General features: G+C 48.2%; 1 protein-coding gene across 6 annotated transcripts; it reads right to left on the bottom strand.

The window, feature by feature from the left end:
• Nucleotides 1–12,936: 12,936 nt before the first annotated feature.
• Nucleotides 12,937–50,964, bottom strand: Tdrd1 (tudor domain containing 1). Of its 6 annotated transcripts, none has more exons than XM_051146843.1 (24): nucleotides 50,646–50,964; nucleotides 47,669–47,727; nucleotides 43,235–43,379; nucleotides 42,483–42,588; nucleotides 41,752–41,815; nucleotides 40,770–40,874; nucleotides 40,391–40,573; nucleotides 39,816–39,959; nucleotides 39,130–39,301; nucleotides 37,593–37,679; nucleotides 31,891–32,058; nucleotides 31,668–31,775; nucleotides 30,578–30,748; nucleotides 29,019–29,261; nucleotides 28,485–28,622; nucleotides 25,774–25,884; nucleotides 25,108–25,278; nucleotides 22,411–22,686; nucleotides 20,058–20,177; nucleotides 17,949–18,065; nucleotides 14,499–14,666; nucleotides 13,484–13,711; nucleotides 13,110–13,156; nucleotides 12,937–13,029 (listed from the first exon to the last, which is right to left on the bottom strand). In XM_051146843.1, exons 1-24 carry the CDS (start codon nucleotides 50,947–50,949, stop codon nucleotides 12,937–12,939), a joined length of 3,528 nt encoding a protein of 1,175 aa, XP_051002800.1. In that variant the 5' UTR covers nucleotides 50,950–50,964. The 6 variants fall into 6 exon arrangements, with proteins under 6 accessions (XP_051002800.1, XP_051002801.1, XP_051002803.1 ...); XM_051146844.1 differs by having other exon boundaries at nucleotides 20,058–20,165; XM_051146846.1 differs by lacking the exon at nucleotides 13,484–13,711.
• Nucleotides 50,965–61,955: the final 10,991 nt, after the last annotated feature.

Raw genomic sequence — 61,955 nt, 5'->3', positions numbered from 1 at the left:
TGGCTTCCATCACTGAGGGAAGCCAGCAGGGATTTGGAGGCAGGAAGCAGAGCAGAGATCAAGATGCTTACTGGCTTGCTCAGCCTCCTCTCTATGCAACCCAGGAAGGACCACCCGCCTAGGGAAGGCACCACGCACCGACCGTGGGCTGTGGTTCCTACATCAATCACTAATCCATGAAGTGCCCCCCAAGTGCTTGCCCGCAGATCGATATGATGGAGGCCATTTTGTCAGTTGAGGCTCCTTCTTCCCAGATGACTCTAGCTGTGCCAAGGTGACGAATCCAAACCTGCACAGTCAGTGTAGCCAGAACAGAAGCCATCGGGAGGCTCCCAGGTACCCACAAAGGGAGAAAGGTAGCTGAGCCGCTGGCCTGCTCAGAGGGCTCGTGTAATTTCAGACCCAGGCTCAGGGCTGTGTACTGGATGTGGGGCACACCCCCAATGGAGGAATCAGGTGGAAGGATGGGACTCACTTCCCAGTGCTGTCCCACTCCTTAGCTTCAGCGTGGTTTCTGGGTTTCCGGCCTCTGGGCTTGGAATGCGTAGTGCCAGAGGCTCAAGCCAGAGCACAGCAGACGATGGCTCTGAAAACGACCTTCCCAGCTGGCTGTGAGGATGGAGGGGCTATGGGAGGGCCCTGCTTATGAAGACACCAGGAGACAAGGCCCCTCATTGCTCAGGACAGGACCTACCTAAGCTGCTTCACCAAATCCTATTGTGTGCCCCTGCTTGTTCAGCTGGGCGTTTTCAGCATCCTACCTTTCAGCTCATTAAAACAAGACTTATGCTGGCATTCTACAAATGGGAACAGCATGGAAAAGAGCTTCCCACAAATGCTGGCCACAGGGTGCCAGCTGGATAACCCTGAGGGCTTCTCTCTCACCGACTTGCACACAGCCCTCGCGGAAACTGTCCTGAGATCGGATCGTCTCCGCTGCCAGGTGCCAAGTGGTTACAGACTAGAGATAGTATCTCGTCTTGGGGACGCCCTGGCACTTGTACAGCTCGGTACACAGGAAGAGTGTCACATGGTCGATGGAGAGGAGGAACCTTCCAGAAACATCTCTGCACTCACACACTCGATGAATGCAAGGCATCGTTCGCACTGCAGACTCTTCCCACCCAGTCATCACATTACATATCACAACATGTTCCTACAATACTAACTCGACGTGCAAACCCCTGCTCCATGTCAAGGAAACAAGCGAATGGGAGCGAGCTGCACTGTTCCAGCTGCCCTCGAACTCCTGGGCGCCAGTGTGCTTCAGCCTCTTGAGCTGCTGGGCTACGGTTCTATCTCCATGCTCAGCCTAGAGAGGTTGTTTGAAATTAGGATGAATTCTGCAGTAAAAGATCAACTACTGTTATCCAGCTAACCGCTCATTACAGGCTGCCACCCGGCTCCCCATCCTCGGGGGGGGGGTCTTCTCTCCTAACCCTCCCTGGCCAGCCAGAGAGGGCAGATGATCCCCATTACAGACACATTACACAGCTAGTCAGCGGGAGGCTAACGCCAACCCTAGGGATTCTGGGACGACTCAGGGAGAATGTTGAGCAAGGGAGAGAGATCAGGACAGGAGGCCCTGTGGTGGCAGAAGTTTGGAATCCAGGAAAAGGCTATGAACTCTGAGGAGGAACAGAGGAAGGGAATCATAATTACACATCTGACACCCTGAATCCAGGCCCCTGGCTGCTTTTACTAGCTTGTACCTGCATTTAATTCCTATCCTGGAGCCTGTGGGGAGATTTCCAGGGACCGCTGCACTCCTGTTGACAGCCGCAAGCCAGAGGCAGGAACCCACCCTGCTTGCAGGTCTGCCTTGCCAGCCTTTCCATTACAGAATGGCTTGCTCGCCTTGCTAGCTGCCTCCGCTCTTCTGCTCCTTTACCTACACTCACCTCGCAGGGAGCTGCGCTCTGATTTTCCCACCTGATTGCTATTCCTCTGCAGCACACACACCAGGTGAGCGAGGTCTGTTGCTAAGTCACTCCACTGTACACAGACTAAGAGCTGTATTTCTCACACCCAGGAAGGAACAAAAGCCAAAGGGGGAGGGGCTTTTTAAAAAGAATGTTGCTGAGGGCAAGCCGCAGCACCCCCCATCTTTCCCCATCATCAGATACGGAGAGTGCAGGAAAAGGGAGACCACTTCCACCGTTATCAGAAGGTGAAACTTCCTCCACAAATATCTGAGTGGCCCTTGTAAGCTGCCCCAGATCTGCAAGATAGAAACCTGAGCCCTTTATACCAGCCAGTGCGTGACCACGAAGACTGAAGTCAGAGGTCGTCTCTAGCCCAGCCCGGAAGCCTCTGCTGACTTTGCTGTAACAATCACCTTCCTTGTCTTTCACATAAAGTATCTTGCTCAGGCCCAGAGACTCAAGACAAGGGACAACTTTTTTCCCTAGTTTGATATGCCAGAGAGAGCCCTCTGCCCCCCTCCCTCCTTTGAGTCTGCAAGATTCAAATGATCCCCCTGGTTCAGCCCCCTGCAGCGGCACACCCAGCCAGGGAAAGCAGTGTAAGGCCTCCTTAAGGACAGCCAGCAAACCTGCAGCAGCCAGCCAGAAGGCAGTCTCCCAGCCAGAAGGCAGCCTGAGGGGGTGACAATGAATGCATCACCGTGGGGTCCCTGGAAGGCTGGGAGTAGTAGCACAGAGACTACCGTTTGCTCCAAGCCTGCTAAGACACTTGTAGACAAAGCAGAGCTTGGGCTCACCTGGCTGACATTTGAGTCTGCTCTGCCTTGCTCAGGACTCAGATGCTTTGTAGTGAACTCTGGGGAATTGGAGGGGAGGCACAACATACAGGATGTTAAGTCAGGAGACTGGACTGCAGCCTAGCTCGGCTTCCAGCGGGTGGGGGCTCTGTACGCAGCTTCCGCGTCTCGGTTCTTTCACCTGTAGGATCCTGATGCTAATAATGAGACAACACGAGAAAAACCTGGCTGAGAGGAAGAAATTCGTTTTCTATATAAAGATCCTCACCCTAAACTCACCAACTTCATTCAACAGCGTTCGGTCCTACAGGGTCCTTGTTAGCACATCCATTTTCACAGAGGAGCAAAGAGACTTGAGAAGGTAGAACTAAGGCCGCAGAGCTGGTAAACTGCACAGCTGGGGTCCAGCCCAGTTCCCTCAACCGTGCCAATACAGTCACAGTGTCCAGGGGGAGCAGGGGCATGAATAAGCCAACGAGACCTGAGCATGGGACTTTCTGGTAAATTCTTTCACTTTGCCTCTCTATAACAGAGGTGACACTAGCCACCTCTTTGCCTGAGAAGGTTTTCAGGATCCCATAGAGCCCCGCTGCAAAGGCTCCTTGGGCGAAGGCAACCCTTCCTGATTACAGATCAGAGGGGCCTGGTTAAAGGACACTGATTACTGACATCTGAAGAGGAGGACTGTGGGTAGCAACTGTAACGTGCGCAAATCGGGAATGCACTGCTGGAGATGAAAACGGGCTGTGGCCAGGCCACCCTGGAGATGAAAGGGCCGACCAAGGCAGAGACTTCAAGTGTAGTCAGCTGTCCTAGAAGCAGGGACCCAGATGCCCTGGGGGCAAAATGCAATCATGCTGAAGTCCTTCTACACGTCCCTGCAGCAGCCCTGTGTCGATGACGCAATGGGCATCCTAAAACAGTCTTACTGGGATCAGCACCTCCATGCCAGCCCTCCTGTGGCTGAGCACTGACCCTCTCGGTCCCCAAAACACACCATCAAGCTCTAGCCTGTTGGTGGTCACCATAGGACGGCCATGGCATCTTCACCTGAGCCTTCAGCCTGGCCCTCCTGCAGCTCCCTGGCAGCTGTATGTAATCTACGCCAGCTGCACACAGCCTGAGGACTAGCATGTGGAAAGCGTACACAAGGTGACTCCATCTACACAGCTCCAGAGAAGCTGCTGGGGGCAAGACTTCCTTCTGTAAGCAAGGCTGCGGAGTTGGGTTCTGGAGGGATGCGGCTTTGGCGTGCTCCTGGCACACTCTCTTTGTTGACTTTTGTTTGAATCTCCCTGTGACAAGCTCATCCGGCACCTCCCAATATAACCCGTTTTTAATTTGCTGTGTTGCATGGTACAGAGTTTGTAGCTCACTGTTCTGAAGCACTTCATGCTATTGCTGTCACTCCCACTAACATAAAAATGGGAACTTTTCCTTTACACAAAGGGATTTATTAAGTATCCGCCTATGCCTGGGACTTCTAGGTGTTAGAAAGGTGGTGGAAATGCTTCCTAGCTGGAGGAGACACACATGGTAGGAGCACGGTTCACAGAGGCGCTCAGCCCAATGCCATCACTGCCAGCTAAGGGTAGCCGTCTCACAACCTTCCTTGAACTTCCACGAGAGGAAACTTCCATGCACATTAGAACCAGAAGAAGCCCGTCTGAAAGGTCATTTACTGTGCGACTCAACCACATGACACCTGAGAAAGGACAGACTACAGAGATGGCGAGAGAGATCGCCATAGGGCTAGGGAAAGGGGGAATGAATAGGGAAGGGCAGCAGGCATTTGTCCAAACATATACAATGTGTGACACCAAGTGTGACTCCTGTGGAGTTTGGGGGCTCAGTGCTTGGAACAAATGTCCCACTGGGGGAGGGAGGGATGATAAAAGCAGGGCAGGCGTCTTTGTACCTCTGCTCAGTTTTGCTATAAACATTAAACTATAAAACTAGCTCTCAAGGCTTTCCATCCACCCAACCGTAGAAACACAGACCTCTGGCTGGCTTGTCCCACAGCCTGCTGAAGGCAGAGCGTGGTTTGACTTTAAGCTCTGGGTGGTAGACCAATGCCAGATTTCCTGAGAAACACTTCCATGGTGCATTTTCAGGCCCAGTGGGACGATGGAGGAAGGAACCCTGTGGTGTGCCTGGGGTTTGCCTGCAACTAAGTCTGGGCCCCTACACAGATGTAGCCAATGGGCAGCTCTGGCTTCATGTGGGTCCCTTGTAAGAGGAGTGGGGGCTGTTTCTGACAAGGACTCTGTTGCATGCTGTTTTGATACTTCCCCCTGGCAGGGCTGCCTCACAAGGCCACAGGGAGAAGGATGTGATGATGAGCTGGGGGAGAGGGGTGTTAATAAGGAATAGAGAAGGAGAGATGGGAGAAGGGGGAGGGAGGATGCTACGACCAAGATGTGAAGTGATTAAAAATAAATAAATAAAAATAAACATAACCTATGCATATCAAAAAAGAGCATTTCTTAGCAAAACAGACTTTGAGGTTTTAGGACTGAATCTACAAGCATTCAGAGGGGTCTCCGGTTTATTTAGTCAAGGGAGCTTGTACTGGATGCCATACTGCTTATGACTATCCACTCTCCTTAGCCCGCAGCCCTCACTGAGCTGGCCAGGCCAAGTTAGGCAGTGCTGTAAGCAAAGGCAGCGAAGTGCCACCGTCCCTTCTGTCTGGTGCTCAGACCTTTAAATCACAGTTGTTTTTTGTTTGTTTTGTTTTGTTTTGTTTTTGTCTCAGCCCGCCACGGGTCTGGTCCGGGGCAGGCTGGAGAAAGGTAGAAGGAGCAGGGCTGCCCCAGGTGACGTTTGCTGCGGGGAGCTGGAAAGCAGACAAGTCTCTCCCGCACGCGCTTTCCGCGGAAAGCATAGCCCTTGCCTTTCCCTCTCAGGGCAGCGAGTCCTCCACGAACTCTTCCTGGAGTGACTTCTTTGAAAAGACGAGGCTGCCTTGTTTGGGAAACTGCGTGGAAACGCTGTAGCACCTGAGTGCTTATCATGCGGAGCGGAGCACACGTTTCCAACGCTTTTACTCAAAAACTACAGCCCACTCCGCGGCCGCAAGAGAAGGGGTCCCCGCGATGGCTCGGGCTTCTCCACCCACAGCCCCCGAGCCAGCACCCCCTTACCTGGTGAGGTGCCGCCTTTGCGCTCTCCCGGATGGCGACCTTCCAGGTAGGCCGCTCAGGTGCGTGGAGACAAAGCGAACAAAGCCCTCTGCGCTCGGCTAGGCGCGGCAGGTAGAGGCGGCCGGCGCAGGACTGGGGCTCCGCTCGCTCGCAGGGGTGCGCCCGGTCCACTGCCCCGCCCTGCCCCGCCCCGCGTGAGGCTCCCACCAGCGGAGCGCACAGCTGCCGGGGCCACGGCGCAGGCTGAGCTCGTGGTAGGGGACGCTGCGGCTCCCAGCCACGTGGGCACCTGTTGGTCTCCCCCTGCAGAGGCGGGGCAGGGCAGCTCCGGTGCAGCCTGTGAGGATCCAGGCTGTGTGGAGGGAGGCGCAACCGCAGCTCTCAGGAACCGCGCCGGCCTGGCCCCTCGCCCCGCAACCGCAGCACGGCAGGTTTTATCGATTCCACCCTCAAGGGAATGTTTACTTTGGCTTCGTTTCTGTCATGGCTTCTACCTTTTGCCAACTTGCCTGTTACTTACTGAAGTTGGGTGATAATTGGTCAGCAGTCTTCTTTTTATTTAGAGGGTCCCTGGTATTTCATTCAAGTGTCACAGAACGAAACGGTGTGCCTTCTGGCAGGTGCTCTCTGCACACACACTCTCAATCGTTTTCATATTTCGTCAAAACTACATATTGTGTGCTCATTGAAAAAGTTTAAAGAATAGAAACTGAGAAAGCAAATTGAAAAGCCACTGCTACGCAGATGCAGACAGCTGGAACAAGCTGTAATTTCCGCCCACGAACACCTGTGTTGAACATCTGTGGTCTAGGCCACTGTAGTACTGCTTTACTGTACCCATTTGCTACTGTTCAAAGCCAAGGTCTCAAGTTTAACACTGCAATTAGACATCTTTGTGGGACTACCCAATTACATCTAGAAACGAAGAGAGTGAATTCCTACAAATTATATAAATTCAAGAATTTCATTACAATTACACACACACACACACACACACACACACACACACACGGTCATAGGGAGATCTGCGGGTATTTTTTTTTTTTTCCTTCCACCATTTGGGTTCTGAAGATTGAAATCACACTGGCAAGCTTGAAGGCACTAAGTGCCTCTACCCACTAGGCTGTCTCCTTGATCAAAGACTTTATTTATTTATTTTAAACAAACTGCCCTCCAGGAAGCTGGTCTGTTCCCTATTTTCTGTGCCCTTCCCCACTATTCCTGTAAATGTCAACCTGACGGGTAAATGCCAAATTTTTTATTTTTACACCTTTTAAAAAACAAAACAAAACACCACCACCAAAGATTTCTGTTGCATTTCCTTCTGTGGCCCCCAGTTGGCGCCCAGCCCCTCCTGTCAGATAGCTTACCGGGAACTTGGCTCCTGCCTGGCAGCTTTGATGTTGCAAACTTCATTGGAGAGGGAGAAAAGTTTTGTTTTTCCTCACTCATTCATCCCTTCCATTAACATTTACTGGAGCTCCAAAAAGTGAAAACAGGATCACACCTAGGTACCACCTGTGGGCACCACAGCCAAGGCCACAGTAGGGGAACTTGTCTCCTGAGTGTGAAGGTGAGAGATGCTCTCTGCCTTGGTGCCAGCATTCTTTCAGAGATATGAAAGGCACATGCAGACGTAAAAGGACAAACACAGGTGAACTCCATCTAAACCTACAGGTCCCAAGTACTAACAGCACATACACTTAAGAGTGGCACGAGTGGTGGCGAGTGGCAGTGTGGTGGCGAGTGGCACGTGTGGCGGCCAGTGGCACGTGTGGCGGCCAGTGGCCTGCGCCGCTCCAGTAGCCCTTAGGAAGTCAGCTCTGACACCCTCTGACCCATGCGATGGTTGTTTTCTCTGCGCCTCTGCCCGGTCAGGCTTACCATGCAAAAGCCTTGTTTCAACTCTGGGCATTTTTAACATTTAAAAAAAAAATTTTATTTATTACATACATAGTGTTCTGCCTGCATGTACACCTGCATACCAGAAGAGGGAACCAGATCTCATGATAGATGGTTGTGAGGCACCATGTGGTAGCTGGGAATTGAACTCAGGACCTCTGGGAGAGCAGACGGTGCTCTTAACCGCTGAGCCATCTCTCCAGCCCCCCTAACATTTTTTTACCTACTTGGGGTTACTTTACACATCATCTCAAGACTAAAACCTCCACACAGGAATGTTGCACCTGCCTGCATTCTGTCCTACCAGCCCAAACATACATTCGGGAAGGTGGTGACGCCAGTCTGCCTCAGCATAAAGTTACTGCAAACTTTTTGCCAAAGCAGTCTGGCCCAGAGGCTCTCAGGACTAATCAGTAGTAACCTGGAGTGCAGTGGCCAGGTCACTAAGCCAGGCAGAGGCTTCTAGGATCAGAAGGTCGCCAGCTACTCAGTAATCTTTCCTCCCTGAAGATTCATGCATCCTTCCTTCCGCAGGGCCTCACCCAAAGCTCCAGCTCTGCTCAGGGCTTTGCCTTGCCTTGTTGGTCTCAATGCTTGGCTACTTATACAGAGTAACTGGGTTTTTATTTTATTCTAAAGACAGGGTTTCTCTCTGTGTAGCCCTGGGTGTCCTAGAATGCAGTCTGTAGACAGGCTGGCCCTGAACTCAGATCCCAGTGCCTCCGTCTCCTGAGTGCTGGGGCTAAAGGCGTGCACCACCCTGCCGTGGAGTAACTGTTCTTTTAAAGTGTAAGCTCGCAAACTGTTCTGTAGTGCTTCAGCTGCATGTACACACGTGCACACGCGCACACGAACACACACATGCATGCAGAGATGAGGGCTTCAGCACTACTGAGACCTAGGTGGTGGAATAACCATGGCTTCAGAGACGGCATCACAGTGTCTGCCTTTGATTTCCTGATGGTGATGGTGGGTGTCAGGGTCACTGACTGACTGGATGGATGGATGATGGGTGTCAGGGTCACTGACTGACTGGATGGTGGGTGTCAGGGTCACTGACTGACTGGATGGTGGGTGTCAGGGTCGCTGACTGACTGGATGGGTGGATGATGGGTGTCAGGGTCACTGACTGACTGGATGCATGGTGGGTGTCAGGGTCACTGACTGGATGGATGGGTGGTGGGTGTCAGGGTCGCTGACTGACTGGATGGATGGATGGTGGGTGTCATCAGGATCACTGACTGGGTAGAGTCCCACATACCCAGTCTTCACCTCCATGATGAAAACACACTTGACAGCGAAGAGAGGCAAAGCCAGGCACCTGCAGTCAGCATACTTGTGTCCTTGTCTCACTGAGCAGCCACAATCTGGAGCCCTTGGGGAGCAGAAAACCAAGAAGGGTCAAGCAGCAACCCAGAAACCAAAGGCAGCTGTGGTCAGCGGTGTGCCTCAACTTCAAGCAAAAGTTTCAGAACTCTGTGGTGGCCACAGCCTCCACCCCTCTGTTAAGACCCTTTCATAGAGTGAGGCCTGCTAGCCACTTTCCAAGGCGCACCTCAGACAGTCCGTGTGAGAACTCACAGCGTGTTAAAGATCCAACAGCAACAAGCACTGGCAGTGAGGGACGAGCTGGCAGCCATCTTATGTGCTGATGGAGGGTGGCAGCCTCAAATCTTTGCCTTCATAGAAACTGTTTACCTGACTGAGCTAAGAGCCACACAGCACACTCCGTCTCTCCATTTCTGCCCTGGAGTCCCCAAAATTTTATTCTTATTTCTGTTCTCAGCCCCACCTCTCTGGCTTGACCTGCAGCCCCTGACGTGCCCTGCACACCAGCTCCCTTTGGTTCCTGGGGCCTGTTTCCTGAAGTTGTATTTTAAGGTCTTTGTCCAGAAAGTCATCTGCTGAGGGACACACGGTCTCGGTTTTAGTGCACTTGGCTACAGCCACACTGGATACCCTAGGGGGACCTGAAGCCCCAGATGGAGTTGGGTCCCATGGACTTGTATAACCATCAAGTGTATATCACAATGTCGGGCACTCAGCTGGAGTTCGAGAAATATTTGTGAAACAGAATATATGGCTATCATATTAAAATGGGTCAGAGATACGGCTCAGTGCTGCAGTGCACTGAGGGCAGGAGCCACGGCTTTGCACTGCCGCCACCTGAGGAATTGGGTATGGCTACATTCTCCGTCTGTGAACAAGCTCGCTCCAACTATCCAATTTGTTTCTATTCAGATTCCCAGGCCCGCGTGGAGTCTGAAGCCATGAAGTCTGCCTCAGGAGTCTGGTTTCTTGTGATGTAAAGGCCACCCCAGTGGCACCAGGGCACCACTGCCTCTTCATGTTGGTGCTCCGGCATCTGTGAAAGCAGGAGAGTGCACAAAGCCAGCAGGGAGCAAGCCAGGGCAAGGTACAGACAAGGGACTTTACTGGACAGCAGGACAAACATAGTTAAGTAGAGGGGCAGCAACATCCAAGTACCTTTCTGTACAAGGAAACGCTCTATTTAACAGAAGAGCTGACACTCACACGGCCAGCAAAAGGGAAAGTGAACCAAGTCCCAGGGAGGAAGCCAGTGTCTTGCTTCCTGTGTTGTCTCAGGCTGCCTCAAGGCATGGTCCTCAAACAGTGGGACGGTTACAACACAAACTATGGGGCTCCCAGGAAGGATCTGGCTCACGATTCTGCATATGGCTAAGTTTAGGAAAGCCTGTAATCACATGCTATGACAAAACAAATGTGCTCTCACTTTTTAAATTGATAACTGAATTTGTGTCTGAGAAAATAGTAAATTATTTCTAGAGCAGAAGTCTTAATGGCTACTGACTAGTTGGAAAGCCCCAGAAGGGCATGTGAGGGGCATAAAGTGTCCTCCTAGTGCAGAGGCTAGAACTCATGGACACTTTCTTATCCAAGACGAAAAGCAAAGTGGCCCCAGCACAGAAGAACGTATTAGTGTGTGTCCTTGGAGCGAGCCAGAAGCCACAAAAGGGAGCGTACAAGCCGGAGGCAAAGGAACCAAACAGCATTTATTAGCGAAGGAGGCAGAAAATGACAGGGAGTGTCTCGTTAACAAGCGTCTAAAATGTACAGACTCTGCTAAAGCCCATATGTCATCAACTAGACCTACCTAGCGCTACCACCACGCCTTATCCTCTAACACTTTCAAGGAGAAAGATGCTAAAGCTGGGAGTGTGGCTCAGAGGGAGAGCACATGCCTAGCACATTCGCGGCTCTGGCTTCCAAACTCAGTGGAGCAAACACACACGCACACAGAGACAGAGAGAAACAGAGACCTCACATCTCTTCCTAGCCTTCTCATAAACTTTGAATCTTGATGTTGTTTGGGTTATTGTGTGTACGAGAAAGCATCTAACTATGTAGTACACGCTGGCCTTGAACTTGAGGCCTTCTTGCCTCAGTGCCCTCACGGCTGGGATTACAGGAATGCACTATCACGCCTGGCTAGTGTATCAATATCTTATGTAAGATTCATGTTTTTTTGCAGAAAGAATTTGGAGTGGGGGAACCAAACCAACAGAACTAAGTTAGGCAAGTACAGGTGGAGAGAGCAAAGATCACTAAAGAAAAGGAAGAAACAGGTCCAGCAAACAAAATGGAAGATACAATTCTTTCTCAAGTCTAGCTTTTGTTGTTTCCTTCCTCCCAAGTGTTTCTTTCCCAGGGATACTGCTTCTGAAAGAGAAAAATCAACCATCACAATGGCTTACATAAAAATCACTACAGTTCTTAATTTCAATTTTAAGTACAAGCAAACCAAATACGTAAAGTGAAACTACATAAATTTAGATTATACCTGTCAGATAAAACATTGAACACCACCATAACTGTTTTTTATTGATATTGACATTAATCAGAGCTAATTATACTCTCCACGAACATAAAATGCAGCTATTGGCACTCTTCTTCAAATATAAAAACAGACTCATATTAACTTACTTAATTATCCCTCACTTAGGAAATTGTAAGAATTTGCTGCACTTCTGCTTCAGGGATGTTGCAGGACGGAGTGTGTGTGAGTAACGAGGCACAGGCCAGGATAAAGGGCTGTGTACTCAGGTGTATGCCTTACATCAAGCCTTCTAATTTCCTAGAAACAACTGCTGTGTGTGAGCGCTCTCAGTCTCTTCCTGAAGAAAGCTCACTGTACAGATCAACAGACAAAAGTACAAACGAGTTTAACCCTGAGTAAGTGGCTGCTCTTGGTGGTGGGCTAATTCCAGAAGAGTCCATTGGTCTATCTGGTTAAATTCACCATTAAACTCACCATTTTAAGCTCAAACACACAAAACAGAAACCAAATTTATAAAGATATTAAATCCTGACAATGAAAACTGTTGATCGTGGCATCATCAGCGTAGGGCTCAACTGTGCTCCTTCACGAACAAATCGAACAGAATGAGACCACACCAAAGCCAGCGGGCACTGCTGCCACAGAGGAACTGCCCTCCCCTCCCCTCCCCCAATCCCAAAGAGCCACTGCAGTGCTTCCGGGGCTCAGCAAAACCTGCTCTTAGGCCAGGAGAAGCCCAGGATGAGTGAAAGCCAGCTTTGCTTTGGGCTAACACTGTATCAACTCAAAGAGGTAAGTACAGAGGGCAATTTCATTGTGACCACGAGTTCTAACTGACTACTGGCTATGCAATGCTTTCTGATGGCCCTCTTACAACAGGGGTCTGTGCAGTAGGAAAAGGGAGGGGCCACCGAACAGTGCCGCCATTGCGGGGTCACAGGCTGGACACTGTGCCTGCTTTCCATTTTCCTGGCCTTAGCCACAGCGAGTGCTGAAATGCTGCCAGAGTCCAGGTGAGGCTGAGATTTCAAGTCTGGACAGTTTGAGGCTAAGCTTTTCCCCATGACAATCTCTACAAGTCTCTCCACAAGGTAATAATGTGAGAAATTTCACCCATGGAAGGCCTGAGTCAGGAGCATCAGCAATGTTGAGGAAAGCCATCAGAGCAGGAACGTCACAGTAGACTGAGTGTAGCCCCGAACGTCACAGTAGACTGAGTGCAGCCCCAAACGTCACAGTAGACTGAGTGCAGCCCCGTGAGGGCCAGCTCTGCCCACAGCACCGCATGGAGCACAGCCTCAGGCACTCTATAGGTAGGCACCGGAGGGCAGAAACAGGAAACATACTTAGCTTTCCAGCAGCTTTTTCATCTCTATAAATTTATTTTGGTTGGTTGGATTGTTTAAGAGGAAGAGAAGAATCTGTTCATGTTTTTCAATCTATAGACGAAAAGGAAACAGCATAATTGGCTTTCTTCCAGCGTTAAGGGGTTGTCTCATGTGAAGGGAACTGTACCTACCTGCTTCTGTAGCTCTGTGCAGCAGCAATCTGCTCTGTGTGGCGACTCTAAAAGCAAAAGACGAACAAATAAAAACAGACACCAGGTCATGTCAATGAGGAACACAGGGCCGAGACCTGAGCGAGCCTGCATCTGTCTGTGTCTGAGTGTCAACTGCACAGAACAGGATCTACCCACTCAACTGCTGTGCCCTGGACTCCCACAGACCAGCACTCCCACCTGAAGATTCGGTTTTCCATGATGTATGGACCCCTTTTGGCCAACGGTGGGTCTGCCAAATGCACATCCCATGGGGTACAGGGAAGATTCAATGGCAAAAACACAAAGTCTTCTCATGTTGACCAGGATGCTAGCTATTTCGCTTGAGAAGGTACCTTTAGCTGGAGCGTTTTTCCTCTTAGACGGGAGGTTTTCTGCCAGACCACACACCAGCAGATTCTCCGCTACATTGATCATCCCGTTCTCAGAACTCTTTTCAACTGACACTTTGTGGACATTCTTCGAGATTCCTCTCACAGAAAGAACCACACTCTGGTTCAGCATGGTGTTTTTCAGTAGCTCTATCACTAACTGTGAAGAGCTTCCATTTAATTCCACCAGCCCTGGAAACATTAAACATTGTGCTTAGTTTACAAGTCTTCTTAAAGACGTATTTTTACTTATTTTTTATGTGTATGAATGTTCTATCTGCGTGCACACACACACAGGCGCACACTATGTGCACACTGACATCAGAAGTCAGTGGCTTCCCTTGGAACTGGAGTTACAGGCGGCTGCCAGCCACATAACTCAGGTCCTCTGCAAGAACAACCAGTGCTTGTAACCACTGAGCCATCGCTTCAGCACCATGCCTCTTCGGTAAGTCATCTAATGAGTTAACAAGCCACATGGTCGTTGGCTTAGCTGGCGTCTCTGAAAACTTCCTGAGAAGCCACTTAGAGGAAACCAAGCTGGGATCCCATCTGGTTACAAACAGCCCTAGAGCGGCGTGTGAGCACACAGTCCCCACCTGAAGGGCTGCACGTGGCAGCCTGTGCCCTAACCTGCATGCACCATGCACACTCTCTTAGTGACCAACACTACCTCCTCCTGAATTCCACACAAGAAAGCTCCCCACAGTAGTCAGAGGCCTTCATAAGTCTCATTCGTGGGGCCCACTGTCACTCTTGACAGTCCTTCCTCTGTAACCTGTACTGTCGCGGGCTCTGAATAGAGCTCCCTGAGTCTTCTGCAGGTCTTCCCAGGTCTGCCAAGATGCAGAAACACCCAGCCCAGACCGCAACTACTGATAACAATCTGATGTAAACCATCCGGTTTAGACTTAAGAGCTATGAAATATAAAGATGAAACACTCCAGACACAGGTCTGGACAGCACTGGAACTGTGTACCATCCAGGGAGCATCTGAGGATCTGGAAGGGCAGCTCCAGGTGCCTGGCTGCGATTGGCTGCACTCTGGAGAGGGGCAGGGTTTCCATGTTTCCGTAATCTGCATACAGCACTTTCACGCTGGAGTCTGAAGTTTCCAGAACAATGGCACGGTACCAGAAGTTGTCACCTGAAAAGGAAGGGCTCTCAGCAGGCAAGTCGCGATCTAGGCCCCTCCCTTCCCTGAGGTGCTTCTGTCTATCTCCAACACTTAAAATTCACAGAGTTTCTATCAAAAGTCCAGAGTTTTCTACATCCTTTCCAAATCCCTCCATGGAGACACTAAGTGTCCTGATTTTGTTTTTTAACTGTAAGAACAAGGAACATGAGAGAAGACAGACACAGATGTACAAGTGGGAATGCTTGCAGCCAGTGCAGCGCTGGTAGTGAGGAAGACAAGCAGAATCCCAGGCGAGCCCAGGGTCTGCAGGCGAGGAGGCGGCATGAGGGCGGCAGTTAGTCTAGAAACACTTTTACATGTGAGACCTGCTTTTAAGTTCACCAAAGAAAACAGTGAGCATTGTGACCACCTTCTCCAGAGAGCTTACGGCCTAGGGAAAGCAGCTGAGGAGCAGAGCAAGCTCACAGTGAGGCAGGAGATGGCTACCACACAAGAGAGCACGCCACATGCCCAGCACCAGCAGAGCCAGGCGAGGGCCACAGGTGGGTAAGCTCTGCTGTGCATAAACTTCCAAATAACTCGTGGGTACCCCATCTTAGTTATGCGGAAAGATGGTTCAAGAAAACCTCCCTCATGACAGAAACAGGACCTGGAGTAAGCAGAGGCAAAGAAGGAAGGAGACGACCACACCCAAAGGGCGATGGCCAGAGATGGAGACATCAAATACCTTCTTCTGATGCCCATGTGCACCTGGTGCACACACACACACACAAAAGAGCTAGTGAAGGAGAAATGTGACATCAAAATCCAGTGAGCAAAGTCAGGGAATAAAGAACAGTTGAAAGCAAACACAGTTGGCAGAGCCATGTCAAGCACTGGAAAATTTGGCAGCTCTTCAACACAAAAGAAAACAAAAGAGGAAATGAACAAAAACCATGAGTTCAGGAGAAAAACCCACCTGAAGCACTTCCAGACCTAGAGCTGCCTCCCAGGTGCCCAGCACGGCATGGAAACCGTGTGCAGACCCAGATGAAGTAGATACTCAGGGTTCCACACAACAAAGGGCACGTTCAAATTCTGGAGAACTTGTCTACCTTTTCACCAAAAATTCCAACAGCTGGCTAGGTAGTGTTGCAAGGACCCTGCTGGCTGAGGCTGCCCTCCTCCCGGTCCTGGGGCGTCAGGTGCAGGACTCCCTCTCCCCAGCAGGGCCTCCTGCTCTCTGCCTGACTCCATCAGGAGAGTCTTTAGACATAGATGCCCCTAAACACATTTGATATGTGGCCCTTGACACAGCTCCCTGCCAGCTCTCCTCTCCCTGCGCCTATAGGATAATTAGGTACTGTGCTCCCGTTCATATGATAGGAGCGTGCTGCCAAATATAAACCAATCAATTATACAGACCTATCCTAGAAGCTCCCCACCCACTCCCCAAGGACTAAAAGTTGAGCTAGCTCCCTGAAGTGGCTGATGGAGTGTCTGATCTCCATCGTGCTTGTGGCCTTTGAGCTCTGCACCTTACCTTCTGCTCCTCCTGCCTTGGTGGGCTGGTGGCCAACAGCCCCCCCGCCCCCCAGGGAAGAGGAGAACCACACGTCATAGCGGTGGTGCGCGCCTGTAATCCCAGCACTAAGGAGGCAGACGCAGGCAGATTGCGGTGAGTTCGAGGCCAGCCTGGTCTATAGACCAAGTTCCAAGACAGTCAAGGCTACATAGAGAAACCCTATCTCAACCACCAGCCCCCCCAAACAAAAACAAAAACAACAACAACAACAACAAAAAAAAAAACCCAACAGTTAACAGGCAAAGCAATGCTTCCAAAAATGACTTCCAACCCAGATTCTGTATCCAGGAGGATAGACTTCTGCCTCACATGGAGCACCTTTCCTTGGTGCTAAATTCTGCCTTGTCAGAAATCCCATGCTTAGGCTGCATGCTGTGACCTTCCAGCTGATGATCTCTGCCGGAGGAGGTCTTTGTGTTCCAGGCCATCCTTGGACTGTTTACCTTTGAAAGAAGTAGGGAAATCAAATCCCTACTGAGAAACACCTGGAGGGTTAAGGACGTTCTTACAGAGAGCTACTCAGGCTATCATGTTCTTCTTGCCTTGGGAGCTAGGGAGAGAGGGATCAGAATAGATCCTATTGACCTTACTATATAAAGTCTTACTCGTCCACATTAAAGTGAATCTTGATCAGAAATGTCCTGACTTGATTCGTTATTTCTCGCATCTCTGTAGCCTACTTTCAATCCCCACTCCCTCTTGCAGGTGAACCCTGATTCGATTTTTCCCGCGGGCTGGGACCCGACAGGTACATCCAGACACTGGTGTGGATCCACAGCATGGCAAGGTCAAGTGAGGAAGGGATGGACTGACGGAAGAAGGGACCGGCTGCCTAAACAGAGTGGAAGAAACTCAGATAACACCAGGGCAGGGTGAGACGGAGACTGTTGGACAGTCCTCAGATGAGGCTGAAGGACACACCTGGGAGAGCCCGCGTCTGGAGGACAAGCACTCTAGAGGGCAGCTAGACCAGGATTACGGGGAGTGATGATGTCCACACAGAGCTGACAGGACTTACCACCACTGTGGAGGCCTGGGGACAGCGGAAGTGCACAGAACTGCCAACAGCAGCAGAGCCCAGAGTCACAGTGCACTGCAGGGGACTGTCTGCAATGAAGGAGCCTTACACCCACGTCATGCCTTAACTTCCACTGACAAAGACTGAGGACAAGCAGATGCTGATGCTTCACAAAAGTAAAGCAGGAGAGAAGTCACTAAGATGATGGAGGAGGTCCCCAGCAGGTGACCATCTTTCTCCTGCTAGGCATCTGGACAAAGCTGCCTTTATGAGACCTCTGGCCGAGGCTGGCCATCCTGCTGACAGCCCACCTGCCCAGGGAGCACCTCTGTGATCTGGGAACCACGCCCACCCATACCCACTGTGATCTGGCTCCAGTCCCAGAAGCAAACCCGAACATTCTCAGTAAGTGTTATTTGTATTAGCAGCACAACTTGTTGATGTGAAATGTGAAACACGCCTATCTCCTTTTGGTCCACTCACATGTACAACTCTATAAATATGGAAGACTGCATCAGTGACTGACCAAACAGAGCACTGGTACTTGGAGCTGGTTTTCAGTGTATGTATACCCTTACCCAAAAACAGCCTATACAGAATAGAAAATCAGATGACACCAGCATATAAACTAAGTCACAATCATGCCTTTCTTAATTTGCATCAACTCATTTAAACATTCCCCACAGTATCTCACTTAAAGGAACGTTACTTGTGTACTTGGCACAGCACGCTTCTCCTGTCCGTGGTCTGTAGGATGGATGGCCTTTCTGAGCATTACAGTGTTCTAACAATTCAGCCGTTAACACATACAGCTTTTCTTGATTTTCTGAAACACAAACAATCTTCAGTGTGAGGAAACCTCCAGGACTCACAGGGACAGTATACAAAGAATCCCAAGTCTAACCAGCCAGGGTTCCACATGTTAAAATGCACATTGTGTCTTAAATATTGATACATTTTTGGTTGTTTTATGCAGAGCTTTGAAGTCAGGTGTATGAGGAGCCTGGGGGGTATATGAGGAGCCTGGGGGTATATGAGGAGCCTGGGGGGTCCCAACTGATGATTCTCCTAGTGTGCTCGCTCTACAATGTACAAACTATAATTGACTTCTTTCCATTTTACGTTTATTTATATGGGGTTGCCACGGCCCCACATGGAGGTCAGGACAACCTTCAGAAGTGTCTTCTTCCACCATGAGGGCTCAGGAGAGGGGACGTGGCTACCAGGATGACAAGCAGGAGCCGGGCCTCTCATCAGCCTTAAGTAGTCGCACTGTTTGGAAAGGCTAGAGCCCAGAGAAGCAGCGTAGAAGGCTGCTCCTGAGCGTCTCCTCTTGTCAGCAGAGGGTTATCAGTTTCTTTTTTTAAAATTTATTTATTTATTAATTAATTCCTATTACATCTCAATTGTTATCCCATCCCTTCTATCCTCCCTTCCTCCCACTTTCACCCTTCTCCCCTCCCCTATGACTGTGACTGAGGGGGACCTCCTCCCCCTGTATATGCTCATAGGGTATAAAGTCTCTTCTTGGTAGCCTGCTATCCTTCCCCTGAGTGCCACCAGGTCTCCCCATCAAGAGGACATGGTCAAATATGGGGCACCAGAGTTCTTGTGAAAGTCAGTCCCCACTCTTCATTCATCTGTAGAGAATGACCTGTCCCTTGGCTAGATCTGGCTATCAGTTTCTTAACTGCACGTGAGACTGTCTCATCCCTGTAGCACGGGAAAGTCAGTTGGGTACAGGTGGGAGGGTCTGTTCACATCTGTTTTAGGGTATTTTAACAATGGAAAGAGGTGAAGTTTGCTTTAAATTGTCAACCCAGGAATTGTAGTGATGCCAGCTATTGTTCTTAAACTTTTTCCCAAAGTCACAAAACCTTACCTGCAGTCTGTGAGCAGAAAGCAAGGGCCCAGGCTGCCTATGGCAGCCACAGCACAGGGGAGCTGCAGTGGCACTTAGGGCACGCTGAAGGTATGCCAACAGCCATAAAATGCTGCTCACACTGAGTACTGAGATACACAAACCAACCTATACCCTCACCTAAACAATCCATACAGAACAAAACACTGATGAAATCAGCATATAGATTAGTCCCTCTTTGTCCTCAATTTATCTAACCAAATGAAATGTGCATTGAAGACACCAAAGTCTGTATCTCACACATAAGAGAAAATCCACTAGTATTTCACTCTGTTACTTACAAGAGTTTTACTCGTGTATCTGCCACTGCATGTTAGTCCAATCTGTGGTCTGTAGGACTGTACAGACCCAGAAAACAGACATGCAAATAGTAACTTTTAACTTAAAAATCTACACCTATTAGCTGATTGCTAAGGTTACTATACTGGAAATAGTTCTGATTAAAGCTCACTTATGTGGTTGGAGGTTGGCTTAGTAAATATAATTCGATACAGATTATGTTTTAAACAAAGAAATTAGGTGGGCTAGGCATGGTGGCGCACACCTGTAATCCCAGCACGCAGGGAGGCAGAGGCAGGTGGATCTCTGTGAGTTCAGGGCCAGGCTGGTCTATAAAATGAGTCCAGGGCAGCCAAGATAACACAAAGAAACCCTGTCTTGAAAGCAAAAACAAAAATAAAAACCAAAGGGAGAAAGATGCTGCTGTCCTGTGGAATGAAGGACGCAGCTGTTTAGGTGCTGCAGGCTGCGGGACACCCGGGTGGCCCAGCAGGTGCTGAACCAGGGGGGACCCTGCGTGCCCTGTCCTTAGAACTGGGGTTCGGGGTACAGTCCTGAGGAAGCACCACCCACACTTCCGGCAGCGTCCACTTCTCATCACTGAGTCTGGCTCCTCACCTGGCATCTCGCTGGGGATGGCATAAAACAGGTTTGTGTTTACCACTGCTAGTACATGTGCTGACACAGCCTTGCTAATCGGCAGCTCTATCGTCTTCCACTGGTCTGCTGAAAGGACGGCTAAAAACATGAAGCACAGGTCTTGCAATTAAATACATATAGTTTACTCTTTTCCCGATTAATATATTTATTCAATAAATTTGCTCATCAGTAGCTGTGAACACCCGAGTTCCCAAGATGAAGAATCTCTTTCCCAACTCAATGTTCTCAACTCAGGGCGCAGTGCACGCTGCAGCGTCATCAATAACCAGAATCTCGAGCTAACGCACTCCTGCAGAATGTTTCTGAAGTATAATTAATGTAATCTTTCAAATCATCCAACTTGGAAATGATATATATCTGTATGATGCATGTTTTTCTAACTAAATTTAAAATGAATGTTTGTCAAAGAACTTCTACTACTCTAGAGAGGTTTGACTGAGGAGAAGAGGCCTGCCCTGAGGGAGCGCCCTGAGGGAGCGCCCTGAGGGAGTGCCCTGAGGAAGCACCATTAGTGACGGGGTGCCATCCAATGCACTGAACAAAAGCTCCAACAGAGAAACTTGAGCTAAACACCAGTGTTCACCTCTCTCTGCTTCCTGACTATGGGAACAAAGTGGCCATCCACCTCGCGCTCCTGCCACCATGCCTTCTCCATCACAATACAAATGTACCTCAACAGGTGTGATACACTCCTGTAATCCCAGCACCCTGGGAGACAGAGGCAGGTGGATCTCTGAGTTCCAAGACAGTTTTGGTGTACAAGTGAGTCCAGGACAGCCAAGCTACACAGAGAAACTCTGTCTCAAAACAAACAATCCAACAAACAATGCACCTCCTTAAACCATGAACATTTTTGTCAGATGTATAGCTGTAGTGATTAAATAACAAACAAAACAACAGGGTACAACATGAAGAACTAAAAGACCTCACATGCTCATGAATTAGCAGAATGAACACTGGGAATGATTACACTGTTCAAAGCATTCTACAGTTTCTATATAATCCTTATCAAAGTTCCAAAATGCATTCTTCATTGAACTGGAAAAAATATTCCTGAAACATATGTGGATGCACAAGAGTCTCCAAATAGCCAAAGCAATTCCAAACACAAGAGCAATGCTGAAGTGTCTCAATACCTGAAGGTCAGGTCACAGCACATGGTAACAGACCAGTTCAGTACTGGTACAAGATGCAGACCAGAGGAACAAAACTATAGTACGGCCAACCAATCTTTGACAAAGGTGCTAAGAACACACAGTGGAGAAGAGACAGCATGACGTGTTCAAAAAGTAACAACACTAAGTAAAAAAAAAAAAATGTAAGATTATTTCAAAATCTTAAGAAGACAAAGAACAAGAAATGCCAGTGAACATGTGGAAGGGACACTTACACACTGCTGGAGAAATAAGGACCGAGCCATCACTATGGAAATCTGTATGTAGCTCCAAAAGGCTAACTCACAATTCCCATATGCTCCTGCACCTCTCTACAGGGCTCCCAGGCAGCACAAGGTGCATGCTCACTGCAGCTCTGTTCAGAAAAGCTGAGTTACAGACTGACCCAGGTACTCAGTCCACTGTGGACCCAGCCCAGATGGTCACCAACAGTTGGATGACACACAAAACTTGGTACATACACGATGGGATTTTAGTTAGCTATAGAGAAAAGTAAAATTACATCACATGTGTGTGCACATGTGTGTACATGTGTATGCACATATATGTACACACATGAAAGAGGGACCATGAGTGAGGAAGAACAGGTCTGAAGAGGGCAGTACAATAGAAGGTTCTAGAGAAAGAACACCCCCTTTTTCTCATACGCAGAATCTAGACAACTATAAACACCCCTGCTACCAACACTCTATAAGAAAAAGCAGAAGAGAGGCAGGGTGAGGTGATACACGCCTTTAATCCCAGCACTTGGGAGGCAGAGAGATCTCTGTGAATTTGAGGCCAGCCTGGTCTACATAGTGAGTTCTGGGACAGCCAGGGCTCACAATGGCTGTCTCTCTGGTTCCAGGACTTCTGACACCCTCAAAAATACATGAAGGAAAAACGGCAATGAATATAAAATAAAAATAAGATATACCTTTTAAGAAAGAAGAAAACAACCAAGCAAGCAGAAGAGGAGTAGTCTGTGGACAGACGCCAGTGGAGGGAGTGAGGAGAAACGAGGGAGGGCGGGGTGGACACATAAAAGCAAGGGCCGCTGTGAAAATCCTGGCTGAAGCCCTCTGTTGTGTGCTGTCCCTAAATGAGCAAAGCCAGCACTAACATGACTTAAAGCACAGCTGGTTTGAAGGCATTACCTTGCACCCCATGGCTGTCCATCTGGTGGTTATGTTTACTAGCAGGTCTGCCGATTGCTGAGCTCTTCTGTGGTGAACCACATCTCACAGCCAAGTGTTCTGTGATGAGCACATCACTGATTATTCTGGGATAGGGAGTGGAAAGATCGGTGAGTTCAATTCCCATGCCCTGCTCCGTGATTTCCACAACTCTGGCTTGGAGTCTCAGCCCCACAGCACATGCTTGGAATCTTGCTGTGGCTTCTTTAGTCCAGTGCTTGTTCTGGGGCTGTGTATCTGCAGAAGGACAAAAGCATTAAAGCAAACCTTGCATGCAGTGAGCGTGTGCTGACGTTAGGCAGAACTGGGCCCTACATCCAGCTCAGAAATTCTCAAAATTTACACAGATGCGCTCAAGAAAATTTTACATCTTTCAAACCCAAGTCACGGATACTGTATCTGCTAACCCACTGTGTGGATTTTTAGGGACCCAGGCCAAGGCTCTCCCAGGGATAGATCCCTGGCTGCTGTTACTGTCTCTGAGAGGAGCTTCTGCTTGACCCAATGTGACCAGTGAGCAGCTGCCATCTGGTGACAGCCTTTGTAGAGTTTCGGGGGGGGGGGGCTTGAGGGCAACTCTGACTTGCTCACTTTTGAAATTGGGCTGCACTGCGTTGTGCAGCTTACCTTGACCTCTCACTCAGCTCCTGAGCACCTGAACTGCAGGTGTCAGAGATGCTGCCAAATCCTTTCATTTGAACCCTTTCTCTTCAGCATGATCTCCAAGCATAAGTGTGCCTTTGGAATCACTCAGAGCACTTGCTAAAGCGCAGGGCTAGAGGCACACTCCAGAGCGTCTCATAAAGGCTGGTGTGGCAATTATAAATCTAATTGTTTTTCGAGAAAAGGTTTCTCTGTGTAAATCTGACTATCATGGAACTCACTCTGTAGACCAACCAGGCTATCCTCAAACTTGTAGAGATCCCCCTGCCTCTGCCTCTGAGTGCTGGGATTGAAGGTATGCACTACCAACACCTGGCTTATAAATCTTAATTTTTTAATACAAGCTCCCTTGTCTGATGCTGCTTGTCTGAAGAACCACATATTAAGAACCCACTACCATGAAACATGGTGGTCAAGAACAGTCTGGGGTCAGTGAGATGGCCCCGCAGGTAAAAGCACTTCCTACACAAGCCTAAGCATTTGAATTTGGTCCTCAAAGTGACGGGGAGAAATAAATCTCAAAGTTGTCCTCTTACCTCCACAGGCATGCCATGGCAAGTATGTGCTGCATGAACACATCATACATAATGCACATGTGTACGCACACACACATATACACATACACAATAGTAATAATAATAATAATAATAATAATAATAATAATAATAATAATAATAATAATAAAGTCTTTAATAAGAACGGCAGCCTGAAGCACACCCACTGCGCAGTGTGAAGCGGGAAGGTGATGTCACCAGTCTTCTCACAGCAGAACAGTCACTAAGACAGACGACAAAACAACACCTCAGGCCACCTGTGCTCGTGAACATGGCCACTGTTGAGAGTTTGGCATCACTTTCCACAGAAACATGGGTTTTAAAGCTAGGGTCTTGTTGTGTGGATCCAGTCACGTTAGAGTCCTTGGGTGTGGAGAGTCTCCTGAGGAGCACTGAGCAGCTGCTCATGGCTCCATGCCAGACCACCTCCATGACTTGTCAACGCAAATGGAAAACACACCTTTATACACACACACACACACACACACACACACACATATACACACACATACACACACTCTTAACCCTTTACATGCATGGCGACACATGCTTGTAATTCTAGCCAAGGAGATACTAAGGCAACAAGAGTCACTAGTTCCAGGTCCTGACTACAGAGACCATATCTCAACAAAATGAGATGACAACCACCACCACTGCCAGGCAGCACACACTCAAAAAGGAAGCATTTATATAACAATTATTATAGGCACATTGCCAAGCTCTGCGAGGCTCTTTATGTTTTTACTTCTGTTCTTTTCGACTATTCTTTTTCAGGTAGGAAACAGCAGCGCACAGTCTAAACAGTCACCTAGCCTTCTCCACAGCAGCATGCAGCAGGCTGGCTCCACAGCCACCCTCCGCACTGAGCATCCGTGGTCACAGTGACGCTGCCCTGTGTCCCCACATACCTTGCTTTCTTCACTCCCACATGAGCACTGGTCTTCCTACCACAGGGGTAGGCAGCACATCTTAGCAGCAGCAGCAGGGTAACAGCAAACGCCTGGCACGACCTTGCCACAGTGCTAGTCCTCACAGCCACACTAACGCCACACTCACCATCCTAACATGGATCAGTCCTCTACTGTTGGCTCTACAAGCGCTGGGCTGTCGGGACCAGCCCTGGGGTAAGTTCCCTTGCAGCTGGACCTGAGCCATTTCCAGGCTGCTTTAGAATAAATGCTAGAACGCATCTCCAGCTGAGGTTCTGAGTCCTGCAAAACCTTTCAAGACAGCCCTGTTAGTTTCACCCCAGGACCAGACAAAGAAGCTTCTCTAAGGTGTACTGGGTTTTTTTGCCAAACCACTAAGTAAGTTTTTACATTGCGTAGTGTGCAGTGGGGTTTTCTAGCGTACTTGAAAGGTTAACACAAGTGGCCTTAGTAACTAAAGGTTACGCACTGTTGGTTTTCCAAGGAGTTGAGACACTTCTGTTGACACCTACCTACGAGCCAGCACTGCATCCCTTGAAACGGAAGTAGTAAGAACTGTGGCAGCACCGCCTGGAGTTGGTCTGTGGTGACCTCTTCAACGTTCCCATAGTCCACGAAGTGCACCCTCACGTGCCTACTTGGCAAGATTTCCTTGACCAGAGCCCGGTACCAGTTGCCATCGCCTGGAAGCAACAGAGTCTCTGACATTTTCCTCCCCTCGACACTCAGTTTCCTCTTAGAACAGATTCCACAAGAAAGCTGGTACAATTTTCCTCTTCTATGGATTACAGCTTTAGTTTTTCTTAACAACTCCCTAGACTGAGAAGCCCCACGATCCATTTTTAGACTACGTCCCAGAACTTTTTACCACCCTGCACCCTGCCAGCTGCTGAAAGTTAAAGACTCCATGCATAACCTGCCCAAAATGGCACTCTCAGAGCTCAGTCAGATGCTGTGCTGTTATTTGGTGAAACAACAAATGGTAAAAGCCCTGCCATGTGCAGAGTGGCTTTTCTCCACCTGACTGCACCTGACTGCAGTGCTAAGGCAAGGCTCCATCACCTGCAGGCTCCTCAGGAGCTCTGCTCATTTGCTTAAACACAGGAAGGAAACATGCATCAGAGTAAGGCCTCAGTGCTAGGAATGAAAAGGTCCGCAGATCCCAAGTCTTAACTTACCTGCAAAAAAGGCACAGCAAGGCCGCCCTATCTCTGCCTTAAAGCCATTTGGCAGCTTCTGTGCACAATATTCTGCTAAGGATTTATTCAAATCATCCAGCTTCTTTAAAGCTGCAAACACAACACACAGAATGTATACTGTTTAAAACACTAAACAGATTTTCCTCTAATATCTGAACATTTTCATCATGAAAATTTCAAGTACATCACCAAACAACCAGCTACAGCAAAAGCTGTTCCTCTCACAAAAATTACTAAGTCAATATAACACTACTCCATTAAACTCTCAATAACCTGAGAACAGTGACTTCTGGGGCACAGCCACCCGAGCTCAGCAGTCCCATCAGTGTGTCACCACAAGCTCTGAGTGTAGATAGGAAACCATATACAAACCCATAAAGTTGAGACTATCCTGAAAAAGTAAACGTAATTACCAAATGCAAAGTACAGTTAATGCTCTGATGAAGTTCTGCAGGGAAATTAGCAGCAGAGATCTGAGAGAAAGGGGAGGCCGCCTCAAATGGGAGCCAGCAATCACCTAGTGGGAAGCCGATCGCAGTGCAGGGGACAGGAGGAGGAGCCGCTGAGCACAAACAGTGAAGATGCCAACAGCTTTGGCACCTAAAGGAAAGGGGCCCAAGTAGCTATGTAAGGCAGGCAAGCAAACACCTCTGAACTACGGCAAAGGCTGGCACAGAAATACATTCTAATTAGGGAGACCCTTCACCTTCACATGAGCAAGAACACGCCAGAGGAAACGGATGAAGCACTAGGAGTCTCTTGGCTAGCTTCTCGAAGGACACAGACTCTCAGAAGTGCACTCATGCCCTCATCTATCACTGTAAGTGTAATTTGTCCTACAACATACTTCCAGGGCTGGAGAGATGGCTCCGTGGTTAAGAGTACCAGCTGCACTTTCAGAGCGCCCAGGTTTAGTTCACAACAATCTGTAACTCCAGTTCCAGGCATCTGGCCCCTTCTTGTGGCTCATGCCGGCACTGCATGCATGATAGCCATACATGCAGAAAAACACCCACAAGTGTTTGAAAAAAGAACAATCTCAGAGTAACCTCCCTCAGCACCCTTATTAAGCTAGTATAAAAGCACACAGAGAGAAACAATGTAGCTATGAAAAGTAACAGCGCCAGAGAGAAGTGCTATCCTGGACTGTGTCTTAGAACAGCGAAGCTATCTGGAAGCCTAGCCCAGTGCAGCCTGCTCACCCAGGTCAGCCACACAAGCTCGTGAGGGCACACAGAGCTCTCCACACCATCTTTGCACATACTCTAACTTAAAAACATATAAAAAAATGAGTTGAGAAATGTGTGAACTGGTTCCAAAGATTTAGAAGGGTAAGAAGTGCGGAAGTCATGCACATGGAAGGAGCGTCTGAAAAAGAGCGGCAGACCGTGAGGGCAGGGACGGCTGTGCTGCCTTCCACTACACTCTGTTCTCTTCAGTTTTGTGCCATATATGCTTGGCAATCACCTATGAAAATAAATTAAAAAGGAAATTTGAAGTTTCAACTCTTTAATTTTTAGATTCTTAAAAATGTATAGAGTGTTCTGCCTGCACATACACATACCATGTGAATGTTTGGTGCCAATGGAGGTCAGGAAAGGATATCAAATTCCAGTTCCATGGAACTGGGGTTTTAGATGGTTGCGAGCTGCTATATGGACAGTAAGAAGCAAAGCTGGGTCCTCTGTAGGAGCAGCGCGTGTCTTAACCACAAAGCCAGTTCTCCAGTACCTTGAGCTTTGTTCTATATGAAATATTAGCTCATCTTCCAGGTGAGTCTAATGAAGAATTATGCATCTCAGAACTTGAGAGTCAGACAAGGACTTAGGTACCTAATCTAACATGTTAATTTGGCAGAAAAAAAATGGATCTAGAAAAGTTAAACTCAATCTACAAAAGTTAAAATCAATGATGCTCACTTATCATAACAGCTCAAATAAAACAAAATACAAAGTATGAAAATGTGGGGCAAATAGAAATCTCAAAGTGACAGTTATCAGAATTATGGGAAACTGACTAATGATTTAAAAAAATGGCTAGCACTGATGGCTCAACAGAAATGTGCCGATGAGATGAATGCTCACACTATCATTTCAAAGGTAGTCAAGTGCTTCAAGGGAAAACAGAAACTTCTGTGTGCTTATACATTGGAATATTATGCTGCTGCAGCAGCAGCAACAACAAAAAGAAGCTCCAATTACTTGTAACAACAACGTGAAGAAACAGTAACCAAGGCAAAACTAAAAATACATATTGTATGGTTTTGTCTCATGTGCGATTCAGAAACTAGGATAAAAATCACTCTATGCAGGACTTCACTTCCTTCTGAAGGAGAAAGAACGGATAAGAACAGGAAGAGAGGTACAGGAGACTTCTGGGACACAGGGTCATGTTCTTTTTTTGCTGATGAACTGGCTAGCAGGCCTGACCTGTGACAATCCAGTACACGGCACTCATGTTACAGTTAGTCAGATGAACAAATGGAGCTGACTTCCGACAATGACGTTAGGAGACATACTATGAAGTCTTAAATGTTTTAAAAACATAGAGTAGGGGCCATAAGACAGAAAAATGCCAACTAAGTGCAATTGAGCCTTTCCTGGCTGAGCTGTTCAGAAAGACTGCTTTTGTCATGCATAGCGCACCCTTCAAAGTTGCCTACTAAAAATAAGCGAGAGGCGCCAACTTACCGTCGTCTTTAAGGAAGTGACAATAAAACTCCCCAGGACTGTACATCGTGCAGACCATCACATCTACTGTTTCATCAACAGTCAACTCAACCCACGTCCACTCCAGTGGCTCGGCTGATCCTTCTATAGCCAAGGGAACTGTGAAAAGAACTAAGTGTTCTTCAAAAGGAGATGCAGCTTGGGTGGGGAAGGCTGTCATTGTGGGGCCAACTTTCTGGGAAAGCTCAATTTTCACTGACATTCTGGTGACTTTATAGGAAGGTAAAATCTAAAATTAAGGATTACAATTAACTTTATCGATTGGTTGACTGTCACACATCTCTGACTAATCAAACTTTCAACACATATCTCTTGTTTACACAGGTTGACATGTATGTACATGACTGCTCATTACACACTTTGGGGTGTGTCCATGTGACTGCTCAATTACAGATGCAAAAAGGCACTCAAACACTAGTTCTCCTGAACTCCTGGCCCACATGCTCTCGGGCCCATGGGGTCCAGCCTTCCTCTGTGTCCTGACAGCTGACTTACCACTGCCTGTGTGGCAGCCGCTGGGTTTATCTGCCACTCCCTCCTTTTCCTCGACAGCAAAGCCTGAGTCTATGAGAGCTTTAGCAGCACTGACATGGGGGGTCACCGACTTGTCCACCAGATCCACCAGAGCCCTGGTCCCCAGTGTGTCTACCACTCTCACTGTGACCATTTTGTTCTGTACAATCTTCTTCATGAGACAAATAGCTTCTGGAGTCCAAACTCCTAATGATGGCTTCACTCCTAACAAATAATTGTTAAAAATGTTAAAGTAATCCCTAAAACAACCTTGGTACATTTAACTTCATTTCTTCCGAGTTAAACAAATCTACCTCAAACACTGGAACCGAAATGTCCCACCTGAGAAGCAGGGTTTTATAAATATGAAAAACAGCAGAATAGAAATGCTTCTGTACCTCAACATTAAAAAAAAAAGATCTTAATTCCACTGATAGAAAATGTCCAGAAAGCTGATTCTGTAGAAAAGGAAGGGTTAGCGATTGCCTGTGACAGGCTGACCTATGAAACACACACGACATCTCCATGGCATGATGAGATGTCCGCAGACAGATCCTGGTTAGCATGCACAGCCCACCTAAGTTTACATAAAAAATAAAAAATAAACCTGCTAAATTTTATACCTAAAATAAGGATTCTTTTTTTTTGGGGGGGGGGTTTCGAGACAGGGTTTCTCTGTGTAGTCTTGGCCATCCTGGACTCACTTTGTAGACCAGGCTGGCCTCGAACTCACAGCGATCCGCCTGCCTCTGCCTCCCGAGTGCTGGGATAAAAGGCGTGAGCCACCACACCCGGCCTAAAATAAGGATTCTTACAGCATCTAAATTATAGCTCAATAAAGCAATTACTCATAAAGATATAAACAACGCAGAAAGAAATCCTAATTAAAGGGAGCTTTTGTGTTTTATTTTAAATACAAATCAATACTGGAAGGGTAGTCATAAACCAATGACTCAAAGGTATAGACTAGAGTCAGTACAGAAACTAAAGCCAAATAAGCACCCCTAAGCCCCCTCCTAACCCCCATCTGACAAATAAAGAAAAGGCCGGAGCTTCTGTGAATGAAGAAAACTAAAGTGCTCTCGGGAAGGTGCTACATGGTGACTCTGGAGTATTAGTGTGTGATGGGATTCGCTCCCTCAGAAGGGAGTGCACAAGCCAACTCAAGCGTTTCCACAGGAGACAGTATGTCCCGTGAATACAAGACACGCGGTTAGCAGTACTGTCTTGCAACACATCCAAGGGACGTGCTCTTGGAAACGATGCACATGCAGCCAAAATAATTGAAAGACCATCACTGCCCAAGCCCAGACATGCCTGATATTAGACACAGTCTGTAATGACGGTACACCTGTTGAAGACAGCTCATCGGCACAGGAAGAAGCCCTGATCCTACGGACAAGTCACCTGCCGAGTAACTCCCAACCCAGCATCTCGGGGCTCTCACTGCTCCCCTCTCAGCCACAAGCATCTTTTCACATTTCCACTTTCATTTTTGAGTTTTAATATTTGAAGAACAGGAAGAGCACACTATTTCATACCTGCCAGCACACAATTTAGAGCTTGCATTGGCAAGTCCAACAACTTTGGAATGATGGGACAAAGCCTTTTCAAACTAAGAATTTCAAAGTTTCCATAGTCGACATATCCAACCAGGACAGATTCTTCAGAAGCATAGGCCAGAGCTGAGGCGCGGTACCACTGGTCATCCTCTGAAAGGAGAAGGTCATCTCAGACACCCGCACAGCCAGTACAAGTGCTCCCCAACTGAGACGGCCACATGGACGCTGCTGCTCCACCAAGAGCTGAGCGCACATGCCCCCCAAACACTGCCAGAAGCGTTGCCTTCCCCAGGTGGGACCTCTGCACTCAGCTTACTAATCGCATCGCTTTTTCCCCTGTGGTCAAATACCCAATAAACAACCCAAGGGATTAGAGACAATTTTGCTCACAGTGTCAGCCCCTCCTGGCTGGGGCATGATGGGGGCTGAGAAGCCACATCCTGTGGGAAGCCCAGTCAAGCTGACAACGAAGAGCGACCGTCATGCTATGACATATGGAATCATCATGAATTTATGACTCATTTCTCCAGAGACGGCTGTGCAGCCATGGAGAGGACAGGCTCTGACCTCGAGGACCCCACAGTGCATGCACTATGTGCTAGGACACTTGCAGCTGGATGGATTAAAGGGACTGCAGCCCAGGGCTGAAGGTGCTGGTGGCCCCCTTGGGGCATGCTGGTCAGTGGGCCAGCTGCTGACCTTAAGACAGGAACAGAAGTAGGTATCTACAAAGGTCCTGGCAGGGCTAGGCCTTCAGGGCCTCTTGCTAAGTCAAACAGAGCTCACAAAGAAGGGACTGGAAGGTTCTACATCCCATACTCATGTAAGCTGAACTGTTGGTGCTCATCTCCAACGGGATTGATATAAACAGTTTAAACCCCACTTTACCATGCCAGGCTCTTACTGCAGCCTCTCTGCCCTACATATGCCATCCTGAACGGCTCCAATCTAGTTTGACTGGACACATTCAGGACATATATGATGCATACTGATACTCAAGCCCCAGTGTGGCCATTGGTATGAATCAGATTTTGGTTTTTACTCAATTGTACATAAAACATGTCCTCACCTGAGAATTGAGCACAACACATATCCCCAATGGCTGGATAAAAATCAGAGCGTGGAGTCACTTGGGCACAGTATTCACTGAGGGATTCCTGAAGCTCTGCAAGCTTGTCTGTGGGCACAAATCACATTCAGACACAGTAATGTGCTTCCTCATCTCCAGGGTGATGTACTGAGTCTCATGGAACACATTATGGTGACAGAGCAAACTAAGAAAGCTGACTCACGGCCACTCTGCAGTTGCTGACAAAAGAAGTCCTCTGGTGTCTGAATGTGGGCGACCACACCACAGAACTCGTCACCCACATTCAAAGTCAGCACTTTGGGGGTCAGGGAATCCTTCTCTGTAACAACCTTGTTCTCTGCTGTCACTCTTCCAGTGTCCTCAGGAGCACCTTGTCAGAAAACAGGAAGAGTCAAGTTGGCAAGGTTGAGAGAAACAAAACAGTAACAAAGTAACAAGGAGACAGGGATACTTGGTAGTGTTTTAAAAGGCGTAGAGACTGAGTGGGCTCCGGGCTCAGGCGCTCAGGTGATGGGCCTTCACAAAGGGGATTTCCTATCACCAAAAGCTGACCGGTCTAAAGAACGAAAACTATGGCATAAACAAAATCTGATCTAACTACAGTATTCTCAACAAAATATTCCGTCTCTATGGAGCTCAGGGAAACACAATTTAGAGTTGATAATATAACAGGGTCTGGAAGAGACACAGAGCAGAAACTACTTTACAGTGAAATGGACCCCACAGAAAACCATTTGCTACAATAATATATTCAATTTAATTGAAATTACACTTAAAATGCATTAGTCGGTTCAATGAGGAACAGGTGGCATAAGTTCCACGCGCCAGGCTCAGAAATGACGTCAGCATCTGAAGGCACAGGGCTTTGGACACCACCGCAAAAAAATAACTCAGAATGCAAGATAACTCCGAGGTGTACAAACAAAATGAATGGCCTACAAAACTGCCATGCTCCCAAGGATGGGTGCTCAGGGTCAGGCATCAGTATTCTGCAAGCCAGCTTCCTCTAAGGAACCAGGGGGAAGACCAAGTCAGTTTCACTGTTTATCTCAGACATGTTAAGCAGCAGATAACAGTTTACAGAGTTAATCTCACCAAGAGCCTGTGTGGTCTCACTGGGAGACCAAGGGAACACCACCATGGTCTCTGAAAGCCTACTAGATGGTACCTCACAGGAAAACAACTGGGAAGAAGCTGGTTAAGGAGTCCGAGCTCCACAAGTTTCAAGTCCTGTTGGCAGGTGAGCCCACCAGGAGACTGGACACAAGTGGGATGGGCACGGGGTGTGTGGGGATGGGGTGTGTGGGCACGGGGTGTGTCAGCATGGGGTGTGTCAGCATGGGGTGTGTCTGCATGGGGTGTGTCTGCATGGGGTGTGTGGGCACGGGGTGTGTGGGCACGGGGTGTGTGGGCATGGGGTGTGTCGGCATGGGGTGTGTCGGCATGGGGTGTGTCTGCATGGGGTGTGTGGGCATGGGGTGTGTGGGCATGGGGTGTGTGGGCACGGGGTGTGTGGGCATGGGGTGTGTCGGCATGGGGTATGTCTGCATGGGGTGTGTGGGCATGGGGTGTGTGGGCATGGGGTGTGTGGGCATGGGGTGTGTGGGCATGGGGTGTGTGGGCATGGGGTGTGTGGGCATGGGGTGTGTGGGCATGGGGTGTGTCGGCATGGGGTATGTCTGCATGGGGTGTGTGGGCACGGGGTGTGTGGGCATGGGGTGTGTGGGCATGGGGTGTGTCGGCATGGGGTGTGTCGGCATGGGGTGTGTCTGCATGGGGTGTGTGGGCATGGGGTGTGTGGGCATGGGGTGTGTCGGCATGGGGTGTGTCGGCATGGGGTGTGTCTGCATGGGGTGTGTGGGCAATGGGGTGTGTGGGCTTGGGGTGTGTGGGCATGGGGTGTGTTGGCATGGGTGTGTCGGCATGGGATGTGTCCTGCATGGGGTGTGTCGGCATGGGGTGTGTCTGCATGGGTGTGTCGGCATGGGGTGTGTCTGCATGGGGTGTGTGGGCATGGGGTGTGTGGGCTTGGGGTGTGTGGGCATGGGGTGTGTGGGCATGGGGTGTGTCTGCATGGGGTGTGTCGGCATGGGGTGTGTCGGCATGGGGTGTGTGGGCATGGGGTGTGTGGGCATGGGGTGTGTGGGCATGGGGTGTGTCGGCATGGGGTGTGTCGGCATGGGGTGTGTCGGCATGGGGTGTGTCGGCATGGGGTATGTCTGCATGGGGTGTGTGGGCACGGGGTGTGTGGGCACGGGGTGTGTGGGCATGGGGTGTGTCGGCATGGGGTGTGTGGGCATGGGGTGTGTGGGCATGGGGTGTGTCGGCATGGGGTGTGTGGGCATGGGGTGTGTGGGCATGGGGTGTGTGGGCATGGGGTGTGTCGGCATGGGGTGTGTCTGCATGGGGTGTGTGGGCATGGGGTGTGTGGGCTTGGGGTGTGTGGGCTTGGGGTGTGTGGGCATGGGGTGTGTGGGCATGGGGTATGTCTGCATGGGGTGTGTGGGCATGGGGTATGTCTGCATGGGGTGTGTGGGCTTGGGGTGTGTGGGCATGGGGTGTGTCGGCATGGGGTATGTCTGCATGGGGTGTGTGGGCACGGGGTGTGTGGGCATGGGGTGTGTGGGCATGGGGTGTGTCGGCATGGGGTGTGTCGGCATGGGGTGTGTCTGCATGGGGTGTGTGGGCATGGGGTGTGTGGGCATGGGGTGTGTCGGCATGGGGTGTGTCTGCATGGGGTGTGTGGGCATGGGGTGTGTGGGCTTGGGGTGTGTGGGCATGGGGTGTGTCGGCATGGGGTATGTCTGCATGGGGTGTGTGGGCACGGGGTGTGTGGGCATGGGGTGTGTGGGCATGGGGTGTGTCGGCATGGGGTGTGTCGGCATGGGGTGTGTCTGCATGGGGTGTGTGGGCTTGGGGTGTGTGGGCATGGGGTGTGTGGGCATGGGGTGTGTCTGCATGGGGTGTGTCTGCATGGGGTGTGTGGGCATGGGGTGTGTGGGCTTGGGGTGTGTGGGCACGGGGTGTGTGGGCACGGGGTGTGTGGGCATGGGGTGTGTCGGCATGGGGTGTGTGGGCATGGGGTGTGTGGGCATGGGGTGTGTTGGCATGGGGTGTGTGGGCATGGGGTGTGTGGGCATGGGGTGTGTGGGCATGGGGTGTGTGGGCATGGGGTGTGTCGGCATGGGGTGTGTCTGCATGGGGTGTGTGGGCATGGGGTGTGTGGGCACGGGGTGTGTGGGCACGGGGTGTGTGGGCATGGGGTGTGTCGGCATGGGGTGTGTGGGCATAATGCTCTTGTGGACTGTGCACAGTTTACCCTTGTTCATTTCTCCACCCCACTAGCTGGTTTCAATCCTGACATTGCATTGTGATGTTTTTCTAAGTATCTCCTGTCTCAAGTTGTGTAAACATGTCACCATTTGTTCTCTGTATTGCCAATAAAAACCAACTAGCCAATACTGAGCAACACAAAGGATAACAGGGGAGTTAGGGGAGAGAAAGGGCAGGAAGGAAAGAAGGGACACAGGTGGAGAAGACCAGGAAGCACCAGGAGGAATGAATCAGACCTCGGAGATGAGTAAAAAGCAAGTATAATGTGGGGAATCTGAATGGGAGGAAGCTGCACTAGCGTGGAGGGTTAGGATGGGGGAATTATTGAGCAGCATTGTGCTCTAGGCTAATTAAATAGGCCCTGGCCTCTCTGTGTGGTTATTGAGTATACACCTGGTTAAGGAATAACCGCTGACTTATTAAAATGATATATCAATATCAAATATTAGTAATGATTGCAACAAGAATACTTCAACAGGAAGGACATAAGCACTGAGGCAGGGCCTGATACCGGTTGGTACGTCTGGAACGAGTGGGGAGAGGCAGCGCTTCAGTTAGAGTTTTTACTGCTGTGAAGAGACACTGTAACCAAGGCAACTCTTATAAAAGGAGGTACCTGGGGCCTGCTTACAGTTAGTCCGTTATCCCACGGGTAGGGGCATGGTGGGAGCACAGGTAGGGGCATGGTGGGAGCATGGTGGGAGCACAGGTAGGGGCATGGTGGGAGCATGGTGGGAGCATGGTGGCACTCAAGGTGCTGGGGAAGCAACAAAGAGCCACACCCTCACCAACAGGCAAGCACAGAGTGCCGGGCCTGGCCAGGGCTTCTGAAACCTCACACCCACCTCCGCTCACACTTTCTTATTCTTATAATTGTGCCACTTCCTTGATAACTAAGCATTTGGATGCATGAGCCTCTGGGGCCGTTCTCATGCAAAGCACACAGCCAGGATGTAAAGGTGTCTCAGCAGGTCTAAGGACAGCACAGACAGGTTCAGGTCTGCCAGGCTTACAGCCAGACTCCATCCCTTTCTCTTTCCTACCACAGGGGCACCACTCCTGCCACATTCTTGCCACTTTCCCAGTCACTATGTTGGCTGTGGTGGCAGATGTAGCTCACAGTACAGCTCTGACACATCCTGTGATCTACTCTGCTCACACCCTGGCCTTTTGCTCTTTCTCCTGCCCCTTTCCGTGATGGCCAATTCCAGTCATACCTCATTTTTAGCATTTTAGACCCAACCATGTCCCTTTAAAGTGATGCCTTTTACAAATGTGTTCTTTAGTTCTTGGAACAAGGTCCCCACCCCAGACTTTCTATTTCTTGCTTGGTGTGCTGTCAGTTCAAGACTATCTCATGGCAAGTCTCAGCAGGCACCTTGCCAGGGGATTGTCCTCTATCCCACCCTTGCACATCTTTCTGTGTGGACCACAGAATTCCCTTCCATAGTACCTTTAAGCCTCCATGGCGCCTTAGCAGAGTGGACAGAGCTCTCTGGGTGCTGTTTCTTGCTGCAGATGCCCATAGTGCACCTGTGACTAATGAATGACTCCCTTACCCAGAAGCACTAACCTTTCTGCTGCTCTGGCAAAGCTTTCCAGTCTCCAGTCTCACCACAAACTCCCACTCTAAATGTAATGGGCCCAGGTTCACCTCATTATTTCTCTTACTCTGCACCAGCAACACTTATGGTCCTAAGCACGACAGCTACCAGACCACTGTTTGTTTACTTTTCTTCTCTAGATGGCAAATAAATACTCAGTTTTTCAGCAGGATTTCTGTTTAGGGACATCGCAAGGGCACGTCCTCAGGATACATGCAGGAGATAAAAGATAACACAGAAGGTTGTTTCCACTGTCATAAAGGGTTCCTAAAGAGATGACAGTGAGGAAAGAAAACTAGGAGGAAGGCAATAAAAAGATATAACCAAAGGTGTTTAGGAGGAAAAACCAAAAATGACTTGGCAGCCAAGTAGACAGGGCACAGGGACTCGAAGCAAGAGGGTGGACGGCTTGAGGCCAGGGCAGTCTGTCTCTGGGATGAATATTCACAACCTGGGACCACCTCTGCTCCATAGACAGAAGACAGTGAGTCCTGTCTACATCCACGGCAGGAGATGCCATGACAAATGCTCACGCTGCATCTAATTCTCTTGTTAAACTTGTTGTAAACATGCATGTGCACACAGTTAATAATTAAAAATCTAACTCTTAAGAAAGCCCATCCTTCAGAGATCTCCTGGGAATCACATCAAACTGAAGCAATGAGCTAAAAAGCACTCAACCTCAAGTGTCACTTTATAGTCTCCAATGATGATCATATTAGGATTAATCCGCAAAACAGACTCAGAGACAGGACGGAGACTCAGATCAGATAATGTGTTTCTAAATGAAAACTACCCTTAGTGTGCAGTGCTGAGCGTGGTTCTGATGGAGCCACAGTGTGCAGTGCTGAGAGTGGTTCTGACAGAGCCACAGTGTACAGTGCTGAGCGTGGTTCTGACAGTGCCACACCAAGCCTTACCCTGCTCTGTACCCCAGTCACTGTGCACCCCGAGCCTGCGTACTCACTGTGGTCCACACCTTGCTTCCTGGGATTCTGCTCCCCGGCTTTCACACTGTACCCCATCTCGACCAACATGTGCTCCAGCTGTTTTCCTAAGAGGTGATTCAGAAAATAGATCTTCTCTATTGAGACACTACACAAAGCATCACAGGCAAAGAAAAAGTAAGAACAAATCAACCGTGTGCCTCAGACATGCTAACTCCTTGCACAGGCTTGCTTCAGCATGTCAGTTATTATGGGCAAAATAACAGAAAAGCATAGTTTTTAAAATTGAAACAAAATTCTCTGTCACTTGACCAAAAATTTCATGAAAAGATTCATCATCAAAATTTCAAATAATAGGAAAGCCAGTTATTGGCTCCAAAGCGTATTTAAATGAACCATTGTTTATGTGAAGAAATCAATTAAAAGACAAGACTACCTGCATCAAGATCAGTCATCCCTCACCTGACCTGGCACCCCAAAGCTGAAGTCACAACATGAAATACACATGTCAAAAAACAAAAATAGATTGTATACTAAATTCAACAGACAACCTCCTGTTCTATTAAGTCATACGTCACCCCTTCTCTGAGCGTACAGAGGGGTGGTGCCTTGGAAACTTAGGTCATTATAATAAAGTGTGAGGAGTGACTTTTCATACAGATACTAAACCACAAAAGAAGGGCAGGGTGCCAGAACGGTCCACTCCTCAACTTCAACACTTAAGTACTAACGTGAGGTGTATCTGTGAGGGCTGCTCCAGGAAGCTGCACTGGGGCGGGAACAGGTCTTCCTGTGAAGGTGTAGAAGTCATTAGCAGACATTATAATGACTACACTATGTTGGAAGAACCCTGCTGTCTTTGAGGTAGCCATCCTCCCAATCCGGATAGCCACTCTGAGCTCAGAGTTAGGTGTAGGACTCCCTCTCCCAGGCAGGGCCTCCTGCTCTCTGCCTGACTGGAGAGAGTCTCTAGACATAGATGCCCCTAACCACATTTGATATGTGGCCCTGACACAGCTCCCTGCCAGCTCTCCCCTTCCTTTGTCTATAGGATAATTAGGTGCTGTGTCCCTGCTCATATGATAGGAGCTTGCTGCCAAATGCAAACCAAGCATCCTTAAAGTGGCAGGTTTCAACCAATCATGTACACCTATCCTGGCCCCGCCCTCGGACTCCCCAAGGGCTATAGTCTTTGTTCTCCCTGAGTAAACTTGAACTAGCTCCTGACGTGGTTCCCAGAGTGTCTGATCACTTTGTACTTCCGGCCTTCCAAGGCCAGCACCTCACCTTCTGCTCCTCTGGCCTGGATGGGCTGGCAACCAGCAGCCCCCAGGGAAGAAGAGAGCCACAGCACTAAAAGCATAGTAATATAGTTACCTCATGTTAGCCCAAATCTAGTCTTCTAAACCATCTAATTCCATACGCTTCTGACAAACTGCCACCTCAAGGCGCCATCTTCCTCACAATGGGGACGGTTTGTTTGTGCTCCGTGGTTCTGATGCTCCTCTGAGGAACACTTGGGTACTAAATAACATGGCAAGGAAGCTCAGGCCTCACCTGAACTTTCTAGCACAACACTGACGGCGTAGGTGAGCACATCCTCCTCTAAGATGTCCATGACTGTCACCGAGCAGAACTGCTCTAGTACCAGTGCCCTGACAGCTGCGGCGCAGTCTTGACTCCACTCACCCTCAGCTGGGGTGACGCCTGCCACAAAGCACTTTATGGCCTGAAAGATTTTGTGCAAGTTACTTACAAGGTTCAGTATTTTAAACAAAAAATTCTAATTAATTATTTAAAGGGAATTTTAAAATAATGTATTTCATGCAGAAAAAAGTCATCCAACCCCTTCCATCCTAAGCGGGTAACCACTTGAGTGTGGTGACATTTACCTCTGTGGTGCTACTGCTGGCAATGCTAAGTGTGGGGAACTGAAGCTTCAGAAATGGGCACAAGGCTGAGAATTTTACCTTTAGTATTCATCAGTTCTGGCTTCTTTCCAGTAAAAAATAAATACAGAAATGACTAGTTTTACAGAGCCAATAAAACATTCCTGAAAAAATGGCTTACTCACAAGAGTTGCCTGTGGGTAGTTAGGGAGGGACAGCAGGCAGAGCCAGCCACAGGTGATTCATTCACACTGTCAGAGACAGGACAGGGCACTCAGTGGCAAACACTGCATCCGGGTAACCTGAGTGACTGCTCCCCGGGGATGCTGACAGTAACAGAAAGAGAAGACTCACGGAAGGAGGAAACAAGTCAATGCTCCTGTTTAGCTGGTGAATTCTGTCTATTGGAATTATTTCTTCATTTCCATAGTCAATGTACAAGACGTGTGCCTTCTTCTGTAACACATCAACGCCTTGTATTACCGCTCTGTTCCAGGTCTGCAAGGGAAATGTGTGGCGTTCTGCTTTAAACACCATTTCACAATCCTAGTCTAAGAAGCCATCAAGCAGCCTAGACGGCAGGCAGATGGAAGGTTCCTGTTTCCTCGGACACACTCAAAATGTCAACATCATTTTAATGAGAAATCCCAAAAGTGGCCTAATTAGGACAACATGAGATGCACTAGCACTCTAGACGACAATCATACACACACGTAAGTGCAAGTCGGAAGGTCAGCAAGCAGCTGGAATATGGCTACTCAGGAATGAGGCAGCAGAGCCCAGTGGGTAGTGCAAGGAGGAGCCCGACTGAGGTAACCCGAGTTTGCCCCAAGCCACCCCATGCGGCATTAATAGCTTCAGTCTTCATGAGGCGACCCCAATAATGTAAGCTGAAGCATCCTGCCGAACAAGTCATCGTCAGCGGTTACCTGATCAACTGTATACTTGGCAACACACACTTCCCCCTTAACAGGAAGATAGCCGTCCTCGGGCACCACATTTGCGTAAGTCTCCTTCAAGCTTCTGGACAGTTGGTTCATGCACTCTAAGACCTCCAAAGAATACAACTGGACATGAAAGTTACTCGGGTGCTTGAACTCAGTGACTGTACCCTTTCAAAGACAGGAGAAAAACAAACCAAAGTAAGTTCCTTAAATGTTACAGCTAAGAGAATAGTAGGGGGCAATTTTCATAATCTTTATGGACTTAATCAGGTCTGCTCTGTGCTGTAGACTCCATGCAAGGGCAGCAAACAAGGATAAATCCAAGCACTTCTTTAGATTGCCCCATAGAAAGCAAAACAAATACCTTTATTTCCATGGTTTTCTTGAGTTGGAGACTTCTCAAATCAGAAAACATTACTCTCTCAGCACCAGCAGTCATGTCTTTAGTAATTCCAAGTGGACAGTTGCTCTGCGTGGGAAAAGCACACAATCCATGTCCACACAGGCGTGACTTTCCGTGGCACGGTGGCCACGAAACCACACTCTGCAGCCTAAGTGTGAACAAAGTGTAGGAGCCGGAAAGGCCCCCAAGAGCCCCCACAGCAGCGCACACAACATCCAGGGCCAAGCAAAAGTGACGGAAAGACACCCTTCCATTATAGCCCACTTAACACTTAGAATCTTGACTCTCACTCTGCAATGCAGGCTGGCCTCAAACTACGAAGCCTCAGCTAACCTAAAACTCTAAGCTATCCTCCTGCCTCAGCTTCTCAACTGCTGGGTTTGAAGGCATAAGTCACCCTACCTGGCAACATTTAAATGTTTAAATACTTAACTGTTAATGCTTTCTATGAGTAAATACTGTGAAGAGACTTACTTTATTTTTTCAGTAGATAGTAGCAGCAGCTACACACAGATGAGAATTCTGTGTGACACAAGCTGAACACGGTGGTGTTGTGAATGCTTTGGCCCACAGTCATCTAAGTGGGGGAGCGCTAACCCAAAGCAGTGCCCTTGAGAGAGGCCCGACAACAACGCAAGACCCACAGACGGAGACCCTGTGCTACTGGGCTGCAAAGCAAGGGCTCTGAGGCAGTCTATGTTATTTTATACAGGAACATGGCTGTCAAAGAACGTTTGGGGAAACAACTGGAAACGAACAATCCCCAAAAGGCCCAAGCAGCCGCACTGCACCTTCCTGTCCACCTCTGGCTATGGGGTGAACGGGGTTTGTTTGTTTTGTTTATAAATACAGGCATGGTGTACTGTTCAAATATCTTACCTTAGTCTTCTTCAAAATGGAGAGTGATTTAAAACTTACCAAAATTTGCCAAAAAGTGTCTTACCTCATTCTTTACGCCAATGTTCCTTGTCTCAAACGGTGGTTTACTGTCTTCAAGCTTGTGCAAACTGTAATTAAACAGTTGATTTTAATAGCATACAAAGAAACTTAAAGAGAGGGGTCATGAACTCAATTTTATTAAATTCTCAATCGATAAAATTTAGAAGGGCAAAATCATAGAGAGTGGCACGGACAGCACACAGCAGCCCTGAGCTGCCTGAGAAAGGATCTAACGTGGGAGCACACAGTGTGTCCCCCAAAAGCCCCCAGTAGGAGGGCTAAGAGGAGCTGGGCCTCAGAACTGTCCTCTGTGAATACAGACAATCCTCACATCCCACAGGGAACGCCATCAATATGGACATGTTTATTTCAAAGCCTCGCCTCATGAGCACTAGGAAGGCTGCACCCCAACACCCAGGAATGCAGACAGGACGATAAGCAGGGCACTGAAAATTCCAGCTTTTAAAAATTCGTGTGACTAAGAGTTGGCTCAGGGTTAAGAGCCCTGGTTCTTGCAAAGGACCTGGGTTCAGTTCCTACCACCCATACGGAGGCTCATCACTTCCTCGGGCACCAGACACATGTGCTACACAGACACAGACACACACAAAATAATAAAATAAATCTAAAATAAAAATTTACTTGAGGTCCTAAATCTTGCTATATACTAGCTGGTGCTTACGGAGCCTGGGCCTGCTTAGCTCGCTTGAGTGCTCACCCTTCAGCAGCGCTCACCTTGGCTGTACGGGCCTGCAGATGGTGCTGTGGGAAGACCAGTCTTTCCTCTGGCACGCTGTGGAGCAGTAGTATGTCTGTTTGCACTGGGAACACCTCAGCGATCCTGAAGAGCATAGTCCATCTCAGTCTAAGGCATTACAGAGGGGGCTATAGTGATACCTCGGTGGCTACGAGAGCACTGACTGCTCTTCTAGAGAACGCAGGTTCGATTCCCATCACTAACATGGAGGCTTACAATACAACCTTCTATAACTCCAGTTCTAGGGGATATACTGCCCTCTTCTGGCTTCGTTGGGTAATACATGCACATAGAGAACAGACACTTGGGCAAAACACCCACATGCATAAAACAAAGCATTAAATATATATGTGTATACACACACACAAACACACGCATACACAAAACACTAGAGAGATGAGGCTGCAGGCTACAGGGCTGTCTAGTCAGCACCAGACCCTGGGAGGATTGTCAAACTTTCTCAAATGCAGAAAGAGAAACAGCAAGTGTTTGAAAATGAGTTCAAGCTCAGGCTGGAGATGCAGAGATGTCCCTAGTCCTGAAAATCGTACAAGTAAACCTGAGAGAGAAAGCAGGAAGGACGGCAGGTATGGAGAGCAGCGGCAGCCACTGGGCATGAATGACGGCACACAGCAGTGTGACAGTCCACACTTCAGTGCTCACCATGAGAAAACACTCCTCAGATATACAGAAAGACCATCCTGTGGACATCAAAAGTGAACTTGCTTACCAAACAGGCCACAGCGGTGGCAGGTTGCTGACCGGAGGGGTGGTCCTAAGGAGCTGAAGAGCGCTGGGTTATTTACAGACAAGGCGTTCTCAAACAACTTGTGAGATCTGCTTGGTTTTTCAGGAGACACATTACTGCTGGGCTTCTAGAAGAACAAAGAGCAGCAGTTAGAATGTGGGCCCGCCTCACTGGTGAGAGCAGTAGTTAGAATGTGGGTCACCAAACCAAATAATCCAATTGAGAAATGGGGCTCAGAACTAAACAGAGAATTCTCAACAGAGGAATATCAAATGGCTGAGAAACACTTAAAGAAATGCTCAACGTCTTTAGTCATCAGAGAAATGCAAATCAAAACAACACTGAGATATCATCTTACACCCATCAGAATGGCTAAGATCAAAAACTCAAGTGACACCACATGCTGGCAAGGATGTGGAGAAAGAGGAACACTCCTTCATTGCTGGTGGGAATGCAAACTAGTACAACCACTTTGGAAAACTATCTGGCGCTTTCTCAGAAAAATGGGAATAGGGCTTCCTCAAGACCCAGCTATTCCACTCCTTGGAATATACCCAGAAAATGCTCCACTACACAACAGGGACATATGCTCAACCATGTTCATAGCGGCCTTATTCATAATAGCCAGAACATGGAAACAGCCTAAGTGTCCCTCAGTAGAAGAATGGATAAAGAAACTGTGGTACATTTACACTATGGAATACTACTCAGCTATTAAAAACAAGGAATTCCCAAAATTTGTGAACAAGTGGATTGAACTAGAAATGATCATAATGAGTGAGTTCACCCAGAAGCAGAAAGAGTCAAATGGTATATACTCACTTATATCTGGACACTAGTCCAAGGGGACTGTCCCATGAAAGTCTTCACTTACCAGGAAAGTGGACAGAGGGGAGGACATCCTATTGGGACTTTAGGTGAGAGAAGTATGGGAGAATGGGGAAATAGAAGGATCCTACAAGAAGAACATTATGATGGGCGGATCTGGGTCCTGGGGTTCTGCTCAAACTATGGCACCAGCCAAGGACAATACGTGCAGTAAACATCGAATCCCTACCCAGATCTAGCCAATAAACAGGACATTCTCCACAGTTGAGTGGAGAGTGGGGTCTGACTTTCACACGAACTCTGGTGGCCCACATTTGACCACGTCCCCTTGATGGGAAGGCCTGGTGGCACTCAGAGGAAGGATAACAGGCTACCAAGAAGAGACTTTATACCCTATGAGCATATACAGGGGGAGGAGGCCCCCCTCAGTCACAGTCATAGGGGAGGGGAGTAAGGGGAAAATGGGAGGGAGGGAGGAATAGGAAGTTACAAGGGATGGGATAACAATTTAGATGTAATATGAATAAATTAATAAAATATTTTAAAAAATAAAAAATAAAGAATGTGGGCCTGCCTCACTGGTGAGACAGCATAGGTAAAGGCTTTGCTTGCTCATCTCTTACGTACAGCTGAAATCCTAAACTAAGCATACAAAGCAAGTATAAGGTTAACTCTGAAAGGGAGGAGAGAAGACACTATCGGTGCTCACATTGGTAAAATGTGTATAGCAATCACTGGGAAAGCTATTCAGAGATACATGCCAAGCAAAAATGAAGTTATGAAGTGTTCAATTAACCCCCAAGAGTAATGGGGGGGAAAGGCACCATGAAGGCAGGGATAAACAGATTAACAACGTGTCACTGAGATGTATCCTGTAGGAGAATTCAAGTGGTAGAAAAATGGAATGCTACCTCATAAATGTTAATTAACGAAGACCAGGGGACAGCATATTACTATCAGATAAAAGGTTACAGAGGAACGAGAATGCCCAGAGGACGGTCTATGACCAGTCAATCCAGCAAGAAGACCGCCCAGCCCTAGGTGTGTGTCCAGTCAACAGCAGAGCTACAGGATATGAGGCAACACTGAGAAAAAAGCCATCAGTGTTGACAGACTACGTTCTCTCTCAACGACTGACGTGACTAGACAGAAAGGCAGCCAGAGTCGCAACCCAGCAACACAGCAGCTAGCAGGCTCTGCAAGGGATGCCCATATGAGCCACTGCAGACACATTCTCTGCAAGTGCTGGCAACAGGCAACGCAAGCCTGTCACGCGAGCCGCTCAGAGGCATGTGTCCACAGGGGCTGCTTCAACTCCAGCACAGGAGAAGGAGCGGAGCTAAGGACGGCCAGCTGAGATGGGAAGTGCAGCGTCTGCTCTGACCACAGTCAACTCCAGCTGGGATGAACTGCAGAGGGCTTAAGTTCATCCCTCCAAACACTTGGACACTCAACATGCTCCTGAAATGATGCGTGGGTCTCAGAGGACGAGTCAACGCATACTGGATAGGAAAAACTTTCAAGTTACCAAAACTTATGGGACACTGTTAAAGCTCCAGTGAGAGAAGAACAGAGAGCAGCACGTGAACTCAGGGGACAAAGGTCCCGAGTCAGTGGCTTACGTCTCATCTTGCTGTAACTTACATCATGGTGTCCCCTAATAAGCAAAATGGACCTACAACTGGACTACACCCCACAAACATCACTTAACAATCGAGGACTGACCTGCACACATAACAACACAGACCAGTTCTTAAAATATAAACAAACCAGAAGCAATTTGAACAGAGTTATAAATATTAAGGAAATTCTATCACAGTTTAAGACTCTGCCAAAAGAAATGTCAAAATTCCAGGCTGTTTTCACAAGAGAATTTTACCAAATATTTCAATAACAACAATAATGTAGTCTCTTTTGGGGGAAACACTTTTTAATTTCTTTTATTAAGGTCAATATTGTATTGATACCAACCACGGAAGCAGTAAAAAGTTATTATTTCATGATACACGGTATTTATTTCAGAGATGCAAGATTGCTTAGCTAATGAAAACATTCAACAAATCCGTAAGACAGACTAAAATATCCACCACTGTATGAATCAGTGTAGTAAGTGCACTTGATTCCTAGAATAAATGACTTCAACAGTCACAAGATACAAGCTAAGATAAAAAGTTCTATTATTTCTACTTTTTAGCAATGAACTCACAGACACATAAATATAAGGAATCACTCAAAAAACCCATTATTAAGCATAAATGTTAACAAAAGATTTAACACATAGAAGCTGAAGACTGCAAAGTGAAAGAGATCACAGATGACACACATGAAGACACACATGTCTGTCGTCAGAAGATAACACAGAAAAGGTGGCTAACTGGTCATCAGATGACAGATTCAATGCAATCCATGCCAGAGTCAGAGCAGTGGTACTTTACAGATATGGACAACATTATTCTAATCAGTCTATTTGAAGGTAAGAGAACTAGTCTGGCTAAAATAAACATTCGTTAAAAACAAAATACAGTTGGCTCCATGCCATCTCAGGACATCTCTGGCTATGTGCCTGGTGAAGACAGGTAAGTGAGTGGAAAGCCATGAGGAACAGTGAACAGATCTGTGGCGTCTATAACTTGGCAAGTGTCCTCAATGGACTTGACTAATTCCCAGACAACGGAGAAAAACCAGCCTTCCCAAAAACAGTCCCAGGACAGCAGATCACCTGCAAGCAAGACAGAGGAGCCTCAACCCAAGCTCCCTAGGCACAACTAACTCAAACGGGATCAAAATATAAAACAGAAACATTTCTCAAAAGAAGCACATATCAATGATGAGGGTGGCAAAAAGTTTGCAGTCTTAGCACCAGCGGTCCAACAAGTGAAGAGCTCTGTCAGCTAGACTGCTTCTAAGTAATGAAGCCAGGCAGTGGTGGCGCACACCTTTAATCCCAGCACTCAAGAGGCCAAGGCAGTTGAATCTCTGAGTTTGAGGCCTGCCTGGTCTACGGAGTGAGTTCCAGGACAGCCAGAGCCATGGAGAAACCCTGTCTTGGAAAACGGAACCAAACTAAAAAAATCAACTAAATGACCCAACTAAAAAATGGACAAAAGACAAACATTTCTCCAATGGATATTGTTTATCACTGACTTTTTATCGCATGACAAAATATTACTACATAAGAACCAATCCAGCCGATCTGCAAGGTCACTCAGAGGCGCCTGCAGTAGAGCTGTACTCACAGCCGCTCTCACAGTGACCAACTGTGAACTCTGGACACATTTGCAGCTGCCAGGGCTCAACGATGTCAGGGCTGTGGAGTTGGCCACAGAAAGAAATATAAGGGACCCTGTGACACCAGCAATGTTCTGTCAGTGCCCGCTCTGAGGAGGACACTGGCTGGAGCCTGCACAGGACTTCACTCTAATCCTGACCACTGCCTGCATGGAAATCTACAGTTGCCTGAAAAAAAGGCTTTCTGCTAAGAAAGACTCTCAGAGAAAAAGCGAAATTGAACTTGACTAACTCTAACAAAAACGAAGCCTCATTAGTTGCACAGCACAGAAAATGCCAGGAAGGAAAAAAGAAACTTACAGTTTTGACTTGGTTGGATGGTGAATTATTTCCAAGACTCAATGGTGACACTGGGTTTCCTGGGGGAGGGAAAACACAGTTCCTATTAAATGCCAAGGGCTACTTTTCACTTCCAATCATGTAAAATAGCAAAACTCAGTAATGCCCCAGCAGTAGCTCGCTCCCAACAGCCTCCCAGCTAAGCCAGAAATAAGCAAAGGGCACACTCCCTTTTCTGGTAGGAAATAAGGACTTGCTGGGATCAGGGCACACGCAATGTCCACTGTAAGCTATCTCCAGCCAGAAAGCAGACCTCCTCACACCTTTCCGACACTGTTTCACAGTCCTGAGGTTTTAAATGGATGACCTAGCAAGTTAGCTGGAGTCCTGTGTGCTCCTGTACACACGGTCGCCCACCATGTGCTGCTTTTAAGCATCATAAGAAAATCCTGACTCAAAGACAGGAAAAGGAATAGCGAATGGTCTTCACAGATGATGCTAGTAGTTCCTCTCTAATAGAACATCTAAATAAGAGTTAGTGCTAATATATGGGAAAAGTAAACAGTGAGAGGAAGGGAAGGGGGCAAAGGAGGAGTAAAGCCGGAGGAGACCGACTAACACTCAGGGCCATTTGAGGGGCTGTGTGGAAACCGACTCCTGCAGAGGCCTCTTAAGGGCGCGCGCGCGCACACACACACACACACACACAATGCCTACGATGTGTGTGTGTGCATGTGTGTGTGTATATATACATATACATACATAGTTACATGTGATATCTAAATGGAGTCACCAAAAACAATGAGGAGGCCATGCCCCAACAGTCACTGCCAAGTAAAACCTCTAATTCGAGGAACAGGTTATATGTAGTTGAGTCATTGGCCAAAGGGACCCCGTGGAAACTTCCAAACAACTCTGGGCATTGCTAAGGCTATTGCTTACCGCAAATTGGTGTTAAGGCCCTACCGCCTAAGACAACACTAACATATTGTTGAACACAGAGAACTTGAGGTGGTGCCTAATCAGAGCCTTCACCTCTGACTAGTGCTCAGGGCACTAGAAGGCACTCTGCACACTGCCAGAGGAGCAGGTAACCACCAACCCAACTGCAAACCTGGAAGTCTACAATAGTTGACCTGCCTACATGATCCATTGATGCAACAGTGACACAAACATACTATGGGAATAACTTGACTGACTACTCTGTATTTACGGCTCACTCCGTGAGACAGAACACATGTTAGATATCGCTCAGGTAGCCAAGAACCCAGAAAGGCCATAGACTTAGGGGAAAATCCAGTTCTATTGTTCTGCGGAGGGAGCACAGCAACAGACTGATACTTTACACACCCTGCTGTGCCCACAGATCAGTGCCTCCCTCAGTCACCAGACAAGCCTCCTGTAGTAGGTGGGAACTGCTACAGAGCCCCGGTGGACAATGTGAGGAGGGCAAGAGACTGTCAAATACTTGGTCCTAAATGGTATGTCTTCATCAAAGTCCTCCCTTTGGGGCTCCATGATCTATGAAGAAGAGCAATGGAAAGATTCTAACAGTGAGAAGACACACAGCAGGACAGGCACACATGACTTCATAGAAACTGTGGAGCATGCACAGGGCCTGCACGAGTCCAAGCCAGATGGGGTCCAGCACTGCGAGGGGAAGTGGATAGGATCTTCCGTACCTAACCAAGAAGCTCCCTGCAACTGACACCCACTTACAAAGGAAAACTTAGCTTTCTCCAGTGGAGTCTGACCGGGTAATTAACAGCATGTAAGAGCAGCCCTATGCCAGTAATGCCAACACAAAGTGCGCTTTGGTTTTGGTTTTCTGTTTGTTTTGTTTTTTTGGTCTTACTAATTTTTATGTGTATATTATAAACATATATATCATAATTTCTGGTTTTATGTTTTTGAGTTTTTTATTTCTTATATTTTTTCTCTCCCCTTGTAAAAATCTGGTTAGCCTGTCTTTTTTTTTTCTAAAGCGGTAAGAGAAAAAAAAAGATGTGGCGTTGGGCAGGTAAGGAGGTGGGGAGAATCTGGAAGGAGTTGGAGGAGGGGAACCATGTCCAACATATACATTTTCAATAAAATGTGTATGTTTGTGTATATATACATGCATATATATACATATATGTGTGTGTGTGTGTGTGTGTGTGAAAGTGTCAGTGCTAATACAGTATGGAGGCCCAGACCACCCAGTAACTCCCACAGCTACATTAGGATGAGTGGTTCCAGTTCACACTTCAGTGGCTGCCCACTTGGAGAACCCGGGTTCACTGAGTTTCCAAGAGTTGACGTGTCAGGTTGCAATCTTGACGTGTCAGGTTGCAATCTTGCTTTTCAATACCTCAAGTGAAAATTGGGAGCAATCTTCCTTGTACAAAATATAAAAGCATAATTCTACACAAGCATTAACACAGTAATTTTTACTGTTCCATCGAAGGTATTTTGTTTTTAATGACTGGCATTTATGGGATTTGTTTATGGCAATGGAAAAATTCAAGGACAACTAGGCCAGACTGGTGCTGGACCTGAGCTGAGCTCTGAGGTGAATGCAGTTTGAACACCCTTAGTTTTGACTTCTTAAGGACCTCCTAGAGTCCAAGGACACTGGACTAAGACAGCACTAACAGATCGTATTTCACACGCCCAGAAGTTAAAACCTATCTGGCCTCCTCTGTTTAAAGAGTAAGCTTTCAGAACCAAGAAAAACAAATTATTTAAAGCAGATCACATCTTAACTATGAGAAGCACCACACACTGTCCTTTCATCATCCCTGGGGAGGTCCATATGCAGCCATTCCCTTCTGTGGAACCCTTTCTGTGACTAATGAAACCAGGGACACTACTTGATAAACGCTTTTCATCTAAATAATAATTAGATCTGTGACCTCTTCGCAGCCATTTAGCTGTTCTGTTTCCCAGCGCCATTTGGTTGTAAATGAAGTCAGAGAACACGTCAGAATTGAGTACAAAGAGTGCAGTTTTCACTCACCTGTTGGTAATGTCTTCCTGTCTCCTTTGGACCCACCTGCTTCTCCACTGATACCACCAGGGTTTGCAGAGACCACCAAATTGTCTTCCTGACTAGCTAAATACTGTTTGCTTTGCTCACAAAGCAGAAAATTGTTCTTTTTATTTCCATTCTCTGGGCTTTTCAGTCTGAAATTGGGATGGTTATGCTGTGCTACAGGACCTCTTAAAGAACCGTGTGGGGGAAGCTGGCTTTCCTTTTTCTCAAAATTAAATGGCTCTGCCATTTTACCAGTAGAGGCTTCCAAATTACTTCGTGGCATCATATTGGGTGGCAATTTAACATTTGTTGAAGTCTGAGAAAAGAAATAGATTTAAGAGGTGAATTTAATTGTGAACACCAAGAACTACAAGCCCAGGTGACTTCTTCAAACACTACACATCAGATAATTTCTACAAACAATTCCAAGAAAATTTAACCTTGGCTTACAATATACAGATATCTCTTTTTCCATAAGTATAAACTTCATGCTTGGTAGATTCATTTACACCAACTCAAGAGGTCCACACCATTCCTTACTCTGAAGTCCTCGGAACAGAAGAGACCTTTGACAACTGGAGGCACCGGCCACTGTGGGAAGCCTACGCCCCTCGCGGAGCGGGATGCTGTCTGCTGCCTGCATCAGGCTCGCATCCGCCCTCTATCTTATGCCAGCTCTTCTGACATCAGGAACTACTCCTTACCCACAGGCCTGGCTCTCCCACCTGCCTGGTCATCCAAGCCATCCTCCTTCTCTCCGCTGACCCTAATCGCTCTGGTTTTCCTAAGCATTTATTTGGCTTTGACAGCCTCCAGCTGAGCTTCATAAAATGGAAAAAAGATTTATTTCTTTCAAGGACCTGTGTGTGGCTTTCTCTGAAAATGAGTTTGACTTGCTGCAAGCCTCCCATGTTTCAGGCCGCAGGCACCCGGGAGGCAGACCTGTCAGGCCCAATGCTGATGCTGGCTTATGGTCTGTCCTCACTGCCTGGAAGGAGAGAGGCCCTTGGAGGGAGCAACAGCTCTTCCTTTGGGCGAGTGGTGTGTAACATGCAGGTGAGCCGATCCTTAAAACCTTCAAGGGGAGAAGGCAGAAGCTGTCACTAGGACACCGGAACAAACAAACAGCAGAAAAGTGTGTCCTAAACTTCTATTTCATTACTCATTTAAATTAGATATAGTTTAATAAAATCCTGATAGAACGTAAGAGATAATGAATTTGGGGGCCATAAAAAATTCTGAACATGCAACATCCAAAATCCTAACTCAGACTCAGGTATGCACATACCAAGGTGTTCGCCACAGACTCTCTAGAGTCACATTACCAGGGTAAAGCAGTCTTCATCCTAAAGTAGACCACGGACAATCTGCTGTGAACGTGCTCAGCCTGGCAATGCCACCAAACACTGCCCAACACACTCAGCCCAGAGACTGTTGTTACTTTTCAGAATTTCTAAGTTTTTCTGCCTTCACAGATACACGAATGTTTAAAAAGACTTCCAGTATGTTCCTGTCTTTAGCTCTCCAAGTACATGAAATTAGGACATCTTTGAGCTATAACGTGTCAGAATATTTGATTTTGAAAACTGCTTTTTGAGCTACAAACTTGAGTTTCATAAAGTATTTTTAATACATTTTGGCTAAAGTTTTAGAGATTTTCCAACAGTTTCTGAAATGGTTCTAAATATACTTTTGTCATGTTTTTACTATGTGTGACTTAAAGCATAACATTTAGCATTGGCTGTCATAAAGTCAACGTGTTAATCAACACTGTAAAAGTTGACAATACTTTATAGTGCAGTGTGAAGTATTCAGGTATGACTTAATTCTTTATGTAAATTATGCAAGCACATCCATCTTATTAGCATGCACGTTTTCCTTAATATTTAATCACTATAAGGTTTAAGCAACAAACAGAAAAGATTTAAACTTAAAAGGCCCGTCCAAGATAGACTTTGGTTTGGCACACTCCACTGCTTCATCCCAGTCAGGAATTCCCACTGCAGTACAAACCTGGACTCACACAACTACAACTGCGTATTTTAATTTGGGGATGGTATGTAGAAAGGGTTGGCATAATGCTCTTGTGGACTGTGCACTGTTTACTCTTGTTCATTCAAATGCTGGTTTCTCTGATATCTGGTTTTAATCCAGACATTGCATTGTGATGTTTATTCTAAGTATCTCCTGTCTCAAGCTTGTGTGGACATGTCACCACTTGTTCTCTGTGTTGTCAATAATAACAAACTAGCCAATGCTGAACAATAACAGAGAATAGGGTGGGACGTCCTGGTCCAGTGAGGGGAGGAGGAAGGGCAGGAAGGAGAGGAGGGAACCACGTGAGAAGATCCAAAAAACAACAGGAGAAATGAACCAGACCTAGGTGAGGAGGAAGGGCAGGTGCACTGTGGGAAATCTGAATGGGAGGGAGCTACACTGGCTCAGAAGCTTAGGATGGAGCCATTACTGCACAGCAATATGCTCTAGGCTAATTAAATAGATCCTAGTCTCTCTGTGTGGTTATTTGGGAATATGGCTGGTTAAGGAGTAGCCACAGATCATACTAAAATTATAAATCAATATTAAATATTAATCACTCAACAAAAAAGGAAGCAAAACACCCAGGCACCCTTTGGGTCTCATGCTGCTGCCTAAGACAACCAGCGAACGCGCCAACATCCTTTGGTTCCTTCCCCGGCGCATAAAATGCCTCCTAGATTCCTTGTGGCTCAAGAGTATGGCTCTTGGTACAGCCTGAAGGTAAGCAGGGGCCACACCTCCCTGACGTGTGGACTGCAGCGGCCACTCATGCTTTAGCATTTAGAGCCAGGGCTGCTGCGAGTTCAAATAAAACACTGTCACCTGAAATTGTTTGAGCGTCACTTTCTATACCGTGTAGTTCTGGCAGCATCACACGCTTCTCCTTTTGATTTCTATACACATTACACATGCACACACTTATAATAACTACCACAATCAGGACACAATGGGCTTTTAAAGCTCAATTTACTATTAAACAACAACAATGAACAAAAAAAGGAGCTGGAGAGATGGCTCAGTAAGTAGAGGCACTTGCTTCCAAACCAGATAGCCTGAGTTTGATCCCTTGAGCCCTTATGGTCGGAAAGAACTCAGTCGTGCAAGTTGTCCTCTGACCTCCACACATGCCGCAGGACTGACATGCGTACACACAGTCAGTAAACAGCATCTCCAGGGTGATTTAAAGACACTTAGACTTATCTCATGGCGGCCACTGAGTGGGCAGTCTGGAGAGTGCAATTCTGTGACTTCCTGTGTACCGACTCCTGGTATAAGCAAGTAAGGAAAGTTGACAAACAATTCTGGAAGGGTCATGGTACTTCCTGGTCTAACAACACCTGGCTTTAAACAGACAATACCTTCTCTATATAACATACTATTTTTAAAAACATACATCTATTTTTATTTTATGTTTATCGGTATTTTACCTGCATGCCTGTGTTAGGGAGTCAGAAGCCCTGGAACTGGAGTTACAGAAAGGTGTGAGCTGCCACGTGGGCACCATAAGTTGAACCTGGATCCTCGGGAAGAGCAGCCAGTGCTCTTAACTGCTGAGCCATCTCTCCAGCCCATAAGCACACTACTTTTTTATAAGACACTAGTGATGAATAAAAACGTGACAATCCCAGAGTTCATAGTAATTATCCATTGCCTTAGCTAAAAGGCGATCTGAAGAGCCCTCACATTTCTCAAACAGAATTGAGAATCAAAGTGCAGTGGACTTGTGTTGAAATGCAGAGAGCTGTCAATCAAAAGAAAAAAGCCAACTTCACACTGCATGTGTTTCATCTTGTGCTTTTACCACAACGAGAAACACAGCCTCCAAAAGTCAACCCTGAATTCTGACTCCCTTTATCCACACACACACCTCTCCTCTGACTTTTTTTTTTTTTTTAACTTTCATTTCTTTTTGTGGCTGGAGGCATCCCTGAAACAGTGACCGGCTTCACCTCTCCCCTCCAGGAATCAAGCCGAGACCTTAGAGGAAGGTCCTGGCTGCTGAGAACTAGTGTGCAATGCTTTTCCTCCCTTTAAGTGTACTCTTGCCTTCCGGTGACTCTGTGCCTCCAGGAAGAGACATTCTACTCACAAGGAAAGGCCACGTTAGACCTGTGAACCGCGGTGCCGCGAGCAGGAGCTCTGAAATCAGATCCAAGCTCCACCTTCCTCATCTAGCTATGCTACTTTGCTCAACTCACTTCATCTTTCTAGGATTCAGTGACTATAACATTTAGTAAGAAGTAGTAGCAGCGTCCTCCTCAGTACCACCACGAGGACTAGAAAAATGGTAGGAGACCTAAACTATCCAGAGTAATGGGGGGGGGGGGTTGTTAAGCCCCTCCTCCCGGCAAGGTCTCAGACACACACACTCTCTCCCTCCCTCCCCCGCCACACACACACACACACACACACACACAAACACATGGAATACCACTATCACAGATACATACTCCCCCAACCGAATTTGAAAGATTTTGTTTGCTGGCATTGAATTTGCCATCCTTCGGCCTCTACCTCAGTGCTAAGCAAGATTCCAATGGTAAACCATCAATGCCCAGGGGAGTGTGCATGCTTAAAATAGAAGTAATCTCAGGATTAAAGTACATTTCCTTATTCCTTATTTTTTATTTTTTGGGTTTTTGAGACAGGGTTTCTCTGTGTAGTCTTAGCCGTCCTGGACTCACTTTGTAGACCAAGCTGGCCTCGAACTCACAGTGATCCGCCTGCCTCTGCCTCCCGAGTGCTGGGACAAAGGTGTGCGCCACCAGGCCAGGCTCATTTCCTTACTTCTAAATGTAGGAAAATGATAGTAAGTTGAATGGCTGGCCACCTTCCATCCAGAAAGCCTTCTCAGGCCCAGTACCCACTTGAGAGACTTAGTTATGCAATTCCCCCAAGTCAGGGAACTAAAGACACCTGGCTGCTTAACGCTGAGTGCTCAACAGCAGAAACTTATTTACAGCTGGGGCCCTAGGAAAGCCAAGTGCCAAGCGTGATTGGCAGACAGAGATAACTTAACACATCTGTTAGGCCAGCAAAGGGTGACCCCACTGACGCTATAGGAGGCAAGAGCATTTAGGGAAAGCATCTAATAGTGAGTACTAACAGTTGGCACTCCAGCTGTGACTTCAACCAAAACACTGAATCCACAAGTCTTTGGATGGACACGGACACACACACTTTTGACACTTTAGAAGTGATCTTTCCAAACCGAGCGCAGGGACCCTCCTTGCCCATGCCTCAGTTCCCTGGCCTTGGCTCCCTATAACACAGAATCCACCCACGCCCAGAGCTCTCCACAAGGCTCAGAGGTCTCTGTCCTTCCAGCCTCTCCCCTTGTGCATGTCCTGTGCCCGCCCAACGCCCGACTTAACGCCTGACCTCAACGTCCAGCCCACGACTTCCGGCTACCAACGACCCCAAGCCCAAGGCCACCTGGACGGCGCACTCCAGCGCCCGAGCGCCCAGACTACCAGCCTGGAAAGAGCCAAAGTGCCAATGACCCCGACTGGGCTCTGAAGTTGATCGGTCTTGCTGGCGTTTGCCAGACCCCGCAGCCCGGAGGTCCGGGGACCCAGCCTTGCTCACCTCCCCTCGGATGCCCAAGGCCGCCCTCGTGCAGCTGGTCTGCGCCTGCGCAGTCGGCGCCCACGTGCACCCGCCCCGCCCATGCGCCCAGTGGGAGCCTAGCCAATTGGGAGCAGGTGCATGGTGGTGATGCAGGCTCAGGAATGAGGGACTATGGGACTCTTCTAGCTTTCTCTAGAAAGGTGTCCCAGGAGCCCCAGGAACATATTTTGAGAGGTAAGGCCGCCCTGGGAGTGGCTGGGGTTGCTATTTTACTATGTGAAGGTCTTTCAGTTTTCCAGCACACTCTCTGCACCTGCTTCCTCTGGAAACTAGGCTAACCAGACCCAGGCCATTGCATGCTTGTCTTGCTGGTGTGTGTGTGTGTGTGTGTGTGTGTGTGTGTGTGTGTCCAATTTTACTAATAAATTCAAAAGAATGGCATCTTCATGTGCCTGTGATCCACTTTTAATGGGACTAATTGTCAATCTTGTATTTTTTTGTCCTACTCGCTTCTTGAATACTTAGAAGCAATGCCCACGTTTATGTCTTTATTCTTACATTTTCATTTATTTTGTGTCATGGGAAATATATTGTAGTTGGGGGACAACTTTTGGAAATCAGTTTCCTTGTTTATGTAAGCCCAGGCTGGCCTGTTTCTTGGATGTTGACCCAGCGGTCCCTGAACTCACAGAGATCCACCTGCCTCTGGGATTTGCCATGAACTCAGACATAACCGCCTGTCACTGTCTCTGGAATGCGGGGGTTAAAACCATGGGCTGCTGTTAGGATTCAAACTCAAGACAAAATGGCTGACTTGCCTAAGATATATCAGATGGGTCTTGGCCAGCAGGTTCCCCAGTCTCCCTCAGTACCTAACTGTTAGAAGGTATGGCTGGATACCCTGCCCCCCCTAAATTTCTCCAGCCCAGGAGCTGGGGTCCCCTCCCCCCAGCTGTCTACCCTTTACTCTCCTGGTCTCCTGTCTCTCCCCTCCTCAGTCTCCTCACGTGGCTCAGCTTAGGCTCATGCTCACATCTCCTAGCTGTCTCGGTTTCTCTGGCTCTGTTCTCCCTTACTCTATGACAACCCTTCTCCTAGGAGCATCATGTCCTGCCTTTTTTCTTTATTTCAGCTGGCATCCTGACATTGTCTTTTTGTTTGTTTGTTTGTTTTTTGAGACAGGGTTTCTCTGTGTAGCCTTGGTTGTCCTGGACTCGCTTTGTAGACCAGGCTGGCCTTGAACTCACAGCAATCTGCCTGCCTCTGCCTCCTGAGTGCTGGGATTAAAGACGTGTGCCACCACAGCTGGCTGTCTTTTTCATTTTTCATCATTTTTAGACTAGTTCTGCCATTGCAGAATAAAGAAAAAGAGGAGCGTTCTCATGATAAGTTACATATTAGGAAGCGATGCTATTAGCTGGCACCTTTAGTGGACTCAGAGCTCTGCCCTGGTTCCAGCCATCCTCCGGAGACAGAGCGTTACATTTAGTTATCTTTCCATGGCTGCAGCGGTTTCTCCTGAGTAGCAGCTTCCGAGAGTACTGATCGAACTTTTGGAAGCATGCCCCATGACCTTATCACCTTGAAGTTTGTCTGCTGCAGCTCTCGTGCTAGGAATGGAGTATGTGCTGTTTGGAAGACCACAGAGGCAAAGTGACATTTTTATTGTGTGACATTAAGCATACACTATGAACATGCTTTGTGATAATGGATAACAGATTTCATCATTTGGCTGATGCAGCGTTTATTACATTTCTGCCCCGTAAAGTTTTCCCCTTCTATACAGTGTGCCCTGGGAGAAAATCTTATGCCAAATGAACACACCGAATAGAGTATGAGCTAAGTTATTTTACACATTTCTTGTCCCAAACTCAGAGCCAGACTTTGTAACTTTTCCGTTCAGGCTCATTTGGTAGAAATGGAGATCTGGAGAGCGGGGTGCGCAGTAGCCGGGCCACGATTCTTTTTTGTAGACACCTGGGTCCCAGGCCGTGTCCTTGCGAGGCAAATGCAGGACTGCAGTCTGTCTCATCCCTCTAGTTTTACACCAGTATCTCTTGGTTTTGCATACATACTTAATATGCTTTATTATCAGTCATAAGTTCAGAAATGCCTCTCAGAAATAAAGCTAATGCTACTCTGACAATATGAAACAACCTCAGAGTGTCTGTTCTTCCGTCTCTTTTGGAGTAACGTACCTTACTAGAAACATGTACTGGAAGTTCTGGTCTAAGAACTCAGTTAATGTAAATATGTTTTTGTTTTGATCCCAAGTGTGGGACTTGGGGCTGCCTTAGTTTAGCCACTGCTGATGATTGGCTGGTGTGGCTCAGAGAGGGGCGTGGTTTCTGCCAGCTTTAGTTAGTTGAATTCTGAGGACTGGGGAGAGGGTATAAACACCAACACTCTGAAAGATGAAAAGAATGACTTAAAGAAGGCTCGAGGGATGCTTCAAGGAGACTGATGCAGGAGGAGGAGGAGGAGGAGGAGGAAGAGGAGGAGGAGGAGGAGGAGGAGGAGGAGGAGGAAGGCTGCCAGTTCGTTTGCTGTTTTGGTGGTTAGCTGGACTGCTGGATAGCCTGAGGACTGAGATTGGTATTTCCCCCAAAGAACCCGCAGACCCTACCCAACTGGAAGTAGTAAAGAGACCTAAGCTCCCTCTCCCCACTAACTTTCTTTCTCTCCTACTTAGTGTTTGGAGGTTGGTGGAAGCCAGATAGAGGTATAAGAAACCAAATAAAAAAGTAAAATAAGCGCGGAGGGCGCTGGCGGGCCAGGGGTTTGAAAGATGAGGTCCTCAATGCATTCTGAGGAGGATGATTGTGTTCCAGAGCCACACAGAAATGTTCACCCCCGAGAGCAGCCTGATTTGGAGGAAACACTTAGCACAATGTATTAGAAATACCCAAGCTGAGATCATCCAAGATTGTACACTGTGTCTGATCCGTGGAACAGCAGTGACAGCACAGCCAGCAAAGGACCATACTGAGAGCTACAAACAGAGTGCTGGTGTTTCCCAGAAAGAAAGACATTCTGTCATGTGGATCATCCATGGCCTCCCACTGCAGGACCATGGGTGCTCAGGTGAGCTCCCAGCCCTGGGCCGCCGATTTTAGGGTTGCTCCCTGGAGCAGTGCGGGCCAAGAAGATGGTGTTCGAGGAGGGGGTGCTATTTGAGTTGAGCCTGAGTGAGGACTGCACCGCACACAACACAGGCCTCAGGGACCTCCTCTCACTGTCTGGAGCCATGCTCAGTGCTGAGAGCTGGATTGTGCAGAGGTGGATATTAGGAGCAGCACCAAGGTGGGGCCCATGGCGGATGGAGCACTCAATGGAACCAGGGACTCAGGAGGCGTGAATCAGCAGAGCCACAAGTTCCCTGGGACAAGTAGCTGATGGGTTCTGTGAGCTACTCAATGAAGACTTTGAGGGGCCTCCACTTGCCACCTGCTTGCTGGCCCACAAGATCTGGTACCCACAGGAGGAGGAGGCCATTCAGGCCTTGATGGCCAGGCCAGCAACGATCTGGCAAACTGAGTGGGATCAGGAGAGCCGGCCCTGAGGCTGTAGGAGCAGGTGAGCCAGCCCAGGGGACATGGGAGCCTGAGAGCCAGCCCTGCCCTGATGACATGGGAGCGAGAGAGCAGACCCTGCCCTGAGGACAAGGGAGTGGGCCCTGATCCAGGGCTCTGAGTGGACCTCACCCCAACATCTACCCTATGTATGATCTGCTGGAACACATGAAGGGCCAGACCTGCAGACTCAAAGATTAAGAATCTCCTTGACACGCAGCAACAACAGGATATCCGACAGCAGTCCCAGTGAGGGTCCTGTAACGATGGTGCAGGCCTCCAACCAGACCCATGACTCGTAGCAATGAACATTTGAAAGTAAACACATGTGGACAAAAGGCTATACTGCGTGACACACTACAGCTTCTGTGACAAGATTTTTTTTGTATGTCTGTTTTATTTTACTTGGGGGAGGAGAGGGATTTTGGTGCATGACGTGTAAATCATAGACCGACATTCAATAAAAGCATTTAAAAAAAGTAAAATAAAGATACCTACAGTAATTCTTGGCCAATTTCTTTTTAAAGTCACACCATTCTTTTCCTTAAGAAAAAAGACTATGTATGTACGTATGTATTTCAAGCTTACCGAGCTTCCTACCTGCACCTCCGGTGTCTGGATAACAGGTGTAGGCCACTACTCCTGCCTCAACCCGTACCTGTCATGGGCATCTTAATTGTGCTGTAACACATACATACATGAAGGGAGGGGTCATTTTCTGATAAAAAGGACAGCGAGCTGTGCTTTCCCTCCATAGCGATTATGAAAGTAGTTTAACAGGAGTAAGTTTTGCTTTACCAACCCGTCATTGAAGGTGAGCCTTTTCACTCAGGACTTAAGGTCTACACAGTCCTAAACTTAAAAAGATGTCTTCACTGGACAGAGGTGGTTTGTAAAACCTCCAGACTGAAAGTGTTCACCTTCCTTCCCTCCCCAAACTGGGCTTGGTCACTATAATATACAAGCTTCTTGCAGCCACACAACCAGCGGGATAGATAGTGCAGGGGGCCTGGGTCCTCTTCGAGAAGACAGACAGGCAGATGCATCAACAATTTACTCGTAAACAACGGCACCGCGTGCCACTGACGACTCCAAGTCAAGGGTGTTATGGAAACCCTGCAGAGCTCTCTTCCAGGAATTAATGCCAGAGTGCACAGGTGGGCCCACCCACGGCCAGTGCAAAGTTTGCACCATCAGAACCAGGAAGCTACCATGTCGAATTACCTTTTATTGCTTTATGCCACTGACTCATTAGACGGGCCGGCCAAAGGGTGAGGAAGGAAAATGTCAAGTGAGCACACCCCACCGACAGAAAGCACCGGCTTGGGGGCGGGACGGACAAGTGCGGGAAAGCCTGCGGGCGTCAGCCTCCTTGGAATGTAGGTGAAGGCAGTGATGAGATGCTGGGCGGGGCCTCTAGGAGACGCGGGGGCGGGAGGCGGTGCCTCGGGAGCCACGCCCACCTCCAGGTGCTCAGCGTCAAGCAGTGTGCGCCGCGCTGATTGGCTCCCCCAGGGAGCCCCGCCCCCTCAGCTGTAGCCGCGCCGGCTTCGGCGTCGCTGCCGCCATCTTTGTTGATGTGTCAGCTCCGCGGGGGTCCTTGTGCGGAAAGCTGGGCGGAGAGCCAGGGATCGGCCGTGGTCTCCGCGAGTGACTTCCTCGCCCACGCCGCGTCGGCCGGTCCCCGCCATGGAGACGCTGGCCCCGGAGCCGGAGCTGCCTCGGCCTCGCTAGGGTGCGGCCCGGGGCTGGTGACGAACGGTGAGTGGCCGAGGGGCGCCGGGGGCTCCCAGCCCCGGGCAGAGCGCGCCGCGCGTGGAGAGGGCTGCGGGCTGCCGGGCCCTGGGGGCTCCCCGCTCGCCTGCGCGCGGCCCTCGGGTCGCTTTTTCCAAAATGATCTAGGAAAGGGTCTTTCGGACCGAGAGTCACAGGACTTTCATGTCGCCCTATTGGTTCTCTTTTTCAAAGATAGTCGGTGTATTTCACCTTGGTAGGGGAGCCGGCTCACGTTTGTCTCTGCCCTCCTACATAGTCTCAAAAGTAGCAACCCTAGGGAAACAGTGCAGGTAGTGTACTGATGGCTCAGCTGCTAAGCAAGCACTTCGTAACT

The sequence above is a fragment of the Acomys russatus genome, chromosome 5, assembly GCF_903995435.1.
Source record: "Acomys russatus chromosome 5, mAcoRus1.1, whole genome shotgun sequence".
NCBI classification, from domain to species: Eukaryota; Metazoa; Chordata; class Mammalia; order Rodentia; family Muridae; genus Acomys; species Acomys russatus.
Note: the sequence above shows the minus strand (reverse complement) of the source record. Positions and strands in the feature narration are given on the sequence as shown.

What these genes read in the sequence shown, in the direction of transcription:
- Tdrd1 (XM_051146843.1), bottom strand. Translation starts at nt 50,949, where the DNA reads ATGATGCCACGAAGTAATTTGGAAGCCTCTACTGGTAAAATGGCAGAG. An exon ending in CATCCAACCAAGTCAAAACT is followed by an intron (nt 43,380 to 47,668) that starts GTAAGTTTCTTT and finishes TTGTTCTTCTAG; the next exon opens with AAGCCCAGCAGTAATGTGTC. An exon ending in CATCCCCAGCGAGATGCCAG is followed by an intron (nt 18,066 to 20,057) that starts GTGAGGAGCCAG and finishes TTTGTGTTTCAG; the next exon opens with AAAATCAAGAAAAGCTGTAT.